At 41.4% G+C, this 72,089-nt stretch overlaps 2 non-coding genes across 2 annotated transcripts; both read left to right on the top strand.

Moving 5' to 3' along the window:
- The first annotated feature begins 42,220 nt into the window (after positions 1–42,220).
- Positions 42,221–42,292, top strand: TRNAC-ACA (transfer RNA cysteine (anticodon ACA)). The gene has a single exon. It is a non-coding gene; the product is annotated as a tRNA-Cys (tRNA).
- Positions 42,293–47,266: 4,974 nt separating this feature from the next.
- Positions 47,267–47,338, top strand: TRNAC-ACA (transfer RNA cysteine (anticodon ACA)). The gene has a single exon. It is a non-coding gene; the product is annotated as a tRNA-Cys (tRNA).
- The last annotated feature ends 24,751 nt before the right edge of the window (positions 47,339–72,089 follow it).

The raw sequence follows: 72,089 nt of genomic DNA, 5'->3' as shown, positions 1-72,089 counted from the left end.
CAGTCCATGGGGTTGCAAAGAGTTGAGGACGACTGAGTAGCTGAACTGAACTTGTTTGTTGGTGAAGGGCAAGGCTGTGGTGGGGAGTTAGGGTAGGATGAGACATAGCCACAAGTAGGAAATTTTATTTCTGGTCTCATGTTACTTAAAATATTCCAGTGAATATTGCATTTTACTTCTCAATGTAAAGAAAACACTTTAAGTTGCTTATCATTGGAAAAAATTGATGATCATCAAAATTGATGATCAAGGTGACCCCTGCTTGTGCTGGGGTTTGGAGTATCTGAACATGTTAATGTGCACTCCTTGGGCGGGGCGGGGGGGGCAGAACTCATGTCAGTTTGAGAAGCACAATTATAAGGGGAGAAGATAACACAAGAAAAGACAGAGGGAAAGGACATCAGGCACTCAGAAAGGCAGCCCATTGTCTTCCAAAGGAGGTGTCCCTCACTGTGGAGAAACTTTACATCATTAACCTAGATATTTTATCATCGGTGCTGTATAGATGGAGAAGTCTTGAGGCTACTGTAAGAACACGACTGAAAACCAGAGGCAGGAGGCTTAAGTCCAAATCCTGAGAACACCAGAGAACTCCTGACTCCAGGGAACATTAATCGATAGGAGCTCATCAAATGCCTCCATACCTTCACTGAAACCAAGCACCACCCAAGGGCCAACAAGTTCCAGACAAAGACATAGTGTGAAAATTCTCCAGCAATACAGGAACATAGCCTTGAGCTTCAATATACAGGCTGCCCAAAGTCACTCCAAACCCAATGACATCTCAAAACTCATTACCAGACACTTCAGTGCACTCCAGAGAGAAGAAATCCAGTTCCACTCACCAGGACACCAATACAAGCTTCCCTAACCAAGAAACCTTGACAAGCCACCCATACAACCCCCACCCACAGTGAAGAATCTCCACAATAAAGAGGAACCACAAACTGCTAGAATACAGAAAGGCCACCCAAAACACAGCAATATAAGCAAGATGAAGAGACAGAGGAATACCCAGCAGGTAAAGGAACAAGATAAATGCCCACCAAACCAAACAAAAGAGGAAAAGATATGGAATCTACCTGATAAAGAATTCCAAACAATGATAGTGAAAATGATCCAAAATCTTGAAAACATAATGGAGTTACAGATAAATAGCCTGGAGACAAAGATCGAGAAGGTGCAAGAAATGTTTAACAAGGACCTAGAAGAAATAAAAAAAGAGTTGATATATAATGAATAATGCAGTAAATGAGAACAAAAACACTCTGGAGGGAACCAACAGTAGAATAACAGAGGCAGGAGATAGGATTAGTGAGGTAGAAGACAGAATGGTAGAAATAAATGAAACTGACAGGAAAAAAGAAAAAAAAATGAACAGAAATGAGGGCAACCTCAGAGACCTCTGGGACAATGTTAAATGCTTCAACATTCAAGTCATAGGAATCCCTATGATTTGAAGAAGACGAAAAAAGGCCATGAGAAAATACTTGAGGAGATAATAGTTGAAAACTTCCCTAAAACGGGGAAGGAAATAGTCACAAGTCCAAGAAACCCAGAGAGTGCCAAACAGGATCAACCCAAGGCAAAACACCCCAACACATATTAATCAAATTAACAAAGATCAAACACAAAGGACAAATATTAAAAGCAGCAAGGGAAAAACAACAAATAACACACAAGGGGATTCCCATAAGGATAACAGCTGATGTTTCAATAGAAACCCTTCAGGCCAGGAGGGAATGGCAAGACATACTTAAAGTGATGAAAGAAAATAACCTACAGCCCAGATTACTGTACCCAGCAAGGATCTCATTCAAATATGAAGGAGAAATAAAAAGCTTTACAGACAAGCAAAAGCTGAGAGAATTTAACACCACCAAACCAACTCTCCAACAAATGCTAAAGGATCTTCTTTAGACAGGAAACACAAAAAGGGTGTATAAACTCGAACCCAAAACAATAAAGTAAATGGCAATGGGATCATACTTATCAATAATTACCTTAAATGTGACTGGGTTGAATGCCCCAACCAAAAGACAAAGACTGGCTGAATGGATACAAAAACAAGACCCCTATATATGTTGTCTACAAGAGACCCATCTCAAAGCAAGGGACACATACAGACTGAAAGTGAAGGGCTGGAAAAAGATATTCCATGCAAATAGAGACCAAAAGAAAGCAGGAGTAGCAATACTCATATCAGAAAAAATAGACTTTAAAACAAAGTCTGTGAAAAGAGACAAAGAAGGACACTACATAATGATCAAAGGATCAATCCAAGAAGAAGATATAACAATTATAAATATATGTGCACCCAACATATGGAGCACCGCAATACGTAATACAAATGCTAACAAGTATGAAAGGGGAAATTAATAATAACACAATTATAGCAGGAGACTTTAATACTCCCTCACACCTATGGACAGATCAACTAAACAGAAAATTAACAAGGAAACACAAATGTTAAATGATACAATAGACCAGTTAGACCTAATTGATATCTATAGGACATTTCACCCCAAAACAATGAATTTCACCTTTTTCTCAAGTGCTCATGGAACCTTCTCCAGGATATATCACATCCTGGGCCATAAATCTAGCCTTGGTAAATTCAAAAAAATTGAAATCATTCCAAGCATCTTTTCTGACCACAATGTAGTAAGATTAGATGTCAATTACAGGAGGAAAGGGCTTCCTTGGTGGCTCAGACGGTAAAGCATCTATCTGCAATGCAGGAGACCCGGGTTCAGTCCCTGGGTTGGGGAGATTCCCTGGAGAAGGAAATGGCAACCCACTCCAGTACTCTTGCCTGGAAAATCCCATGGAGGGAGGAGCCTGGTAGGCTAGAGTCCATGGGGTCGCAGAGTCAGACATGACTGAGTGACTTCACTTCACAGGAGAAAAAGTATTAAAAATTCCAGCAGATGGAGGCTGAACAACACCCTGCTGAATAACCAACAAATCACAGAAGAAATAAGAAAAGAAATCAAAATATGCATACAAATGAATGAAAATTAAAACACAACAACCCAAAACCTGTGGGACACTGTAAAAGCAGTGCTAAGGGGAAGGTTCATAGCAGTATAGGCTTACCTCAAGAAACAAGAAAAAAGTCAAATAAATAACCTAACTCTACACCTAAAGCAACTCGAAAAGGAAGAAGTGAAGAATCCCAGGGTTAGTAGAAGGATAGAAATCTTAAAAGTTAGAGCAGAAATAAATGCAAAAGAAACAAAAGAGACCATAGCAAAAATCAACAAAGCCAAAATCTGGTTCTTTGAGAGGATAAATAAAATTGATAAACCATTAGCCAGACTCATCAAGAAACAAACGGAGACAAATCAAAACAACAAAATTAGAAATGAAAATGGAGAGATCACAACAGACAACACAGAAATACAAAGGATCATAAGAGACTACTATCAGCAACTATATGCCAATAAAATGGACAACTTGGAAGAAATGGACACATCTTAGAAAAGCACAACTTTCCAAAACTGAACCAGGAAGAAATAGAAAATCTAAACAGACCCATCACAAGCACGGAAATTGAAACTGTAATCAGAAATCTTCCAGCAAACAAAAGCCTAGGACCAGATGCCTTCACAGGTGAATTCTACCAAAAATTTAGAGGAGAGCTAACATCTAACCTACTAAAACTCTTCCAGAAAACTGCAGAGGAAGGTAAACTTCCAAACTCATTCTATGAGGCCACCATCACCCTAATACCAAAACCTGACAACGATGCCACAAAGAAAGAAAACTACAGGCCAATATCACTGATGAACATAGGTGCAAAAATCCTTAACAAAATTCTAGCAAACAGAATCCAACAACATATTAAAAAGATCATACATCATGACCAAGTGGGCTTTATCCCAGGGATGCAAGGATTCTTCAATATTCGCAAATCAATCAATGTAATACATCACATTAACAAATTGAAAAATAAAAGCCATATGATTATCTCAATAGATGCAGAGAAAGCCTTTGACAAAATTCAACATCCATTTATGATAAAAACTGTCCAGAAAGCAGGAATAGAAGGAACATACCTCAACATAATAAAAGCTATACATGACAAACCCACAGCAAACTTTATCCTCAATGGTGAAAAATTGAAAGCACTTCCCCTAAAGTCAGGAACAAGACAAGGGTGCCCACTTTCACCACTACTATTCAACACAGTTTTGGAAGTTTGGGCCACAGCAATCAGAGCAGAAAAAGAAATAAAAGGAATCCAAATTGGAAAAGAAGAATAAACTCTCACTGTTTGCAGATGACATGATCCTCTACATAGAAAACCCTAAAGATGCCACCAGAAAATTACTAGAGCTAATCAATGAATATACTAAAGTTGCAGGATATAAAATCAACACACAGAAATCCTTTGCATTCCTATACACTAATAATGAGAAAACAGAAAGAGGAATTAAGGAAACAATTCCATTCACCATTGCAACGAAAAGAATAAAATACTTAGGAATATATATACCTAAAGAAACAAAAGACCTATATATAGAAAACTATAAAACACTGGTGAAAGAAATCAAAGAGGACACAAATAGATGGAGAAATATACCGTGTTCATGGGTCAGAAGAATCAATATAGTGAAAATGAGTATACTACCCAAAGCAATCTATAGATTCAATGCAATCCCTATCGAGCTACCAGCGGTACTATTCACAGAACTAGATCAAATAATTTCAGAATTTGTATGGAAATACAAAAAACCTCAAATAGCCAAAGCAATCTTGAGAAAGAAGAATGGAACTGGAGGAATCAACCTGCCTGACTTCAGGCTCTACTACAAAGCCACAGTCATCAAGACAGTATAGTACTGGCACAAAGACAGAAATATAGATCAATGGAACAAAATAGAAAGCCCAGAGATAAATCCAGGCACCTATGGTCACCTTGTCTTCGACAAAGGAGGCAAGAATATACAATGGAGAAAAGACAATCTCTTTAACAAGTGGTGCTGGGAAAACTGGTCAATGACTTGTAAAAAAATGAAACTAGAACACTTTCTAACACCATACACAAAAATAAACTCAAAATGGATTAAAGATTTAAACATAAGGCCAGAAACTATAAAACTCCTAGAGGAAGACATAGGTAAAACACTCTCCAACATAAATCACAGCAGGATATTCTATGACCCACCTCCTAGAATATTGGAAATAAAAGCAAAAATAAACAAATGGGGCCTAATTAAAATTAAAAGCTTTTGCACAACAAAGGAAACTACAGTAGGTCAGTCGCTCAGTTGTGTACGACTCTTTGCGACCCCATGGACTGCAGGACACCAGGCTTCCCTGTCCATCACGAACTCCCGGAGCTTACTCAACTTTATGTCCATCACATTGATGATGCCATCCAACCATCTCATCCTCTATCATCCCCTTCTCCTCCTGCCTTCAGTCTTTCCCAGCATCAGGGTCTTTTCCCAATGAGTCAGTTCTTCACATCAGGTGGCCAAAGTATTGGAACTTCATCTTCAGCATCAGTCCTTCCAATGGATAGTCAGGGTTGATTTCCTTTAGGATTGACACGTTTGATCTTCTTGCAGTCCAAGGAACTCGCTAGAGTCTTCTCGAACACCACAGTCCAAAAACATCAATTCTTCAGCGGTCAGCTTTCTTTATGGTCCAACTCTCACATCTACACATGATTACTGGAAAAACCATAGCTTTGCCTGGAGGGGCCTTTGTCTGCAAGGTAATGTCTCTGCTTTTTAATATGCTGTCTAAGTTTGTCATAGCTTTTCTTACAAGGAGCAAGCATCTTTTAATTTCATGGCTGCAGTCACCATCCGCAGAGATTTTGGAGCCCAAGAAAATAAAATCTGTCACTGTTTCAATTTTTCTTCATCTGTTTGCCATGAAGAGATGGGACTGGATGCCATGATCTTCGTTTTTTGAATGTTGAGTTTTAAGCCAACTTTTTTCACTCTTCTCTTTCACTTTCATCAAGAGGTTCTTAGTTCCTCTGCTTTCTGCCATAAGGGTGGTGTCATATGCATGTATGAATTTATTGATATTTCTCCTGGCAATCTTGGTTCCAGCTTGTGGTTAATCCAGCCTGGCATTTCTTATGATGTACTCTGCATATAAGTTAAAGAAGCAGGGTGACAGTGTGCATCCTTAACATACTCCTTTCTCAATTTGGAACCAGTGTGTTGTTCCCGGTCTGGTTCTAACTGTTGCTTCTTGACCTGCATACAGATTTCTCAGGAGGCAGGTAAGTGAGTGAAAATCGCTCAGCCATGTCCAACTCTTTGTGATCCCATGGACTATAGAGTTCGTGGAATTCTCCAGGCCAGAATACTGGAGTGGGTAGCCTTTTCCTTCTCCAGGGGATCTTCCCAACTCAGGGAACTATAAGCAAGGTGAAAACACAGCCTTCAGAATGGGAGAAAATCATAGCAAACAAAGCAACTGACAAAGAATTAATCTCAAAAGTATACAAGCAACTTCTGCAGCTCAATTCCAGAAAAATAAACAACCCAATCAAAAAATGGGCCAAAGAACTAAACAGACATTTCTCCAAAGAAGACATACAGATGACTAACAAACACATGAAAAGATGCTCAACATCACTCATTATTCACTTCAGTTCAGTAGCTCAGTCGTCCCTGACTCTTTGTGACCCCATTAATCGCTGCACGCCAGGCCTCCCTGTCCATCACCAACTCCCGGAGTTCACTCAAACTCATGTCCATTGAGTTGGCGAGGCCATTCAGCCATCTCATCCTCTGTCATCCCCTTTTCCTCCTGCCCCCAATCTCTCCCAGCATCAGGATCTTTTCCAATGAGTCAACTCTTCACGTGAGGTGGCTGAAGTATTGGAGTTTCAGCTTTAGCATCAGTCCTTCCAGTGAACACCCAGGACTGATCTCCTTCAAAATGGACTGGTTGGATCTCCTTGCAGTCCAAGGGACTCTCAAGAGTCTTTTCCAACACCACAGTTCAAAAGCATCAATTCTTCAGCGCTCAGCTTTCTTCACAGTCCAACTCTCACGTCCATACATGATCCCCGGAAAAACCATAGCCTTGACTAGACAGACCTTTGTTGGCAAAGTAATATCTCTGCTTTTTAATATGCTGTCTAGGTTGGCCATAACTTTCCTTCCAAGGAGTAAGCGTCTTTTAATTTCATGGCTGCAATCACCATCCGCAGTGATTTTGGAGCCCAAAAAACCAAAGTCTGACACTGTTTCTACTGTTTCCCCATCTATTTCCCATGAAGTGAAGGGACCGGATGCCATGATCTTTGTTCTCTGAATGTTGAGCTTTAAGCCAACTTTTTCACTCTCCTCTTTCATCAAGAGGCTTTTTAGTTCCTCTTCACTTTCTGCCATAAGGGTGGTGTCATCTTCATATCTGATATTTCTTCCAGCAATCTTGATTCCAATCTACTCATTATTAGAGAAATGCAAATCAAAACCACAATGAAGTACCATTTCACGCCAGACAAATGGCTGCTATCCAAAAGTCTACAAGCAATAAATGCTGGAGAGGGTGTGGAGAAAAGGGAACCCTCTTACACTGTTGGTGGGAATGCAAACTAGTATAGCCACTATGGAGAACAGTATGGAGATTCCTCAAAAAAGTGGAAATAGAACTGCCATATAACCCAGCAATCCCACTGCTGGGCATACACACTGAAGAGACCAGAATTGAAAGAGACACATGTATCTCAATGTTCATCGCAGCACTGTTTATAATAGCCAGGACATGGAAGCAACCTAGATGTCCATCAGCAGATGAATGGATAAGAAAGCCGTGGTACATATGCACAATGGAATATTACTCAGCCATGAAAAAGAATACATTTGAATCAGTTCTAATGAAGTGGATGAAACTAGAGCCTATTATACAGAGTGAAGTAAGCCAGAAAGAAAAACACCAATACAGTACACTAATGCATATCTATGGAATTTAGAAAGATGGTAATGATAACCCTGTATGCGAGACAGCAAAAGAGATGCAGATGTATAGAAAAGTCTTTTGGACTTTGTGGGAGAAGGTGAGGGTGGGATGGTTTTGGAGAATAGCATCAAAACATGTATATTATCATATGTGAAATGGATCACCAGTCCAGGTTTGATGCATGATACAGGATGCTTGGAGCTGGTGCACTGGGATGACCCTGAGGGATGGGATGGGGAGGGAGGTGGGAGGGGGGTTCAGAATGGGGAACACATGTACACCCGTGGTGGATTCATGTCAATGTATGGCAAAACCAGTACAATATTGTAAAGTAATTAGCCTCCAAAAAAAAAAAAAAAAAAAAGACAGAGGACTTGGATTCTAGTCCCAGCTTCCACATTACTTGTTCTGTGACTATAAGGAAGATTTCATCCATTCATTTATCTATTTATTCAGCCAATGCTTGTTACTTGTCTACAAGGCACCAGGTACTGTGAATCAGAGGTAAACAGGGTCTCCATTTTCTCTGGAAGGACAAAACAGCAACAAAAACAGAAACACCAATGAGAAGGAGCATTTATTGAACATCTGCTGTGCCTTGATTATTATAAGGGCTTTATGTATATTGTTAGTTCATTTAATTCTCACCAACTTTTTGCTATTGTTGGTGCAATATACCTGAGCATAAAGCTGGTAAAAGATCTGAGATTCAAATCCAGGCCAGCAGACTCAGACAGAGCCCAGAATGCTAACACTCTATACTTCACTACGTCTCAATAAATAATTAAGTGAAGGATTGCATGAAAGGAACTGTGGTGTTGGAGAAGACTCATGAGAGTCCCTTGGACTGCAAGGAGATCAAACCAGTCCACCCTAAAGGAAATCAGTGCTGAATATTCATTGGAAAGATTGATGCTGAAGGTCCAATCCTTTGGCCACCTAATGTGAAGAGCTGATGCATTGGAAAATACTCTGATGCTGGGAAAGACTGAAGGCAGGAGGAAAATGGGACAACAGAGGACGATATGGTTGGATGGCATCACCAGCTCGATGGACATGAGTTTGAGCAAGCTCTGGGGAATGGTGAAGGTCAGGGAAGCCTGGTGTGCTGTAGTCCATGGGGTCTCAAAGAGTTGGGTACAATTTAGCAACTGAACAACAGCAACAAACAGTGATAGTTACACTATGAAAAATAGAGGATGCCATGGGACCATTACAATGGGGGAAGGTTTAGGAAAGGTCTTCCGGAAAAAGTGAAATTTATTCTGATTACTGAAGGACAGTATCACTTCTCTGATACTGGAGAAGTGAGCCAATGGTGGAGAGTGTCCTAGTTGATGCTGAGGGTAATGCATGGCAAGGTCTTGGGTGGAGTGAGGTGTGGTCTGAGAAACAGTAAGAAGTTTAGCATGCCTGAAGTCTGCACATGCTATAAATTGAGGAGGGAAGAAGTCAGTGGGTGGGGTGGGGGGAGGCAATGTATCATAAAGGACATTTGAAGATTTTTTTCATGACGGGTGGGGTTCCCTGGTGACTCAGTGGTAAAGAATCTGCCTGTCAATGCAGGAGAATCAATCCCGGAGTCTGGAAGATTGCCCAGTGAAGGAAATGGCAACCCTCTCCAGTATTCTTGCCTGGGAAATCCCATGGACAGAGGAGGCTGGCAGGCTACAGTCCATGGGGTTGCAGAGTCAGACACAACTTAGCAACTAAACAACAACATGGAGGGTAGTGGGCAGTTAGGGGAGCCTTCTTGAAAACGTGTGACACAGTTCACTTTTTTCAAGTAAGTCATTCCTGTTGCAATGTGGAGAGTAAGTGGGAGAATAAACATGAGGTCAGTTAGAAGTGGTTGCTTGTCCATGTGCGATTTGATGGTGATCTGTCTAGTGCAGGCTTCTCTGGTGACTCAGATGGTAAAAAACCTGCCTGTAAGGCAAGAGACCTGGGTTGGATCCCTGGGTTGGGAAGATCCTCTGGAGAAGGAAGTGGCTACCCACTCCGGTATCCTTGTCTGGAGAATTCCATGGACAGAGGGACCCGGGGAGCTACAGTTCATGGGGTTACAAAGAGTTGGACATGACTGAGCAGATAACACTTTCACTTTCTGGATAGGACAGTTCTCAAGGACAGAAATAAGTATGGGATGTAGTGAGTGTGACCAATGCTACAAGAAAGGAAATAAAGTCAGGATAAAGAATCAGAGGACAAAGCGATAAGAGTGAGAAGGTGACCTGTGAACAGAAGTATGAATGACTGTCGCTCTGAGGAAGGGCACTGACTGACTTCTGCAGAGCGATTCACTCTGTCCACCTGATGATTAAGAGATGGCCCATGAGCGTGGCTGAGAGGAGCTACCCCACAACCAAGGTAAGACAAACCCAAGTAAGACGGTAGGCACTGAGAGAAGGCATCAGACAGCAGACAGACTGAAACCAAAATCACAGACAACTAGCCAATCTGATCACACGGACCACAGTCTTGTCTAACTCAATGAAACTAAGCCATGATGTGCGGGGCCATCCAAGATGGCTGGGTCATGGTGGAGATGTCTGACAGAATGTGGTTCCACTGGAGAAGGGAATGACAAACCACTTCAGTATTCTTGCCTCGAGAACCCCATGAACAGTATGAAAAGGCAAACAGATAGGACATTGAAAGATGAACTCCCCAGGTCAGTAGGTGTTCAATATGCTACTGGAGATCAGTGGAGAAATAACTTCAGAAATAACTTCAGTGGAGAAAGAATGAAGGGGTGGAGCCAAAGCAAAAGCAACACCCAGTTGTGGATGGAACTGGTAATAGATGCAAGGTTCAATGCTGTAAAGAGCAATATTGCATAGGAACCTGGAATGTCAGGTCCATGAATCAAGGCAAATTAGAAGTAGTCAAAAAGGAGATGGCAAGAGTGAGCATTGATATTCTAGGAATCAGCGAACTAAGATGTACTGGAATGGGTGAATTTAACTCAGATGACCATTATATCTACATTATATCTAAGGGCAGGAATCCCTTAGAAGAAATGGAGTAGCCATCATAGTCAACAAAAGAGTCTGAAATGCAGTACTTGGATGCAATCTCAAAAACGACAGAATGATCTCTGTTCGTTTCCAAGGCAAACCATTCAATATCATGGTAATCTAAGTCTATGCCCTGACCAGTAACGCTGAAGAAGCTGAAGTTGAATGGTACTATGGAGACCTACAAGACCTTTTAGAACTAACACCCAAAAAAGGTGTCCTTTTCATTATAGGGGACTGGAATACAAAAGTAGGAAGTCAAGAAAAACCTGGAGTAACAGGCAAATTTGGCCTTGGAGTACAGAAGGAAGCAGGGCAAAGGCTACAAAGTTCTGCCAAGAGAAAGCACTGGTCATAGCAAACACCCTCTTCCAACAACACAAGAGAAGACTGTACACATGGACATCACCAGATGGTCAAAACCAAAATCAGATTGATTATATCCTTTGCAGCCAAAGATGGAGAAGCTCTATATAGTCAGGAAAAAAAAGGCTGGGAGTTGACTGTGGATCAGATCATGAGCTCCTTATTGCCAAATTCAGACTTAAATTGAAGAAAGTAGGGAAAACCACTAGATCATTCAGGTATGACCTAAATCAAATCCCTTATGACTATACAGTGGAAGTGAGAAATAGATTTAAGGGACTAGATCTGATAGAGTGCTTGATGAACTATGGACGGAGGTTTGTGACATTGTACAGGAGACAGGGAGCAAGACAATCCCCAAGAAAAAGAAATGCAAAAAAGCAAAATGGCTGTCTGTCCGAAGAAGCCTTACAAATAGCTGTGAAAAGAAGAGAAGCGAAAAGAGTAGAAAAGAAAAGATATACCCATTTGAATGCAGAGTTCCAAAGAATAGCAAGATGAGATAAGAAAGCCTTCCTCAGCAATCAGTGCAAAGAAATAGAGGTAAACAATAGAATGGGAAAGACTAGAGATCTCTTCAAGAAAATTAGAGATACCAAGGGAACATTTCATGAAAAGATGGGCTCAATGTAGGACAGAAATCGTATGGACACAACAGAAGCAGAAGATATTAAGAAGAAGTGGCAAGAATACACAGAAGAACGGTACAAAAAAGATCTTCATGACCCAGAAAATCATTAAGGTGTGATCACTCATACTCACCTAGAGCCAGATATCCTGGAATGCTAAGTCAGGTGGGCCTTAGGAAGCATCACTGTGAAAAAAGCTAGTGGAGGTGATGGAATTCCATTTGAGATATTTCAAATCATGAAAGAGGATGATGTGAAAGTGCTGCACTCAATATGCCAGCACATTTGGAAAACTCAGCAGTGGCCACAGGAGTGGAAAAGGTCAGTTTTCATTCCAATACCAAAGAAAGGTAATCCCAAAGAATGCTCAAACTACCGCACAATTACACTCGTCTCACACACTAGCAAAGTAATGCTCAAAATTCTCCAAGCCAGGCTTCAGCAATATGTGAACCGTGGACTTCCAGATGTTCAAGCTGGTTTTAGAAAAGGCAGAGGAACCAGAGATCAAATTGCCAACATCCGCTGGGTCATGGAAAAAGCAAGAGAGTTCCAGAAAAACATCTATTTTTGCTTTATTGACTGTGCCCAAGTCTTTAACTGTGTGGATCACAATAAACTGTGGAAAATTCTGAAAGAGACAGGCATACCAGACCACCTGACCTGCCTCTTGAGAAACCTGTATACAGGTCAGGAATCAACAGTTAGAACTGGACATGGAACAACAGACTGGTTCCAAATAGGAAAAGGAGTGCATCAAGGCTATATATTGTCACCCTGCTTATTTAACTTATATGCAGAGTACATCATGAGAAACGCTCAGCTGGATGAAGCACAAGATGTAATCAAGATTGCTAGGAGAAATATCAATAACCTCAGATATGCAGATGATACCACCCTTATGACAGAAATTGAAGAAGAACTGAAGAGCCTCTTGATGAAAGTGAAAGAGGAGAGTGAAAAAGTTGACTTAAAGCTCAACATTCAGAAAATGAAGATCATGGCATCTGGCCCCATCACTTTATGGGAAATAGATGGGGAAACAGTGGAAACAGTGTCAGATTTTATTTTTCTGGGCTCCAAAATCACTGTGGATGGTGATTGCAGCCATGAAATTAAAAGACGCTTACTCCTTGGAAGGAATGTTATGGCCAACCTAAACAGCATATTAAAAAGCAGAAATATTACTTTGCCGACTAAGGTCCATCTAGTCAAGGCTATGGTTTTTCTGGTGGTCATGTATGGATGTGAGAGTTGGACTAGAAAGAAAGCTGAGTGCTGAAGAATTGATACTTTTGAACTGTGGTGTTGGAGAAGACTCCTGAGAGTCCCTTGGACTGCAAGGAGACCCAACCAATCCATCCTAAAGGAAATCAATCCTGGGTGTTCATTGGAAGGACTGATGCTAAAGCTGACACTCCAATACTCTGGGCACCTCATGCAGAGATTTGACTCATTTGAAAAGACCCTGATGCTGGGAAAGATTGAGGGCCAGAGTAGAAGGGGACGACAGAGGATGAGATGGTTGGATGGCATCAGCAACACAATGGACTTGGGTTTGGGTGGACTCCAGGAGCTGGTGATGTACAGGGAGGCCTGGTGTGCTGCTGTTCATGGGGTCGCAATGAGTTGTACATGACTGATCAACTGAAATGAACTGAACTAAACTTGCAGTGGATGCCCTTTTGTGGACATTTACCTGAGACACAAATGTCTCACCGTCATATGTAAATTTCCCCCAGATTTTCTTGCCTGTCATCTTCCAAGCTTGGAAGTTCCCAGAACTTTCTCAACTTCCAAGCCCCAGGCCATCCAGCTAAACCATTCATAACCCCATGAATGAGCCTAGAACCACCCCTCTGGCCATCTTTCACTCATCACCCTGGACACGTGCTGCTCAGAGGTCTGCCTGCTGGAGGATTTTTCTGCACCTTGACCTTCAGTGTTGTCCCTGAGTAGGGCTGTAGTGTTGCAGCATTCCACTTCCTGCTGGGGCTGTTGCATCTTAGTCAAGTTCTCCTTCTTTAACCAGTTGGTCATGGGAGCATCCTAGGAGGCCTTTCACATAGATTGAGAAACAGGAGGCAATTCCAAAAGAAGTTCATGATAAAGGAGTCAGAGCACCTGCTTATCATCAGGAAGAAACTGATTAGATTTTCTAGTTTTTCTAACTGGATTTTGGAACTCGTGCTAGTAGCCTTCATATTTTAGACTTTTATCTCATGCTTTCTTTGCAGACATCTGAGGGAATTTGTCAGCTCTCTCCTACAGCTTAGTAATTTATTCCTCAGGGGTACCTATTTTGATATTTGAAATTTTTATTTTAATAATCATGCTCTTTTGTTTCCAGGATATCTAATTGGTTCTTTGTCAGAATAACTCATTTTTGTTTCATAAATGAGATGGCCTCTCTTAGAACTCTGAGGTTATCAATCATACTTCATTTAAAGTCCTCTCTTTCCTAGAGGGGTGGGATGGGGAGGGAGGTGAGGGGGAGGCTCAAGAGGGAGCGGACCTATGTATCCCTCTTGCTGATTCATGTTGACGTTTGGCAGATACCAACACAACATTGTAGAGAAATTATCCTTCAATTAAAAATAAATAAATATAATTTAAAAAGTCCTTTCTTTTTTGTTCCACTGTGCATGCTTTCTTATGTGTTATCTTTTGTGCCTCTCTATCAAAGTATTAGTTTTCTTTAAATATTTTCTGTTCTTTCTCTTGTAGTCATTAAAAAAAAAATCTGAGATTCCCTTTTGACACATGTTATTGTGATTCTGTTCAAGAAAGCCTGTCTCCAGGAGGAGGTGATAGGAAGTACTTCCTGATGGAGCATCTGATTGCTCTGTCTTTTGGGTTTGGAGCTTCCTGTTTATCCTATTTATCAGATGTTACCATTAGTGTCAACAGTATCAATTTGAGCACTCAAACTAATTGTCTACTACAGTCTAGTAGAAAATGCTTTCTTCTCATTGGTGGAGGTGTGGGGCAAAGGGTTGGTGTAGGCAGGATGGAGTCATCAGGTTGCTCTATACATTCCAAATGTGACCCCATAATTCTGACAGCTCCTCAGCTCCCTATAACTGCCACATTCACGCTCACAGCACACCCAGCTCTGCTTCCATTTTTCATAGCTTCCATCTTGGGGGTTGAGTTTTGGGCTGCTGTTTGATCCATCAAAGTGAGTGAAGTTGCTCGGTCGTGTCATGTCTTTGTGACCCCATGGACTGTAGCCTATCAGGCTCCTCTGTCCATGTGATTTTCCAGGCAATAGTACTGGAGTGGATTGCCAATTCCTTCCCAGGGGATCTTCCCGACTCAGGGACTGAATCCGGGTCTCCCGCATTGTAGACAGACGATCAAACCAACCTTATTTGCTTCCAATCTTTTGGAAATTAGCCAAATTTCTGGTGTACTGAGAGGGCTTCCCTGATAGCTCAGTTGGTAAAGAATCTGCCTGCAAGGCAGGAGACCCCAATTTGGCTCCTGGTTCAGGAAGATCCCCTGGAGAAGGGATAGGCTACTCACATCAGTATTTTGGCCTGGAGAATTCCATGGGCTGTATAGTCCACGGAGTCGCAAAGAGTCGGACACAACTGGGCAAATCTCACTCACTTTATTGGTGTACTGATATATATATATATTTTTTTCTAGTGGTGTGTGTGTACTCAGTTGATTCAGTCATGTCTGATCCTTTTCAACCCCGTGGACTGTACCCCACCAGGCTCCTCTGTCCATGGGATTTTCTCAACAAGAATACTAGAGTGGGTTGCCATGCCCTTCTCCAGGGGAACTTCCTGACCCAGGGATCAAACCCAAGGCTCCTGCATTCCAGGCAGATTCTTTACCGCTGAGCCACCAGGGGAGCTCATTTCTAGTGGAAGTAAGCAATAACTCTCTTGTACACACACACCCACTTATCCCCAGTTTCCCATATTTCTGGGGAATTTTGGATCCGAGAGGAGGCAGTCTGTGTCCTCGGTCCATCATCCTGATCTAATTTGGTCCCGTGTTCTGCATGTGATTGAGGTTGCTGCCTTTTGTGATTCTGTAATGCTTCAAATCCCAGGTTATCCCAGGCCCATTTACATCAGATGAAATATTCACAGTTTTGCAGCTAAAAAGCACCAGAGATAAAGCTACCGGAACATAATGGCTCATAGTAATGAGGTTCCACTTGAGGATAATATGAACAACTGGGGACTCTGGTCTTTGCTGTCTGAATTTTGGAATGCTTTCACACTGGGAAACAGGAGGCAGTGCCTGGTTCCTTGGCTTTTGTTCACAGGCTCTCTAGCACACTGTCTGCTTGATGGATGAATTTTTTCATTGCTGGTGATAATTCTATAGGGGGTGATTCACTCGCAAATGGAGGCTAACACAGTGCGGTTTTCTCCTTCTCCACCTCAGGCTCATTCACTTTGCTATTTGCTCCCAATGTCCATTTTCTCTACTCAATAAATCACCTTTTGATGAGAAAAAAGTACAGAATATTAGTCATGTGAGGATTTGATCATGTTGAATTTAACACCAATGAGAAAGCTTTCCCCTTAATTCAGTGCTTCTGAAGCCAGCGGCTGCGATTACCAACGGGTGTGTGAACACCCCATCTGAAGTCCAGACAGCTAGCTTCCAGACCAGCCTGGGCTCAAAGGATTTGTGCTACATTCCTGTTATGGGCTGAGACACTAAGCCTGGTGGTTAAACTGTAGATCAGGAATGACTCTAAGTAACAACTTTGAGTTTGAGCAAGCTCTGGGGGTTGGTGATGGACAGGGAGGCCTGGCCTGCTGCTGTCCATGTGGTCACAGAGTCAGACACAACTGGGCAACTGAACTGAACAACTTTGTAAATCCAATCTTCTTCCTTCAGTGGTTTCTATTCTTCCACTTCTCTATTCTTCTTTACTGAGCAGACCATCTTGGGGTCCATGTTACCCTTATACTCCAGACTAAGAGCCATGGGGAGCTGTGAGAGCACTCGACTGCCCCACCACTTCCGTGGAGAAGAGATGGAGGGGTATAGATTCTTCCCTGGGTACCAATTCGACACTCACTTATTAGTAACCAATTGGCAGACTATGGGCCATCACTTGCTCATCTCTGTATTAAGGTCATACCTACATAAACTGAAGGTCTACATTAAAATGAAGATCATGGCATCTGGTCCCATTACTTCATGGTAAATAGTTGGGGAAACAATGGAAACAGTGACAGATTTTATTTTCTTGGGCTCCAAAATCATTGCAGATGGAGACTGCAGCCATGAAATTAAAAGACACTTGCTCCTTGGAAGAAAAGCTATGGCAAACCTAGACAGTATATTGAAAAGAAGAGACATCGCTTTGCCACTAAAAGTCCATATAGCCAAAGCTATGGTTTTTCCAGTAGTCATATATGGATGTGAGAGTTGGACCATAAAGAAAGCTGAGCACCGAAGAACTGTGGTGTTGAATTGTGGTTTTGGAGAAGACTCTTTGAGAGTCCATTGGACAGCAAGGAGATCCTAATGAAATCAGTCAATCCTAATGAAAGTCATATATTTAACTTATATGCAGAGTACATCATGAGAAACGCTGGGCTGGAAGAAACAAGCTGGAATCAAGAATGCTGGGAGAAATATCAATAACCTCAGATATGCAGATGACACCACCTTTCGGGCAGAAAGTGAAGAGGAGCTAAAAAGCCTCTTGATGAAAGTGAAAGAGGAGAGTGAAAAAGTTGGCTTAAAGCTCAACATTCAGAAAACGAAGATCATGGCATCCGGTCCCATCACTCCATGGGAAATAGATGGGGAAACAGTAGAAACAGTGTCAGACTTTATTTTTTTGGGCTCCAAAATCACTGCAGATAGTGACTGCAGCTATGAAATTAAAAGACGCTTACTCCTTGGCAGAAAAGTTATGACCAACCTAGATAGTATATTCAAAAGCAGAGACATTACTTTGCCGACTAAGGTCCATCTAGTCAAGGCCATGGTTTTTCCAGTGGTCATGTATGGATGTGAGAGTTGGACTGTGAAGAAGGCTGAGCGCTGAAGAATCGATGCGTTTGAACTGTGGTGTTGGAGAAGACTCTTGAGAGTCCCTTGGACTGCAAGGAGATCCAACCAGTCCATTCTGAAGGAGATCAACTCTGGGATTTCTTTGGAAGGAATGATGCTAAAGCTGAAACTCCAGTACTTTGGCCACCTCATGTGAAGAGTTGACTCATTGGAAAAGACCCTGATGCTGGGAGAGATTGAGGGCAGGAGGAGAAGGGGACGACCGAGGATGAGATGGCTGGATGGCATCACGGACTCGATGGACGTGAGTCTGAGTGAACTCCGGCAGATGGTGATAGACAGGGAGGCCTGGCGTGCTGTGATTCATGGGGTTGCAAAGAGTTAGACATGACTGAGCAACTGAACTGAACTGAATGAAAGTCAACACTGACTTCCTTTGGAAGGACTGATGCTGAAGCTCCAATAACTTGGCCACCTGATGTGAAGAGCTGGCTTATTGGAAAAGACCTGGATGCTGAGAAAGATTGAGGACAAGAGGAGAAGAGAGCAACAGGATGAGATGGTTGGATGGCATCACTGACTCAATGGAAATGAGTTTGAGCAAGCTCCAGGAGATAGTGAAGGACAGGGAAGGCCGGCATGCTGCAGTCCACAGGGTCGCAGAGAGTCAGACATGATTTAGGGACTGAACAATGATAACATACACAATTAGTCCAAGAACAGGTTGATCACAATGGTTAGATTGCTGTGTGTGTGTGTGTGTGTGTGTGTGTGTGTGTGTGTGTGTGTTTACTCCCAGACGAAAGGACCTGAGAGGTAAAGCTGTGAACAGAGAGAATATTAATACTTATGCTGACCAGTTTCTCATGGTAGGGACACCATCTTGGGACCAAAAGCAGAGAGACTCCGAGATTCAGTCACAGATTGGGTTCATCAGAAGAGGTAGCTGACGTGGAGATTGAGGTGCAGGATTAGGAATCAGCAATTGTGAAAGGAAGGTGGGAAATTGTGTTTCAGAGGAGACAGCGCACTGATGCTCTCAGCCTGGGAAATTGTGGCCAACATTGCGGAGACCTCTAAGGGGAAGCATCCTCATTAACTTGTCCCCATCAGGCTCAAATGGTGGCATTTTTGTACCCCTGACTTGCTCAGTTGCTGAACATGGATTAATCCTAAAGGGAGCTGGCTTAAGGGGGTTTCTGAGCAGGACCAGAAGGAACTGACAGTGAAAGTCGTCTGCTGACTACATTCTCTGCAAATGAGAGCAAGTCCCTCCTTGAAGGGTCATCTGGTCAGCACATCCCTGTGTCTGCCTCAAGTAGAGAAGCTAATGGTAAGAACATTTTCCTTGGAAAGAGAGAAAGTATAGGTACCCTAACTTTTCCTGGGGGCAGTGAAAGGAGATCACAGTGGTGGGACAGCCATGAGTTCTTGATATTTACTCCCAGTCCTCTTTCTTGATCAGGTTCCAAGGGGGAAAAAGGTTTTACTAGGAAGCAAGTCCCCTGAAAGAATCATATGGTTTTAATCCTCATTAAAAAAACTGAGAAGAGGCAGCTCTGATTTTGGCCTAAAAGGAGAATTCAGAAAAGGATAGGAGACTGAATATATGCATTGACTATGGACATATTCATAAAAATAGAATTCTGACCCAACCAACCCAGGAAACCAACCCATTATTTGTCGGTACCCAGCCCAGGAAGCTAGTGTGCTATCTATGTCAGACTTGTAGAAGACAGAGTATTATCTCTAGCACCAATTCAGGAAGCCAAACAATAATTTCTGCAACAATGAACCCCAAGTGGCCAGGACTTGATTATTAACTGATAGCTTTTCTAAGTTTGGTCCCTGCTTCCAACTTAAGACTAACCAGAGAAAGCCAATTGTGCACCCCTAACCAATCCCTTTGGAGAAGGCAATGACACTTTACTCCAGTATTCTTGCCTGGAAAATCCCATGGATGGAGGAGCCTGGTAGGCTGCAGGCCATGGGGTTGCTGAGAGTTGGACACGACTCAGTGACTTCACTTTCACTTTTCACTTTTATGCATTGAAGAAGGAAATGGCAACCCACTCCAGTGTTCTTGCCTGGAGAATCCCAGGGACAGGGGAGCCTGGTGGGCTTCTGTCTATGGGATCGCACAGAGTTGGACATGACTGAAGTGACCTAGCAGCAGCAGCAACCAATCCCTTGGGCAGCAAGGAAATCAAGCCAGGCAATCTTAAGGGAAATCAACCCTGAATACTAATTGGAGGGACTGATGCTGAAGCTGAAGCTCCAGTATTTTGGTTAGCTGATGAGAACAGCTAACTCGTTAGAAAAGTCCCTGATGCTGAGAAAGACTGAGGACAGAAGGAGAAGAAGGTGTCAGAGGATGAGATGGCTGGATGGCATCACTGATGAAATGGACATGAACTTGGGCAAACTTTGGGAGATGGTGAGGAACAGGGAGGCTGGTGTGCTGCAGTACATGGGGTTGCAAACAGTCGGACATGAATGGACAACTAAACAGCAGCAACAACCAATCTCATCAGGTATTCTGGTTTTCCTTAGCCCTCCTCAAGCTTCTCCAAGCCAACAGCCTCAAGTCAGGACCCACCTGAAGCCATCCCTGTTTTCCACTATGCAGCTTTCCCACTCCTCTACTTGCCTTTGAGTCTCTACCTAAACAAGTGATGGTGAATGACTCTCTTGCTATAGCCAGCTCTGAACACATAGCTTTTGCTTGGTCTCATTTGAGTGGGCTTCATTTATTTCCACTGGAAGGAAGATGATATTTCTGACCAATCCCAGGTGCTAACAGAGTGTCAAGGGATGAAAGGAAGCCTGAAAAACAGGTGGAACCAGCATCTACCTGAAGGATTCAGGGCTTGGAGGGAGGGGTTGCTGGGAACCACGTGGGAAGCACCTTTGAACCAGAGCAGAGGGTTTAGGGGGCTGTCAGTCTAGTGATTACAATACAGGACCTGAACCCAAGAATCTACTCTTATTTTAAATTTGCTATTGACTCCCCCAAAGACTTCCATCTGGGAAAAAGTGAGACATACCTAGCAACTAACATCTTATTAAATATTTATTTGAACACTGACTTATGCTAGACTCAGTGCTGGGCATAGGGGAGAAAATAATGAACAAAAAAGAAATCTCACAGGGTTTATTTTCTCCAAACACAGGGTGGTGGCTCAGCAGTAATGAATCTGACTGCAGTGGAGGAGATGCAGGAGACGCAGGTTTGACCCAGAGTGGGGAAGCTCCCCCTGGAGAAGGAAATGGCAACCCATTCCAGAATTCTTTCCTGGAAAGTCCCATGGACAGAGGGGCTGGGTGGACTACGGTCTGTGATGTCCCAAAGAGTCGTTCACCACTGAGAGACTGAGCACCTATAGCACAGTACCCAGTACTACTAAGCATTTGATAATATTTTATATGTAAAAATAAGATTGATAGAAATGTGTTTTAGTGTGGCTTTGAGAAGTTCCTTGACAAAATCCTAAACCATACAGTTAGATTCCTGAAGGAAGGAATATTTTCAGAATCTAGTCCTAACTCGGTTGTGTGTGTGTGTGTATGTGTGTGTATAAACACACACTTGGACATTACCTTGGGGTATTTAGCGTCTCTAAACCTCAAAGTCTTCATATAAAAATGTAATTAATAGTAGGAGTCTTCTCTCTCAAAGATTTGAATAAAATGGTAAAAGAAATATGAATGTGCAAAAGAATTTGCAGTTACTATTTCCCTTCCTCCCATCAGCAACCCAGAGCTTGGAAAGAGTGTGTACACATACATATTTCCAGAGCGGTCAATCCTTCTTAGGGGTTGGGTTCCTCCCTATGACTGGGTTCAGTTCAAGTCTCTCCTCAGCATGATGGTTTTTCACACCTACTTTGCCTCTTTCTTTGCTGAATCCCTATTGCACTTAGGTTCAATGCTCTGTGGGCAAGAGGGTGATATGAATGAGACAGTATCACTGGACTGGTGTGATTGGCTGGCTGGGGTCTGCTTCCCCTCTAATTCCACATGTCTCCCTCCATTGCTTGGCTTTGAGTGGAGAAAGGCAGAGGTTCCAGAGGACCAGGGTCCTTGTTGGGTCAAGGGTATAGAAGTGGATGCAACACAACTGCAACTTGAGGGTTTCTTGGTGGCTCAGATGATGGAGAATCTGCCTGCAATGCAGGAGGCTCAGGTTGGATCTGTGGGTCGAGAAGATCCCCTGGAGAGAGACATGGCAACCCACTCCAGTACTCTTGCCTAGGAAATCCCATGGACGGAGGAGCCTGGAAGGCTACAGTCCATGGGGTTGCAAAGAGTTGGACACAGCTGAGTGACTAACACTTTCCCTGTCTTTCCCAGCTTGAATCACAAAGCAATCTCTTGCCTGCAGGATGGCAAAAGCCTTAAACTTTGAGTCCACTCAGCATCCTTCTAACCCATTTTGCCCAAAGTTGTCAGAGTAATACATTGAAAATATTAAACTGTTCACATCACATCCCTGTTCAAAATTGTTTAAGGACTTCTTTCTGCTCCTGTCAGACAAGACACGAGGAGATTCCAAAATTCAGTCTGATGTTATTTTAATACCTGTAGAAACTGTGGTTCTAAAAAACAGGAAAAAGAGAACAAGAATTGACAGATTGAAGCAGTACATTGTTGTTGTTCAATTGCCAAGTCATGTCCGACTCTGCGATCCTATGGACTGCAGCACGCCAGGCTTCCCTGTGCTTTCCTATTTCCTGGAGTTTGCTCAAACTCATGTCTATTATTTCAGTGGTGCCATCCAACCATCTTATTCTCTGTCGCACCCTTCTTCTCCTGCCCTCAGTCTTTCCCAGCATCAGGGAAGCAGTATGCAGATTTGTTAAATACGATCAAGTGGAGAAACCACATAGATAGGGGCTATAGATAGAATAAGCTGATGTGCAAATTTGGTAATGCAGTGACTCAACTACAGTTATTAAAAGGACTACAAAACAGGATTTGGCTTGGCAGTCAGAGTGGGAAGAAGAACTGCCTAGGATATCTGTAGCTCTGGATATTCTAACACCCAAGACTTCGTCTGGTTATTAAGTAGTCTCAGTGTGCCAAGAAATTCTAAATACTCCCTGGAGAAAGCAAGTTCAGAATTATTTGTGGTGGCAGGATTTCCTTCTCTTTTATGGACAAATTCATTTGTGACAACATGCATGAAGCTGGAGGACCGTGTGCTAAGTGAAATAAACCAGAAGAGTAAGGCATACATTGTATGATCTCACTCAAATATGGAATAAAAAAAAAACCAGTCAAACTCATAAAAACAGAGGGGACAGTGGTGGTTACCAGGGGCTGGGTTGTGGGGGAATGGAGGCGGTGATAGTGTTTTAGTCGCTAAATCATGTCTGACTCTTTGTGAGCCCATAGACTGTAGCCTGGCAGGGTCCTCTGTCCATGAGATTTCCCAGGCAAGAATGCTGGAGTGGGTTGCTATTTCCTTCCTGACCAGGGATCGAACTCAAGTCTTCTGGGGCATCTGCATTGGCAAGCAGATTAATGCAGGTATTGTTGTTGTTTTTCAGTCGCTTAGTTGTGTCTGCCTCCTTGCAACCCTATGGACTGCAAGATGCCAGTCTTCCCTATCCTTCACTATCTCCCAGAACTTGCTCAAACTCAGGTTCATTGAGTTGGTGGTGATGCCATCCAACCATTTCATCCTCTGTCATTCCCTTCGACTCCCGCCTTCAGTCTTTCCCAGCATCAGGGTCTTAGGTTTGGAGCTTCAGCTTCAGCATCAGTCCTTCCAATGAATATTCAGCATTGATCTCCTTTAGGATTGACTGGTTTGGTCTCCTTGCAGTCCGAGGGATTCTCAAGAGTCTTTTACAACACCACAGTTCAAAAGCATCAGTTCCTTGGTGTTCAGTTTTTTTTTATGGTCCAACTCTCACATCAATACATAACTACTGGAAAAACCATAGCTTTGGGTATATGGACCTTTGTTGGCAAAGTAATGTCTCTGCTTTCTAATATGCTGTCTAGGTTTGTCATAGCTTTTCTTCCAAGGAGCTAGTGTCTTTTAATTTCATGGCTGCAATCACCATCTGCAGTGATTTTGGAGCCCAAGAAAATAAAGTCTGTCACTGTTTCCATTGATTCCCCATAACTAATTATTTAATTTCTTAAGTACTTAGGAAAATTTGTCAGACAATTGTAAAATTAGAAATAATCAAATCTTAAATTTGCTTTTATCATATAATGTACTCATTGTAAAAGCAGGATTTTGTCATGTTTCCAGCTGGCTTTGGCAGTTTGTAGGAGGTACTAAATAAAATGTTTTTCAGTACATGATTGAAGTGTATATGTATACTTGGAGAAAATATTGGCTCACACTACCCTATCTCTTCAGAAACTCCTTTTCCTCAACTAATAGTGACTGAATAATTTTCTCCAAGTCAAACATATCTCTGTTCCTCATTATTACTAATGATATAATCCATTATAAATGGATACATTGTAGTTGCAAGAATGATGTTTTAAATAATAAAGTCTGATCTACCATTTAAGAACTAGAGAAATAGAGGGAAAAGGGATATGTTTAAAATAATTGATCCTCAAGAAAGAAGAAATATCTGAAGTCTAATTTTAAGAATTAGAAAAAAAAATGTTAGAGAATACTTTAACATCCTCTCTCCTTTTGGAGGAGTTCACTAGAGGAATTCATTGTTATGTAACAGGGACAGTAATTGTAAGGAAAAAAAACAGGCAAACTTTAAGAAACAAACGCGATAATATGAAAGCAGATATAAAAGAGAAATGGAAATGTTAATGAGCTAAATCTATACAACCAGAGTTAGTTAAAATTAAAATTGATATAAAATAGTCACAGTGGAAAATAAACTTTAGAAGACCTGAAGGAAAAAAGATCAAGCTGAGAAAATAATGACATATAAAATTACAAATGAGACATATAACATAAAAATTGCAGATGTAAATCAGAATAATTGGACCATAGCTTCCATATAAGAGAGAGATTAAAGAATTGACTACTTTTCTTAAATGTTACCATACCATTTCAGATCAAATAACCCAAGAGAAAAATGCCATACACAGAAAACTCCTAGTTAAAATTTTGAACTGGGATGATAGAAGAAAAAATATTACACAAGATTCCAACAAAAAAGTTTTACTCTTCTGCAGCATCTAAAGGTCATAGATAATGGAAAGAAATCCAAAGCAGGGAAAACTGTGTGATCAGATAATTTTATGCATGGAAAAGTTGCCTCTCAGAGGAAAGGTTATCAGAAATATATTAAATACTATCAGATATGCAAGCTTTCAAAACATAAAGAAGTCAAGAATGTGGATATTGTATACTCTTTCTTAGTATGAAATATAACTGATGTTTAATACTATGTTAATTTCAGGTATACCACACAGGGATTGAACATTTGCATACACTATGAGAGGATCACCATGGTAAGTCTAGTAACCATCCACCCCCATACAAAGTTAGTACAATATTATTGACTCTAGTCCCTATTCTGTATGTTATTATACATCTCTGTGGCTCATTTATTTTATAAGTGGAGGCTTGTACCTCTTAATCCCCTTTGCTTATTTTGTATATACTTGAGTTGAAAGTTGGAATGTTAAACGAAGAACCCTTTGCATTACTTTGTTCTTGTTTAGCTGATAAGTCGTGTCCAACTCTTTTGCAACCACATGGACTGTAGCCTTCCAGGCTCCTCTGTCCATGGGATTTCCTAGGCAAGAATACTGGAGTTTGTATTACTTGCTGTCCTTTTAATTCAGATCACTGGTGAAACTTAAGACTTCCTTGCTTTCTTGTTAGTTCTTTTTTGGCTTCTTTTTCTGTGTCAGAAAACTTGTTTTATGTACCTCTCTTTCAACCCACTGTTCAGATTGACTTCTTGACATAGTTGATAAATATGTAAGAAAAAATATTGTGCTTTTCAGTTTCTAGCACTTGCTAAGAATACCTCAACTAATAATACATCAGGACACAGTGTAAGAATTGTTAAACAAAAAACCTTTTTTTTTTTCACTCTCACAAAAGCAGAATTGCAGAGACTTTCACAATGGCCATTTAGTTGCCAAGGAGTTTAACCATTTGGGGCATATTATATTAAATAGACTGAGTCATAGTCTAAACTATTCAAATAGCAGATATTTTTAGTCACTACATTACTTCATGGGAAATAGATGGGGAAACAGTAGAAACAGTGTCAGACTTTATTTTTTTTGGGCTCCAAAATCACTGCAGATAGTGACTGCAGCCATGAAATTAAAAGACGCTTACTCCTTGGAAGAAAAGCTATGACCAACCTAGATAGTATATTCAAAAGCAGAGACATTACTTTGTCGACTAAGGTCCATCTAGTCAAGGCTATGGTTTTTCCTGTGGTCATGTATGGATGTGAGAGTTGGACTGTGAAGAAGGCTGAGCGCCGAAGAATTGATACTTTTGAGCTGTGGTGTTGGAGAAGACTCTTGAGGGTTCTTTGGACTGCAAGGAGATCCAACCAGTCCATTCTGAAGGAGATCAACCCTGGGATTTCTTTGGAAGGAATGATGCTAAAGCTGAAGCTCCAGTACTTTGGCCACCTCATGCGAAGAGTTGACTCATTGGAAAAGACCCTGACGCTGGGAGGGATTGGGGGCAGGAGGAGAAGGGGACGACCGAGGATGAGATGGCTGTATGGCATCACGGACTCGATGGACCATGAGTCTGAGTGAACTCAGGGAGATGGTGATGGACAGGGAGGCCTGGCGTGCTGCTATTCATGGGGTCGCAAAGAGTCGGACACGACTGAGCGACTAAACTGAACTAAACTCTTGTTTAAATAATATTTTTTTGGATCTGTGTATTACTGAGTTAACTATCTTTAAATATTGCTCTCTATATTCCTTGAGCTATAATCTAAACCGTATAAAAAAGTCAAAGACAGCACTTAAAGGAAATTCACTGAACAGTTGTTATCTTGGCAGAAGGAAATATTAAAAAAAATAACAATATTTTGTATATCATTCTAGCAATTTTCCCTCTCTCTTAAGTGATGCATTTCTTGGTGTTGTCTTGGTCATTCCCATCAGCATCTAAGGATTCTCTTGGAGCGCCTCCCGTCTGAAAAGCCTTGTCCCGACCTCATCTACTACCTAGCTGCCACCTCATTTCTCAGCTTCCTTTTGCAGCAAAACCTTGAGAGAGTTGTCTAGATACTTGCAGCCGCTGATGCCTCCAGTTCGGCCTTAAATCCATCGTCAGCGAGTTTTGCTGCACCCTGTCGAGGTCCCCCAGGAAGCCAAGTCCACCAATCAGCTTTCCTTCCTCATCCTACCTGACCAATCAGCAGCATCTGACACGTTGGCCAACCCACCTTCTTCACACACGTCCAGAACCTCCCTCCATGGTTTCCTCCTGCGTCATTGTCCTCTTGTAGATCCTCCTTCCCCTCAGCCTTTCACCATAAAAGGGCCTTCACGCTCAGTCCTACACCCTCTTCGCTGTTAATATTCACTCCCCTGGTGGTTGCATGAAGTCTCCACGTTTATTTCTAAGGATTATTGTAACAAATTACCACAAACTTGGTGATTTTAAACTTTTACTCTCTATCAGTTCTGGAGACTGGAAGTCCGAAATTCAGCAGAACTGGAGATATTACTAACAGCTCTCTAGGGGAAAATACTTTTAGGTAATGAGCAGGAAGAAATATCCTCCTCTGAGGAACCCCGATGCTGTTGCTGGAAATGTAAATTGAAGCAGCCATTTTAGAAAATAGTACCATAGTTCTTTAAAAAAAATGTACATAGAGCTACCATATGATCCAGCCATTCCACTTTTGGACGTATATCCAGAAAAGAAAAGAAAAAAAAACTTTTAATTTAAAAAGATATTGATACATGCAGTCCAGTGTTCATAGCAGCAGTATTTACAATAGCCAAACATAGAAGCAACCTAAGTGCCCATCAGCGATGACTGGTTTAAGAAGATGTGGTGTATATATACAATGGAATAATACTCAGCTGCAAAAAAAAAAAAAAAAAAAAAAGAATACTGCCATTTGCAGCAACACAAATCCACCTAGAGAATATCGTGCTAAGTGAAGTAAGTCAGACAAAGACCGATACTGTTTACATACATTGTCACTCACGTGTGGAATCTAAAAAACAATACAAATGAATCTATATACAAAGCAGATACAGATTTACAGACACAGAAAACAAATTTATGGTTAACAAAGGGAAAGGGTGGTGAGGGAGGAATAAATTAGGAATATAAGATTAATGGATACAAACGTTCTTGCATAAAATACATACGCAACAGGGTTTCCTGTATAACACAGGGAAATATCTTTGTCAGCTGAAAATATAGCCACAACCTGAAAGTAGGGAGTTATTTTATTTGGTGGGAATGTTTAGGACTCTGACCCTGGGAGACCACATCTCAGTAGCTCTGAGAAAAGTGCTTCAAGGAGGCAGGAGGGGGAAGTTAGGCCATATTCAAGTTTGCAACAAGGGGAGCAGGCAGGCTGAACATCAAAGATCAGCTATCAGGTTAAGGAGTTTAGCATTCTATGTATGGGAAGGTGCAAGCCTCTGGGCTCACTGAGTGTATTCCTTCCATATGCACCTCAGCTATCTAGCTGGGGCCAATCCTGTTCCCTTACTCACTGTACGGAGTGGCAGATGGCTGCATTCCCCCAGCTCCTCAGCAATCACTGTTGAGGATGGCAGCATCCACTGGATCTCAGTTTTGGGAGCCCTCATTCACATTTGGAGGCCAGGCATCACTGATGGCTGTGACATTTCTTGTTTATTGATATGACAGGAGATATTGTCATTTCACATCTTGTAATAACCTAATAATGGAAACTAATCAGAAGGGAATGATATATAACTGAATCACTTTGCTGTACACCTGAAAGTAACACAATATTGTAAACCAGCTATACTTCCACAACAAAAAAAGCCTTTTTGAGAGCAACTCTGACTCCAGGTGTCTTCAGAAAAGTTCACACCATCAAAAGCAGTTGGCTCCCCATTTTCCCCCTTGCGTTTGTAAGAACCTTGAGCTATGCAGGCAGGAGGGGCTTTTTCTGTTGGGGAGAGTTTCTTAGACTCCAATGCCCCCAGCATCTAATTCTCTCAGAGGATTCCCACCAGATAATCCTTTAGTATTTTCACTATGTTTACTGTTTAAACATTTTCATTTGCATTATTTTCTTTGGGTCTTTTAACAGCTTTATTTTGCAGTTGATAAGACTGAGGATCTTTATGGCATTTTCCAGATGAAGAATCTGAGTTTCAGAGAGGATAAAGCCTGTTCAGCACAAAAGTAACAGGTAGGTCAGAGCGAGTCTGCTGATCTGCCCTGTCTTACCATGATTATTTACTTTATGTTGAACCTGAACTCTGTGAGTAGCGTTTCTGTGTTTGAGTTGAGTTTACAGTAAATGTTTGCAAAAGGTTGGGAAAATTTTTTTCTTCTTTCTTTACCTGTCAATATTTAAAGTTGGCAGTGCATTTATGACACATTTTACTCTTTATTTTCTGCTTAAATCAAAATGAGTGTTCATCAAGTATGTCTACAATAAGCATGTTGTAAATAAACAGTTGTAAAATGGAGATGCATTGATTGAGAAGAGTGGGAAATGGATCTGATTATATTTTATGAATTGTGTTAAAACTTCCAGCATGGATCATAGAATTGATTTATGATTTCTTGCACATTCATCTAGAATAAGTCACAGAAGCAGTTTATTCACTTGGATTTGCAAAAGGGTAATATTTCACTCCTTTGAGGGCTCAGAAACTAAGGACTTATGATTAAATTTTCTAGTGATGAAGAACATAGACTTTGGAGTAAGGCAGAACTGAACTTGAAGCTCAGTTGTACTATGAGCAAACTGTGACTCTCAGATGCTTAACCCTCAGTTTTACCATCTATAACATGGGGATAATATCAGTACTTTCAGGATTATTAGCATATACTATTAGTATATTATTGTTGTTGTTCAGTCACTAAGTCATGTCTGACTTAACTAGTATATGATTATATTAGACAGAGGAGCCTGGTGGGGTCACAAAGAGTTGAATATGACTGAGTAACTAACACTTTCATAGCACTACATTAGTATAAGATTATTAGTATCGAGAAATGAAATATTTCCTGCCATATCAGTAAAAAAGGATGTCACGGTCATCAGTGATTGCACCCCTCCAATGTGAGCCGGTAAATTAAAAAAGCCCTCTGGAAGGAGAAGACTATCTGTGATCTAGCAGCCATCAGACTGCAGCCACTCCCTACAGTGAGTCCCAGGGGAGTTCAGGATGTGAAAACACAGGATACTGGCCCCAGATAGCTGAGATGGATATGAAAGGAATGCTTTCAGTGAGCCCAGCCTCTTGCATCTTCTCATACACAGAAAAGCACTAAATTCCTTAGCTTGGGACATCTGGCTTTCTTTAATTAGCAACAATCCTTTGATGTTCAGATTACCTGCCCTTTGTTTTAAATCTTCTATATGACCTGGCTCCTTCCCTTGCCTCCTGAGAGCAGTTTTCTCAGGGTTATTTGAGATGCTTCCTCCTGGCTTGAAATCCTAAAAATTCCCATCTAACAAAACATGACTCTGTTTTCAGATTGTGAATATTGTTTAAGTTGATAGTATATAGTATTTATTGCATTATTCGTATATAGAGTTTTGGTGCAGTTAAATTATATTGTGGTCATGGACCTCGGATGTTGAATTCTGTCCTGTTTGGGATCCTTCCTTGCCCATATGTTCCCATGTTTGTATTTGTAAACAGTTCGAGGAATACCCCAGGTGGTGTTAGTGGTAAAGATTCCACCTGCTAATGCAGAGGATTCAAGAGACTCAGGTTTGATCCCTGGGTCAGGAAGATCCCCTGGAGTAGTAAACGGCAACCCATTCTAGTATCCTTGAATGGAGAATCCCATGGACAGCGGAGTCTGGTGGGCTACAGTCCATATTGTCCCAAAGAGTCAGACATGACTAAAGCAACTTAGCACACAGTATGCCATTGGGGAAGCTTGGTTGGCATCACCCCTATATGCCAACAAGTTCCCAGGGCCCCTTATATTCCCTAAATGAAAATTATGAATGAAGAATATTTTTCACATGAGTGAATAACTTGAACAATTCCCTCTGTGCATGTCTACTGGGGCCTTGGCTCCATCCTTCCCTGGCCTAGTGGTTGGTGGGGCACTCTGACCACTTTTTCTGGGCACTTCTAGACCATCACTGCTAGTAATGCTCTGCTTTTTCTGACTTGATCTGACCATTGATTCTAGCACCTTCAATCCTCTTAGCTGGTGACTGTGACACATTAAATATTATGAGATTTTTCTTATCTACCTTTTTTGCCCAAGGCTGAAAGTCAAATCTGTTACCAGGGTGGATACGGACTGCAGGACCCCAGGCTCCTATGTCCTCCACTATCTCCTGGATCAGATTCATCGATTCATGAATTGATCATGTTGGTGATGATATCTAACCATCTCATCCTCTCCAGAGAGTGGATCCTGTGGTTAATCAAAGAAGACAGTTACATCATTCATTTTCACTCAGTGCATATTTAAAGAACATTTTGAAAGGCACTGGGGTTTCCAGCAGTGAATGAAAGCTGACACAATCTATCAGAGAATAAAATGCCAAGTAATTAAAAGGATTATGAGTGTTATATAGGGAAAAAAACATTGGCCCTCTTATCAATTGTTCAGTCTCTCAGTCATGTCTAACTCTTTGTGGCTACACAGACTGCAGTATGCCAGGCTCTCTGTGCTTCACCATCGCCAGGAACTTGCTCAAACTCATGTCCACTGAATCAGTGACACCATCCAACCATCTTATCCTCTGCCATCCCCTTCTCCTCCTGCCTCCAATCTTGCCCAGCATCAGGATCTTTTCTAAGGAGTTGGTTCTTCTCAGGTGGCCAAAGTGTTAGAGATTCAGCATCAGTCCTTTCAATGAATATTCACTGTTGACTTCCTTTAGGATTGACTGGTTTGATCTCTTTGCAGTCCAAGGGACTCTCAAGAGTCTTCTCCAACATCACAGTTCAGAAGCATCAATTCTTCAGTGCTCAGCCTTATTTATGGTCCAACTCTCACATCCATACTTGACTATTGGAAAAATCATAGCTTTGACTAGACAAATCTCTGTTGGCAAAGTGATGTCCCTGCTTTTTAATATGCTGTCTAGGTTCATCATAACTTTTCTTTCAAGGAGCAAGTGTCTTTAGTTTCATGACTGCAGTCACCATCTGTAGTGATTTTTGAGCCCCCCCAAAATAAAATCTGTCACTATTTCCATTGTTTCCCCATCTATTTGCCATGAAGTGATGGGACTGGATACCATGATCTTAGTTTTTTGAATGTTGAGTTTCAAGCCAGCTTTTCCACTCTCCTCTTCTACTTTCATCAAGAGGCTCTTTAGTTCCTCTTCACTTTCTGCCATAAGGGTGGTGTCATCTGCATATCTGAGATTATTGATATTTCTCCCAGCCATCTTGATTCCAGCTTGTGCTTCATCCAGCCCAGCATTTCTCATGATATACTCTGCATATAAGTTAGATAAGCAGGGTGACAATATACACTCTCAATGTACTGCACTCCCAATTTTGAACCAGTCTGTTGTTCCATGTCCAGTTATAACTGTTGCTTCTTGACCTGCATGCAGGTTTTTCAGGAGGCAGGTAAGGTGGTCTGGTATTCCTGTCTCTTGAAGAATTTTCCATAGTTTGTTGTGATCCACAAAGTCAAAGTCTTTAGCATAATCAATGAGGCAGAAGTTTTTCTGGAATTTTCTTGCTTTTACTATGATCCAGTGGATGTTGGCAATTTAATCTCTGGTTTCTCTGTCTTTTCTAAATCCAGCCTGAACATCTGGAAGTTCTCGGTTCACATACTGTTGAAGCCTGGCTTGGAGAATTTTGAACGCTACTTTGCTAGCATGTGAGATGAGTGCAATTGTGTGGTAGTTTGAACGTTCTTTGGCATTGCCTTTCTTTGGGACTTGAATGAAAACTGATGTTTTCCAGTCCTGTGGCCACTGCTGAGTTTTCCAAATTTGCTGGCATATTGAGTGCAGCACTTTCACAGCATCATCTTTTAGAATCTGGTATAGCTCAGCTGGAATTCTGTCATCTCCACTAGCGTTACTCATAGTGATGCTTCCTAATGCCCAGTTGACTTCAGACTCCAGGATGTCTGGCTTTAGGTGAGTGATTACACCATCGTGGTTATCTGGGTCATGAAGATCTCTTTTGAATAGTTCTTCTGTGTATTCTTGCCACCTCTTCTTAATATCTTCTGCTTGTGTTAGGTTCATACCATTCTTTCCTTTATTGTGTCCATCTTTGCATGAAATGTTCCCTTGGTATCTCTGATTTTCTTGAAGAGATCTCCAGTCTTTCCCATTCTATTGTTTTCCTCTATTTCTTTGCACTGATCACTGAGGAAGGCTTTCTTATCTCTTCTTGCTATTCTTGGAAACTCTGCATTCAGTTGGGTATATCTTTCCTTGTCTCCTTTGCCTTTAGCTTCTCTTCTTTTCTCAGCTGTTTGTAAGGCCTCCTCAGACAACCATTTTGCCTTTTTGCATTTCTTTTTCTTGAGGATGCTTTTGATCACCATCTCCTGTACAATGTTATGAACCTCCATCCATAGATCTTCAGGAACTCTGTCTATCAGATCTAATCCCTTGAATCTATTTCTCACTTTCACTTATATTTGTAAGGGATTTACTTTAGGTCATACCTGAATGGCCTAGTAGTTTCCCCTACTTTCTTCAATTTAAGTCTGAATTTGGCAATAAGGAGTTCAGGATCTGAGCCACAGTCATTTTACTGCTGACTGTATGGAGTTTCTCTATCTTTGTCTGCAAAGAATATAGTCAATCTGATTTCGCTATTGACCATCTGGTGATGTCCATGTGCAGAGTCATCTCTCGTGTTGTTGGAAGAGGGTGTTAGCTATGACCAGCGTGTTCTCTTGACAAAACTCTGTTAGCCTCTGCCCTGCTTTATTTTGTACTCCAAGGCCAAATTGCCTGTTACTCCAGGTATCTCTTGACTTCCTACTCTTGCATTCCAGACCCCTATGATGAAAAGGGCATCTTTTTTTTCCTGTTAGTTCTAGAAGGTCATGTAGGTCTTCATAGAACCTTTCAACATCAGTTTCTTCAGCATTAGATGTTGGAGCATAGACTTGTATTATTGTGATATTGATTGGTTTTCCTTGGAAATGAACAGAGATCATTCTGTTGTTTTTGAGACTGCACCCAAGTCCTGCATTTTGGACTCTTTTTTGACTCTTGAGTGATACTTCATTTCTTCTAAGGGATTCTTGTCCACAGTAGTAGATATAGTGGTCAATGGAATTAAATTTGCCCATTCTGGTCCATTTTAGTTCACTGAATCCTAAAATATTGATGTTCACTCTTGCCACCTCCTGTTTGAGTACTTCCAATTTGCCTTGATTCAAGGACCTAACATTCCAGGCTCCTATGCAATGTTGTTCTTTGTTTTTATTTATTTATTTATTTTTATTTTTTATTTTTTTAATTAATTTTTTAAATTTAATTTTAAAATCTTTAATTCTTACATGTGTTCCCAAACATGAACCCCCCTCCCACCTCCCTCCCCATAACATGCAATGTTGTTCTTTATAGCATCGGATTTTACTTTCACCACCAGACACATCCACAACTGGGCGTTGTTTCCACTTTGGCTTCATCTCTTTACTCTTTCTGGAGCTTTTTCTCTGCTATTCTCCAGTAGCATAGTGGGCACCTACTGACCTGGGTGAGTTCATCTTTCAGTGTCATATCTTTTTGCCTTTTCATACTTTTCATGGGGTTATCAAGGCAAGAATGCTGAAGTGGTTTGTGTTTCCCTTCTTTAGTAGACCACGTTTGGTCAGAACTCTCCACCATGACCCATCTGTCTTAGGTGGCCCTACATGGCATGGCTCATAGTTTCAGTTAGTTAGACAAGGCTGTGATCCATGTCATCAGTTTGGTTAGTTATCTGTGATTGTGGTTTTCATTCTGTCTTCCCTTTGATGGATAAGGATAAGAGGCTCGTGGAAGCTTTCTGATGGGAGGGACTGGCTATGGGGAAACTGGGTCTTACTCTGGTGGTTAGGGCCTTGCTCAGTAAACATTTAATCAAATTTCTGCTGATGTTGGGGCTGTGTTCCTTCCCTGTAGTTTGCCCTAAGGTCCAGCTATGGTGGGGTAATAGCAATAATGGTGACCTCTTTCCAAAGGATTTACACCAGCACACTGTGGCTCTCAGAACTGTTGTATTTAGTACCCCTGACGGTTGACTCACACCTCTTCTGGAGACTCCTGAACACTCACAAGCAAGTCTGGTTCAGTCACTTATGGCATCACTGATCCTTTCTCCTGGGTCCTGGTGTGCACAAGGTTTTGCTTTTGCCCTCCAAGAGTCTGTTTCTCTAGTCCTGTGGATATTCTGTAATCAAATCCCAGTGACCTCCAAAGTCAAATTCCCTGGGGGTTCTCAGCCCCTTTACAGGATCCTCAGGTTAAGAAATCTGTTGTGAGCCCTAGAACTTTTGCAACAGTGTGAGTACTTATTTGGTATACTTGGTATACTTTGATATATTTGGGTTGTCTACTCAATGGCTCTATGGTGGGGCTGATGGTGACCTCCTCCAAAAGGGCTTATGCCACAGGCTGCGTCTCCCATGTCTACTGTAGCCAGAGCCCCTGTTCCCACGGTAGACCACTGCTAACCCCTGCCTCTGTAGGAGACACTCAAACACTCAAAGACAGGTCTGGCTCAGTCGCTTGTGGAGGTCACTGCTCCTTTCCCTGGGTCCTGGTGTGCACAAGGGTTTTGTGTCCCCTGAGTGTCTCTGGTGGGTATAAGGTTTGATTCTAAATATGATTTTGCCCCTCCTACTGTCTTGTTGGGGCTTCTCCTTTACCCTTGGACATGGAATAGCTTTTATCGGTGGGATCCAACATTCTCCTGTCAATAGCTATTCAGCAGCTAGTTGCAATTTTGGTGTTCTTGCAGGAGAAGATGAGCACACGTCCTTCTATTCCACCATCTTGGTTTCTCCTCTTATCGGAGAGAGAAGCATTTGACATTTGGTGCTCATTCATTCACTCATGTGTTTATTTATGAAAACATATTCACTGAGACCTGGACCATAAAGAAGGCTGAGGCCAAAGAATTGATGCTTTTGAACTGTGGTGCTGAAGAAGACTCTTGAGAGCTGCTTGTACAGCAAGGAGATCAAACCAGTCAATCCTAAAGGAAATCAACCTTGAATATTCATTGGAAGGACTGATGCTGAAGCTGAAGCTCCAATACTTGGCCACATGATGTGAAGAGCTGACTCATTAGAAGAAACCCTGATGCTGGGAAAGACGGACGGCAGGAGGAGAAGGGGGTGACAGAAGATGAGGTGATTGGATGGCATTATCGACCCAATGGACATGAGTTTGAACAAACTCTGGGAGATAGTGAAGGACAGGGAAGCCTGGTGTGCTGCAGACCGTGGGGTCTCAAGAGTTGGACACAACTGAGCAACTAAACAAAAACAATTCACTGAACACCTACTAAGTGCTACTCATCGGGCTACTAGCCTATAGCAATGAAAAAGATAAAAATCTTTTCATGTTAAAACACAAAAAAATGATAACGTTTCAAGGTGTGGATAAATCCCACAAGGAAAGCAAGGTGAAAGGCAAAGAGGTGATGGAAGAGAGGTGCTGCTTTTCAGATGTGCCCACAGCAGGCTTCTCTGAAGAGGGGACAGTTGATCTGAGCTGCAGTGGAAGCGGGAGAGGAAACTCTGTGAATATCTGGGGTGGGGGGTGGGGGGTGGATATTCCAGACAGAGGGACCAACAAGCACACAATTCTGAGTCAAGAGCATGCTCTACACGTTTGAAGAGCAGCAAGGGGACTGGCAAGTAGTCAGGTGCAGAGAAGAAGAGGACCAGAGGCAAGGTGTACACCTGGATACATTGTCTGCGACCAGATCGTGCAGGGCCTCCTAAACCACGGAAAGGATGTGATTTTAGTGAGATAGCTTTGAGCTCGGAGTAGGGAGTGACATGATCTGAGGTCTGTTTTGAAAAGGTCATCACAGCTACTTCGTGGAGAATAGATTTTGTTCTTGAGCCAACTTATGGCTGCTTGTTTGAAGGCACTCTATGAATTTTTCTTACTGGCTTGCAAATACTAATTATGATCTATGAAGTGCAGAATAGGCTTAGTTCCACTTTTCTCTTTACCAGACATTTTCTGAATTGCTGTGCCGAGGTGAAGGCAGATTTATTGGTGTGAAATAATGAAACTATGACAGTTCCATTAGGAAGACTTGATAGCATCTTTATAATGGAAGGGACTTTCTTAACATAAAAGGACAATATGCTATTACCCTCTCCCTCCTTTTTTTAAAAAAAATAATATCTCATACTCTGTTTGGCTCCCATCTGTGAACAATTTATTGGTTTTCTTGCTAATGAGGGTATCAAAGCAAGTCAAGTTCAGTCCTCATTATTCACCACAGCCATATTCCAGCCAGCAGGTCATGAACAAAATGAGACAATGGACCTAGGAGAAAGGAAAACTTCTACTGGCTCTGCCCAAATAGCTTATGCTCAAGTGTGATGTAAAATGTGGCTTGGGTTAAGGATGGAATCTAGAGCAGGTCTTGACCATGTGCTAGGTGAAGAATTAGCAAAATGATAACAGTGTTTTGTTCACTAAGCAACTATTTTGTCAAAACAAAAGTGCCTTATGAAACGCAACTATGTTTTTTTGAAGGGCCACCAAATGACATTTGGGACAGAAGTTATTCATTTTCTTTTTAATAAGTCACTAAAAGAAGAATCTTACCATCCACAACAAAGTGGCAATTTAACAAAGTCACAAGCAGCAAAGCCATGAAAAACTAAAACCTATGATTCTGTAATTGTTGATTTAATAGCTCCATGAGTGAGTGAGTGAAAGTCGCTCAGTCGTGTCTGACTCTATGTGACCCCATGGACTACAGCCACCCAGGCTCCTCTGTCTGTGAAATTCTTCAGGCAAGAATACGGGAGTGGGTTGCCATTTCCTTCTCCAAGGGATCTTCTCCACCCAGGGATCAAGCCCAGGTCTCCTGCATTGTAGGAAGATTCTTTACAGTCTGAGCCACCAAGGAGGGTATTTTCTTTGGGTTTGGTGTATCCTGGAGCATGGCTAAATTCTATTTAATTTTCCTAGCAGGGACTAGCTAAGGCTATGGTTTTTTCAGTAGTCATGTATGGATGTGAGAGTTGGACCATGAAGAAGGCTGAGTGCTGAAGAATTGATGATTTTGAACTGTGATGTTGGAGAAGACTCTTGAGAGTCCCTTGGAATGCAAGGAGACCAAGCTAGTCGATCCTAAAGGAAATCAATGCTGAATGTTCATTGGAAGAACTGATGCTGAAGCTTCAATACTTTGGCCACCTGATGCAAAGAGCTGACTCATTGGAAAAGACCCTGATGCTGGGAAAGATTGAGGGCAGGAGAAGAGGATGACAGAGGACGAGATGGTTGGATGGCATCACCAGCTCAATGGATATGAGTTTGAGCAAGCTTCGGGAGATGGTGAAGGACAGGGAAGCCTGGTGTGCTGCAGTCCATGGGGTTGCAAAGAGTTGGACACGACTGAGTGACTGAACAACAACAACAGCATGGGCTAGGTTGCATTTTGGTAGAGTTCTTGAAGGGACAATGGCAAATGTGGAAACGATGTTTGAATCAGATGAAGTCCAAGATCTATTTGAATCCTGAGATTCAATGATTATAGGATAGAATCTGTGAAGTCTAGAGGTCTTGAGCTCTGTTTCCATAATCTATCTCTTAAGGTTCAAAATTGACCTGTAGAATATCTTTTGAGTTTCTACATGAGTCCAAGAAAAAAATTTTTTCATATTTAGAAAAAAATGCTTTGGCCCTTGAACATCCATTTAAACATTTCTTTTTTAAGATGGAAAACTTGTATGTGAAAAAATTGCAAGACAGCAGTGGTCCAAAAGAACTGTAATGACATAATGTTTTCATCCATGCCATCACATTGATACTGAACATTTTATATGTGGCTTGTACAACTGTGAATCTGAATTTTAATTTTGTATAATTTAATTCATTTAAATGTATATAGGCACATGTAGTTTGATGGCAGAAAGTGAAGAGGAAGTAAAAAGCCTCTTGATGAAAGTGAAAGTTGAGATAGAAAAAGTTGGCTTAAAGCTCAACATTCAGAAAACGAAGATCATAGCATCTGGTCCCATCACTTCATGGGAAATAGATGGGGAAACAGTGGAAACAGTGTCAGACTTTATTTTTTGGGGCTCCAAAATCACTGCAGATGGTGACTGCAGCCATGAAATTAAAAGACACTTACTCCTTGGAAGGAAAGTTATGACCAACCTAGATAGCCTATTGAAAAGCAGAGACATTACTTTGCCAACAAAGGTCCGTCTAGTCAAGGCTATGGTTTTTCCTGTGGTCATGTATGGATGTGAGAGTTGGACTGTGAAGAAAGCTGAGCGCTGAAGAATTGATGGTTTTGAACTGTGGTGTTGGAGAAGACTCTTGAGAGTTCCTTGGACTGCAAGGAGATCCAACCAGTCCATTCTGAAGGAGATCAGCCCTGGGATTTCTTTGGAGGGAATGATGCTGAAGCTGAAACTCCAGTACTTTGGCCACCTCATGTGAAGAGTTGACTCATTGGAAAAGACTCTGATGCTGGGAGGGACTGGGGGCAGGAGGAGAAGGGGACGACAGAGGATGAGATAGCTGGATGGCATCACGGACTCGATGGACGTGAGTCTGAGTGAACTCCAGGAGATGGTGATGGACAGGGAGGCCTGGCATGCTGCGATTCATGGGGTCGCAAAGAGTCGGACATGACTGAGTGACTGAACTGAACTGAACTGAACTGAACTGAGTTGATGGCCAATCTATTGGCCAGTAAAGTTCTCAGATAACCTGAAGAATTATTATTCTGTGCTAAATAACACAGAAGATTGAAAATGAAAATATCTTTATTTTTTCCTAAGTCAGGAAAGCGAGGGTATTACCCACATCTTATCTCCAGTCCTGGTAGGTAAGTATGCAGGTACATATACATTACTGTGTTTCTGACATCTCTCACTTTCTCTGTCTCCACAGTCTAGTATCAATCTATGTCTCTCTCTCTTTATCTAATGTTTGCAATAGTACATTTTTCAACATGTGGAGGGAAATACAAGGACTGGAGAACAGAAAGAATATGATGAAGGTTATTTGTGTCCATTCTAAAGATAAAACTATCATTTTAAAAAAGGAGAATAGAAAAATAAATAAACAAAAAAAATGGGCATAGGTAAGTGTAAGCAACCTTTATAGGGCACTTTATAAGACAAGTCAGCTTCAGTGGTGCCTAGAAATTCATTTGGAAGATCGAAATCATATACTTCCTAGAAGCCATTCAAGATTTCAAAGCAATAATTTCTAGGTCTTTTGATCTTTGTAACCGTTTGTGCTCTATAACCTATAGATAAACATCAGGAAAAAAGTGTTAGGAATGATTGAGTCCTGTGTTTACTCTTCATAAGTTTGATGCTTTTTTGTAATGACTTTGAAGAATGAGAACTTTCAAAGAGGGTGGTAGGCAAGGGTGGAGTGGAGTTTGATAAGAGCTTGTAACAGACTATATAGTTTAGTGCATATAGAGTAGAAATAAAATGATTAGAAATTTTAATAATTTATACTGGAAGTGAAGAGCCAACTCATTGGAAAAGACCCTGATGCTGGAAAAGATTGAAGGCAGGCGGAGAAGGGGACGACAGAGGATGAGGTGGTCGGGTGGTATCACCAACTCAACGGATATGAGCTTCAGCAAGTTCTGGAAGACGGTGGAGGACAGCGAAATCTGGCGTGCTGAAGTCCATGGAGTTGCAAAGAGTCAGACAAGACTGAACAACTGAACAATGACAACAAATGCAAAGGAATCTAAAAGATTATATAGATAGATAGATAGATAGATAGATAGATAGATAGATATAGATATCATGCTCACTCAGTTGCTTCATTGTGTCTGACTCTTTGTGACCCCATGGACTCACCAGGCTCATCTGTCCATGGGATTGTCCAGGCAAGAATACTGTAGGGGGTTGACATGTCCTCCTCCAGAGGATCTTCCTGACTCAAGGATCAAGACCAGGTCTCCTGCATTGCCAGCATATTCTTTACCCCTGAGCCATCTGGGAAGCCCTATATATATAAATATATTATTAATATATAATAAGACCTATATAATTCATTTATTTATTATAAATATGTATATATCCAAATCAGTTTGCTGTATACCTGAAACTAATATAACACTGTAAATCAATATATTTCAATAAAAATGATAAAAACAGAAATTTTAAGAAATGAACTTATCTCCACTGAATATACAGGTATGTAAGGAATATTAATCATAAACCCCAATCACTGCAGATGCAGCATGTCTCTTTTCCAGTTATTCTCTTTTTAAGTTGATAAAATTTATCTACTTTATTTTTTATTTTTATCTTTTATTTGTTTATTTATTTACTTTACAGTATTGTATTGGTTTTGCCATACATCAACATGAATCTGCCATGGGTGTAAACGTGTTCCCAATCCTGAACCCCCCTCCCACCTCCCTCCCCATACCATCCCTCTGGGTCATCCCAGTGCACCAGCCCCGAGCATCCTGTATCATGCATTGAACCTGGACTGGCGATTCAATTCACATATGATATTATACACGTTTTACGGCCATTCTCCCAAATCATCTCACCCTCGCCCTCTCCCACAGAGTCCAAAAGACTGTTGTATACATCTGTGTCTCTTTTGCTGTCTCGCATACAGTGTTATTGTTACTAAATTCCATATATATGTACTGCTGCTGCTGTTGCTGCTAAGTCGCTTCAGTTGTGTCCGACTCTGTGCGACCCCATAGATGGCAGCCCACCAGGCTCCCCCATCCCTGGGATTCTCCAGGCAAGAACACTGGAGTGAGTTGCCATTTCCTTCTCCAATGCATGAAAGTGAAAAGTGAAAGTGAAGTTGCTCAGTCGTGTCCGACTCTTAGCGACCCCATGGACTGCAGCTTACCAGGCTCCTCGGTCCATGGGATTTTCCAGGCAAGAATACTGGAGTGGGCTGTCATTGCCTTCTCCTATATATGCGTTAGTATACTGTACTGGGGGCTTCCCTGGTGGCTCAGAGGGTAAAGTGTCTGCCTACAATGCAGGAGACCCGGGTTCAATCCCTGGGTAGGGAAGATTCCCCTGGAGAAGGGAATGGCAACCTACTCCAGTATTCTTGCCTGGAAAAACTCACGGACTGAGAAGCCTGGTAGGCTATAGTCTATGGGGTCGCAAAGAGTCGGACACGACTAAGTGACTTCACTTTCACTTTCATACTGTATTGGTGTTTTCTTTCTGGCTTACTTCACTCTGTATAATAGACTCCAGTTTCATCCACCTCATTAGAACTAATCCAAATATATTCTTTTTAATGACTGAGTAATACTCCATTTTGTATATGTACTACAGCTTTCTTATCCATTCGTCTGCTGATGGACATCTAGGTTGCTTCCATGTCCTGGCTATTGTAAACAGTGCTGCAATGAACATTGGGATACATGTGCCTCTTTCAATTCTATTTTCCTCAGTGTGTATGCCCAGCAGTGGGATTGCTGGGTCGTATGGCAGTTCTATTTCCAGTTTTTTAAGGAATCTCCACACTGTTCTCCATAGTGGCTGTACTAGTTTGCATTCCCACCAACAGTGTAAGAGGGTTCCCTTTTCTCCACACCCTCTCCAGCATTTATTGCTTGTAGACTTTTGGATCGCAGCCGTTCTGACTGGCATGAAATGGTACCTCATTGTTTTGATATGCATTTCTCTGATAATGAGTGAAGTTGAGCATCTTTTCATGTGTTTGTTAGCCATCTGTATGTCTTCAAAATTCTCCAAGCCAGACTTCAGCAATACGTGAACTGTGAACTCCCTGATGTTCAAGCTGGTTTTAGAAAAGGCAGAGGAACCAGAGATCAAATTGCCAACATCCGCTGGATCATGGAAAAAGCAAGAGAGTTCCAGAAAAATATCTATTTCTGCTTTATTGACTATGCCAAAGCCTTTGACTGTGTGGATCACAATAAACTGTGGAAAGTTCTGAAAGAGATGGAAATACCAGACCACCTAACCTGCCTCTTGAGAGATCTGTATGCAGGTCAGGAAGCAACAATTAGAACTGAACATGGAACAACAGACTGGTTCTAAATAGGAAAAGGAGTATGTCAAGGCTGTATATTGTCACCCTGCTTATTTAACTTATATGCAGAGTACATCATGAGGAACGCTGGACTGGCAGAAGCACAAGCTGGAATCAAGATTGCCGGGAGAAATATCAATCACCTCAGATATGCAGATGACACCAGCCTAATGGCAGAAAGTGAAGAGGAGCTAAAAAGCCTCTTGATGAAAGTGAAAGAGGAGAGTGAAAAAGTTGGCTTAAAGCTCAACATTCAGAAAACGAAGATCATGGTATCTGGTCCCATCACTTCATGGGAAACAGATGGGGAAACAGTGGAAACAGTGTCAGACTTTATTTTGGGGGGCTCCAAAATCACTGCAGATGGTGACTGCAGCCATGAAATTAAAAGACGCTTACTCCTTGGAAGAAAAGTTATAACCAACCTAGATAGCATATTCAAAAGCAGAGACATTACTTTGCTGACTAAGGTCCGTCTAGTCAAGGCTATGGTTTTTCCTGTGGTCATGTATGGATGTGAGAGTTGGACTGTGAAGAAGGCTGAGCGCCAAAGAATTGATGGTTTTGAACTGTGGTGTTGGAGAAGACTCTTGAGGGTCCCTTGGACTGCAAGGAGATCCAACCAGTCCATTCTGAAGGAGATCAACCCTGGGATTTCTTTGGAAGGAATGATGCTGAAGCTGAAGCTCCAGTACTTTGGCCACCTCATGTGAAGAGTTGAGTCATTGGAAAAGACTCTGATGCTGGGAGAGATTGGGGGCAGGAGGAGAAGGGGACGACGGAGGATGAGATGGTTGGATGGCATCACGGACTCAATGGACGTGAGTCTGAGTGAACTCCAGGAGATGGTGATGGACAGGGAGGTCTGGCATGCTGCGATTCATGGGGTCGCAAAGAGTCGGACATGACTGAGTGACTGAACTGAACTGAACTGATGTCTTCTTTGGAGAAATGTTTGTTTAGTTCTTTGGCCCCTTTTTTGATTGAGTCATTTATTTTTCTGGAATTGAGCTGCAGGAGTTACTTGTATATTTTTGAGATTAATCCTTTGTCAGTTGCTTCATTTGCTATTATTTTCTCCCATTCTGAAGGCTGTCCTTTTACCTTGTTTATAGTTTCCATTGTTGTACAAAAGCTTTTAATTTTAATTAGGTCCCATTTGTTTATTTTTGCTTTTATTTCCAATATTGTGGGAGGTGGGTCATAGAGGGTCCTGCTGTGATTTATGTTGGAGAGTGTTTTGCCTCTGTTCTCCTCTAAGAGTTTTATAGTTTCTGGTCTTATGTTTAGATCTTTAATCCATTTTGAGTTAGTTTTTGTGTATGGTGTTAGAAAGTGTTCTGGTTTCATTCTTTTACATGTGGCTGACCAGTTTTCCCAGCACCATTTGTTAAAGAGATTGTCTTTTCTCCATTGTATATTCTTGCCTCCTTTGTCAAAGATAAGGTGTCCATAGGTACGTGGATTTATCTCTGGGCTTTCTATTTTGTTCCATTGATCTATATTTCTGTCTTTGTGCCAGTACTATACTGTCTTGATGACTGTGGCTTTGTAGTAGAGCCTGAAGTCAGGCAGGTTGATTCCTCCAGTTCCATTCTTCTTTCTCAAGATTATTTTGGCTATTTGAGGTTTTTTGTATTTCCATACAAATTGTGAAATTATTTGTTCTAGCTCTGTGAAAAACCCCGCTGGTAGCTTGATAGGGATTGCATTGAATCTATAGATTGCATTGAATCTATAGATTGCTTTGGGTAGTATACTCATTTTCACTATATTGATTCTTCCAATCCATGAATACAGTATATTTCTCCATCTATTGGTGTCCTCTGATTTATTTCACGAGTGTTTTATAGTTTTCTATATATAGGTCTTTAGTTTCTTTAGGTAGATATATTCCTAAGTATTTTATTCTTTTCGTTGCAATGGTGAATGGAATTGTTTCCTTAATTTCTCTTTCTATTTTCTCACTATTAGTGTATAGGAATGCAAGGGATTTCTGTGTGTTGATTTTATATCCTGCAACTTTAGTATATTCATTGATTACCTCTAGTAATTTTCTGGTGGAGTCCTTAGGGTTTTCTGTGTAGAGGATCATGTCATCTGCAAACGGTGAGAGTTTTACTTCTTTTCCAATTTGGATTCCTTTCATTTAATTTTCTGCTCAGATTGCTGTGGCCCAAACTTCCAAAACTATGTTAAATAGTAATTGTGAGAGTGGGCACCCTTGTCTTGTTCCTGACTTTAGGGGAAATGCTTTCAATTTTTCACCATTGAGGATAATGTTTGCTGTGGATTTATCATATATAGCTTTTATTATGTTGAGGTATGTTCCTTCTATTCCTGCTTTCTGGACAATTTTTATCATAAATGGATGTTAAATTTTGTCAAAGGCTTTCTCTGCATCCATTGAGATAATCATATGGCTTTTATTTTTCAATTTGTTAACCTACTTTGAATTCTAAAGGACTCTTCATTGCTTACAGAATATGTAATTTACTCCTTAAATATCTGCTTCCCTCCATTTTTCACTGAAGTAAATCCAGTGGGAAGGACCTGAACTTGAACCCTGGGAAATCTGGGTCGTGACTTAAAGCCACTGCAAATGGAATATTATTTAGAAGTTTAGAAGTTTCATGTTTAATCCTAAAAATTCTGTGATTCTCATATCCAAATAGTTCTGTATTTCTATGGTTATGAAAAGAACATTTTAAAATATTCTTATGAAAAAATATGGACAAAAAGTGAACTACCTGATACTCTATTCCCGTGAGTGGTTGATTTATGTGTAAAATTTTATTATACTGAATTTATCATTTGTAGTAACTTGAAGAGCAATGAACCTCAGATGTGCGATTTTTTTTTTTTTTGGTGTCACAATATTTCAATAACTCAGACTAAAAGAAATACATAAATATAAGTAGTATTTTTTCTCCTTCATTCTTATAGGAATTTTGTCAGACTAATCTCTGGAGAGAGAGGTCCAAATGTTTCCAGAGAGGTGAGGAGTGACAGTTTTGGGCTACTGAAATTGATGAGCATTTTGATGAGTCCCTCTTTGAAAGACATGATAGTTGAATAACATGCACACTGAAAGCATTTCTGATTCATGGATTAGATCTCTTCTATATCCTCAAGAAAACACTCTTCAGAGTTTTTTCAGAAGAAATTTGATGTTTTGATTTTTTATTTTACCACTGATCCTTTCAATCAGATTAATGAACCAACAGGAAGCCCATCCTGGTGCTCTGTGACTACCTAGAGGGATGGGAGTGTGGAGAGAAACTCCAGAAGGAGGGGATATATGTATAATTATGGCTAATTTGCATTGTTGTATGGCAGGAACCAGAGCTTCCTGGGTGGCAGCAGGGGTAAAGAACCCGCCTGCCAATGCAGGAGATGTAAAGAGATGCCAATTCTATCCCTGGGTCTGGAAGATCCCATGGAGGAGGGCATGGCAGTCCACTCCAGTATTCTTGCCTGGAGAATCCTATGGACAGTGGAGCCTGGTAGGCTACAATCCATAGGGTCACAGAGAGTTGGACATGCTTGAAGCAACTTAACACATACATGGCAGAAATCAACATAAGATTGTCAAGCAATTATCCAATTAAAATTTGTTTTAAATTAAAAATAAATGAACCAGCTGTCTTAATTCTTACTCTCACGATCCTCTTCCTTGTCTCTCACATTTAATTTTATTTACATTTTAAGTTTTATAGTATTTATCATGACAATACATGCACATGGTTAAAACATCCCTGCCATGTTCAATCATTGGCGAGGAGTGGCCCATGGGAGAAGTGACTTGATGTGGGTGTGGAGTGAATTGCAGAAGCTGGAGCTGGGCTGCCAGTCAAATAGTTGTCCTCTCCTTAATAGAAACACTGCTATTTATTTGCCCTACTGAGGACCTGCCCCTTTGAAAATGTGGTCTCATCTGTCAGGCTTCCCAGGTGGCTCAGTGGTAAAGGGGGCTTCCCTGGTGGCTCAGATGGTAAAGAATCTGCCTACAATGCAGGAGACCCAGGTTCAATCCCTGGGTAGGGAAGATCCCCTGGAGAAGAGAATGGCAATCCACTCCAGTATTCTTGCCTGGTGAATCCCATAGACAGAGGAGCTTGGCAGGCTACAATCAATGGGGTCATTAAGAGTTGGACATGAATGAGCATGCACGCACTCATAGGTCAAGCCTGGGTAGGTTCTTGTTGCTGGAATATCAGGAAGTTGCCGTGGTCATAGTCAGATTGGCTTTTGAGAGGAGATGCTCATTATCAAGGCCATTCAAAGTCCACCGAGCCATCATAGCTGCTATGCTCATGAGTCCATTGAATAGAAAGAGGCTAAATGAGGAAAGTGAAAGTCACTCAGTTGTGTGTGACTCTCTGTGACCCCATGGACTGTAGCCCTCCAGGCTACTCTGCCCATGGAATTTTCCAGGCAAGAATACTGGAGTGGGTTGCCATTTCCTATTCCAAAATGAGGAAGGAGGGTGACTAATAGTCATTGGGCAGTTCATCCTGGTCTCTTCCTTCCTCTAGGAGGAAGCCTGTATTAAGCTTCTTTAAGGATCTCTCAAAGATTCCTCAAACCTTTCAATATAAGGGTTCTCAATTGGTAAAATGAATCAGATCTGGAAACTGCAAAGTATATCTGATGATGTCAAGTATTTCAAATGTATAGAATATTCCTTTTCCCTGGATACTGTCATCTGGAGCTCTCCATCCTTTGGCTTCCATCTAGGCTGGAGGCAGGAAGGGAAGACGGGGGTTGCTTGTCCCTGGTAATGATGTCAATTGGCCTCCTTGATTTCAGGCTCTCTTTTCAAACTCCTGCCCTCTGTCATTCTCCATCCTCCAAGACTAGAGTCCGAAATCACCTCCTTTCTCTTTCCTACAAAACTGCTATATATAATTTCTTGGGTTTGATTTCCTTAGCTTTTATGAATCAGTTGACATTTCTCAATCCATTTTCTATCTTTCAGAGTAGATTTTCAAAACGTCTTCCTGTTTCATCCAAGGCATCTCTAAGCACTCAGTTTGGGGTTATATTTTTTTGTTATACTCAGTTGCCTGGTAGCTTGCAGTCTCCTCTGTCCATCGGATTCTCCAGACAAGGATACTGGAGCGGGTTGCTGTGCCCTGCTCCAGGGGATCTTCCTGACCCAGGTGTCGAACACAGGTATCTTGCATTATAGGAGATTCTTTTTCTTTTTTTTTTTATTTTTATTTTTACTTTACAATACTGTATTGGTTTTGCCATACATTGATATGAATCCACCACGGGTGTACGTGCGTTCCCAAATTTACCATCTGAGCCACCAGGGAAGCCCCTTTACCACCTCACTGGATACAATGAGAAATCAAGAGGCAAGCACTTTATTCTTAGTAAATGATGAAATGAATGCTGATGCATTTGCTGTTTTTAATGGCCTGGGGTCTGATACCCACCACTCCAGCTGTTTCATTTTGTCTTCATTGATTTAGCTCTGCATTTGCTTTTCTATTGGATTTTTCCAGTCGACCCAATATCTAATAAAACATTCACAGATCATTTTTCCATTTTTCCTCGCCAGCTATTTTCCATCAAGTATGTTGCAAATTGATATGTTTTCACAGAAGCCCATCATTAAAATGACTAAATATTAAACATCTGTTCTTTTAGGCAGCTGTAAATAGAGAAACTCTGTTTCTCAATGAGTTTTTCAATACATCTTATGAGCATATTAAATTATGCCATGTGAAGTTTTGCTTTGATTAGAATACGTTTTACATTTGTTCTTTCTTTTTGACATAAAAGAGTCAGTTCAGTTCAGTTCAGTTCAGTTCAGTCGATCAGTCATGTCTGATTTTTTGCGACCCCATGAATCGCAGCACGCCAGGCCTCCCTGTCCATCACCATCTGCCAGAGTTCACTCAGACTCACGTCCATCGAGTCCGTGATGCCATCCAGCCATCTCATCCTCGGTCATCCCCTTTTCCTCCTGCCCCCAATCCCTCCCAGAATCAGGGTCTTTTCAAATGCGTCAGCTCTCTGCATGAGGTGGCCAAAGTACTGGAATGTCAGCTTTAGCATCAGTCCTTCCAGTGAACACCCAGGGCTGATCTCCTTTAGAATGGACTAATTGGCTCTCCTTCCAGTCCAAGGGACTCTCAAGAGTCTTCTCCAACACCACAGTTCAAAAACATCAATTCTTTGGTGCTTATCTTCCTTCACAGCCCAACTCTCACATTCATACATGACCACTGGAAAAACCATAGCTTTGACTAGACAGACCTTTGTTGGCAAAGTAATATCTCTGCTTTTCAATATGCTATCTAGGTTGGTCATAAATTTCCTTCCAAGGAGTAAGCGTCTTTTAATTTCATGGCCGCAATCACCATTTGCAGTGATTTTGGAGCCCCTCAAAATAAAGTCTAAGACTGTTTCCACTGTTTCCCCATCCATTTCCCATGAAATGATGGGACTAGACGCCATGATCTTCGTTTTCTGAATGTTGGGCTTTAAGCCAACTTTTTCACTCTCTTCTTTCACTTTCATCAAGAGGCTTTTGAGTTCCTCTTCACTTTCTGCCATAAGGGTGATGTCATCTGCGTATGTGAGGTTATTGATATTTCTCCCAGCAATCTTGATTCCAGCTTGTGCTTCTTCCAGTTCAGTGTTTCTCATGATGTACTCTGCATATAAGTTAAATAAGCAGGGTAACAATATACAGCCTTGACGTACTCCTTTTCCTATTTGGAACCAGTCTGTTGTTCCATGTCCAGTTCTAACTATTGCTTCCTGACCTGCATATAGGTTTCTCAAGAGGTAGGTCAGGTGGTCTGGTATCCCCATCTCTTTCAGAATTTTCCACAGTTTATTGTGATCCACATAGTCAAAGGCTTTGGCATAGTCAATAAAGCAGAAATAGATGTTTTTCTAGAACTCTCTTGCTTTTTCGATGACCCAGCAGATGTTGGCAATTTGATCTCTGGTTCCTCTGTCTTTTCTAAAACCAACTTGAACATCTGGAAATTCACGGTTCATGTATTGCTGAAGCCTGGCTTGGAGGATTTTGAGCATTACTTTACTAGCGTGTGAGGTGAGTGCAATTGTGCAGTAGTTTGATCATTCTTTTGCATTGCCTTTCTTTGGGATTGGAATGAAAACTGACCTTTTCCAGTCCTCTGGCCACTGCTGAGTTTTCCAAACTTGCTGGCATATTGAGTGCAGCACTTTCACAACATCATCTTTCAAGATTTGAAATAGCTCAACTGGAATTCCATCACCTCCACTAGCTTTGTTCATAGTGATGATTTCTAAGGCCCACTTGACTTCACATTCCAGGATGTCTGGCTCTAGGTGAGTGATCATACCATCGTGAGTATCTTGGCCATGAAGATCTTTTTTGTACAGTTCTTCTGTGTATTCTTACCACCTCTTCTTAATATCTTCTGCTTCTGTTAGGTCCATACCATTTCTGTCCTTTATTGGGCCCATCTTTGCATGAAATGTTCCCTTGGTATCTCTATTTTTCTTGAAGAAATCTCTAGTCTTTCTCATTCTGTTGTTTTCTCTATTTCTTTGCATTGATCACTGAGGAAGGCTTTCTTATCTCTCCTTGCTATTCTTTGGAAGTCTGCATTCACATGCTTAGATCTTTCCTTTTCTCCTTTGCTTTTCACTTCTCTTCTTTTCAAAGCTATTTGTAAGGCCTCCCCAGACAGCCATTTTGCTTTTTTTGCATTTCTTTTCCATGGGGATGGTCTTGATCCCTGTCTCCTGTACAATGTCACGAACCTCAGTCCATAGTTCATCAGGCACTCTATCTATCAGGTCTTGTTCCTTAAATCTATTTCTCACTTCCACTGTATAATCATATGGGATTTGATTTAGGTCATACCTGAATGGTCTAGTGACCTGAACTCCCCAGGTCAGTAGGTGCCCAATATGCTACTGGAGATCAGTGGAGAAATAACTTCAGAAAGAATGAAGGGATGGAACCAAAGCAAAAACAATACCCAGTTGTGGATGTGACTGGTGATAGAAGCAAGGTCCGATGCTGTAAAGAGCAATATTGCACAGGAACCTGGAATGTTAGGTCCATGAATCAAGGCAAATTGGAAGTGGTGAAACAGGAGATGGCAAGAGTGAACATCGACATTCTAGGAGTCAGTGAACTAAAATGGACTGGAATGGGTGAATTTAACTCAGATGACCATTATATCTACTACTGCAGGCAGGAATCCCTTAGAAGAAATGGAGTAGCCATCATGGTCAACAAAAGAGTCCGAAATGCAGTACTTGGATGCAATCTCAAAAATGATAGAATGATCTCTGTTCGTTTCCAAGGCAAACCAGTCAATATCACAGTAATCCAAGTCTATGGCCCAACCAGTAATGGTGAAGAAGCTGAAGTTGAATGGTCCTATGAAGACCTACAAGGCCTTTTAGAACTAACACCCCCAAAATATGTCCTTTTCATTATAGCAGACTGGAATGCAAAAGTAGGAAGTCAAGAAACACCTGGAGTAACAGGCAAATTTGGCCTTGGAATACGGAATGAAGCAGGGCAAAAGCTAATAGAGTTTTGCCAAGAGAACGCACTGGTCATAGCAAACACCCTCTTCCAACAACACAAGAGAAGATTCTACACATGGACATCACCAGATGGTCAACACCGAAATCAGATTGATTATATTCTTTGTAGCCAAAGATGGAGAAGCTCTATATAGTCAGCAAAAACAAGACCAGGAGCTGACTGTGGCTCAGATCATGAGCTCCTTATTACCAAATTCAGACTTAAATTGAAGAAAGTAGGGAAAACTACTACACCATTCAAGTATGACCTAAAAGAGATTTATAGTCAAATATCGACATCAAAGGCCTTCATCAAATCTCTTCTATTAATGTTTTCACGTTTATTATCATTACTGTTGCCAGTTTTTACTGAAGTATAATCTATGCTTTTGAACTGTGGTGTTGGAGAAGACTCTTGAGAGTCCCTTGGACTGCAAGGAGATCCAACCAGTCCATTCTGAAGGAGATCAGCCCTGGGATTTCTTTGGAAGGAATGATGCTAAAGCTGAAACTCCAATATTTTGGCCACCTCATGAAGAGTTGACTCATCGGAAAAGACTCTGATGCTGGGAGGGATTGGGGGCAGGAGGAGAAGGGGACGATAGAGGATGAGATGGCTGTATGGCATCATGGACTCGATGGATGTGGGTTTGAGTGAACTCTGGGAGTTGGTGATGGACAGGGAGGCCTGGCATGCTGCAATTCATTCGATCACAAAGAGTTGGACACGACTGAGCGACTGAACTGAACTGAACTGAAAAATTTGATTTACAAATTGTGTTATTTCAGGTGTATAACATAGTGGCTTTTTTTTCAGAATGTATTCTGTTATAGGTTATTATAAGATACTGTGTATAATTCCCTGTGCTATACAGTAGGTCCTTGCTGCTTATCAATTTTACATATAGTAGTTTGCATCTCATAATCTTAATTTGTCCTCCTCCCCTCCCTTTCCCCTTTGGTAACCATAGGATTTTTTTTTTCTATGTCTATGTGTGTTGTTTTATATATAGATTCACTTGTGCTTTTTAGGTTCTATATTGAAGTGATAACAAAAAGTATTTGTCTTTCTCTGACTTGTTTCCCTAAGCATAATATTTTCTAGGTCCATCTATGTTGCTACAAATGGCAAGCTTTCATTCTTGCCAAATCTGTGATATTTCATTTTATATTATATATATAAAAACACACACACACATATATATGTATATATACCATATCTTTTTGGAGAAGGCAATGGTATCCCACTCCAGTACTCTTGCCTGGAAAATCCCATGGACGGAGGAGCCTGGTAGGCTGCAGTCCATGGGGTCACTAAGAGTTGGACACGACTGATCGACTTCACTTTGACTTTTCACTTTCATGCAGGAAATGGCAACCCACTCCAGTGTTCTTGCCTGGAGAATCCCAGGGACAGGGGAGCCTGGTGGGCTGCCGCCTATGGGATCGCACAAAGTTGGACACGACTGAAGCGACTTAGCAGTAGCAGTAGCAGTACCATATCTTTTTAAGCCAGTCATCAGTTGACAGGCACTTGGGTTGCTTTCATGTCTTGGCTATTATAAATAGTGCTACTATGAGCACTGGAGTGCTTGTATCTTTTCAAGTTATAACTTTTGGTTTTCCTGGGTGTATACCTGGGAGTGGGATTGCTGGATCACTTCACATGCAGTAGAGTGATTGAAATAAAAAAGATAAGTTAATATAAAAATGTTGGTGAGGATATGGAGAAATTAGACCCTTCATGCACTGATGGTAGAAATGTAAAGTGATGTATCCACTTTGGAAAACAGTCTGCTACTTCATCATCTGGCCCGCAATTTAAGAAAAATGAAAACATATGCCTACACATATGTACATGGATGTTCACAACAGCATTGTTTATAGTAGTCAAAAGGTGGAAGCAATCCAAATGCCCATCAACTGATGAATGAATAAATGTAGTATGTCCATGTCCATACAATGGAATATTATTCTGCAATGAAAAGCATAAAGTTCTGATATGTGCTACATCATGAATGAACCTTGGAAACGGTATGCTAAGAGAAAGGAAGCCAGTCACAAAAAATTACTTACTGTAAGACTTCATTTACACAAAATATCCAGCGTCAACAAATCTATAGAGACTGAAAGTAGAGACCAGATCTTCCAAGAGAAGAGATGCATTTTCTGGATGACACATGGGTGCTAAATGAGATGGCTTCATGAAGGGCAAAGTCACAGCCTTAGAAACCATGGTGAAGGGTTCTTGTGCCTGCGCTGGGCTTGGGGTATGGACTACCAGCATTCTAGTGAACCATGCAGGCTGGAGACTGGAACCTCTTCCTTGTGTGTCTCAGCATTTTCAGTCCCTTAGATCTCCACATGGCATAAATGAATGTCATTCATTTAACTGCAAACATGAATGAGGTTGAATTTCTAGCTACTCCAGTAAATTGAGACTTGGATTCAAGTTTCATTTATTTTCTTTCACCTGATTGAATAAAACGCATTCCTACTACCCTTGTTTAAGAGCTGTTGATGTTTAGTCACTAAGTCACGTCTGATTCATTCGCAACCCCTTGGATTGTAGCCCACCAGGCTCCTCTGTCCATGGGATTCTCGAGGCAAGAATACCTGGAGCGGGTTGCCATTTCACTCTCCAGGGGATCTTCCTGACCCAGGGATCAAACCCATGTCTCCTGCTTTGGCAGGTAGATTCTTTACCATTGAGCCAGATATCCCAGTTTCCCTGTTACTTCCAGCCACCTGCTTCTCATGTTTGAGGCATGATGGAGTAGATGGTGCCTAAAGAAAGGAAAAAACTATCAGCTTCAGATTAAAAAAATTTTTTTTTAAATTTTTTTCAGCTTCAGTTCTGAATGATGCTTCCATATCTATGGATTTCACAACTAGATGGGTTTTCAAAAAATTTTACCCATAACCTTATGTATTATATTACATTCTCCAAGCCAATACTTGATTTCTGCAACTTCCTTTCAACTCCTTCTTGAAAAACTTACCTACTGCTTGCTTTCAATGAACTCCAGTGACATTCTGAAATAGGACTTGATCATTTTGACACTTAAACATCCAGAGGGCAGAGACATAGTTTCGTGTCTTCATGAATCTGGTTTGATTCTGGATTTGTAGAAATGCAATATTCTTTAATTACAAGAATTATCTCCAAGGTATATAAAGTAGCCTCTGTTCTAGAAAGTCTAAGATGGACTAAAATTTGAAAAATGGAGAAATGATCACTGAGGCTCTATTGACTGACTGAGAAATAAGAATCAGCTAATGTGAAACATTTGGGCAATAATTTCCAGAAAGAAACTCAATAACCTGATGCAAAATAAGAAAACTGCTCTCCTTTGTCAGAGACCCAACCTCCCACCTTGCTTTTAAGATACTGCAGTGAAACGCTGAGTAGGACACATAGAGGTGAAAATTGATTTTCCCTGAAGTGTACACTGTACATTCAAAGCCAAAATTCTTTCAACAAGATTAATAAGTGTTATTCATGGCGTTCGTTCCCTGGGCAGACCAACAGTGTGAAGAGCATGAGTAGAGGCTACAAAGTCCTCTGCTGTTGTCAGATGTATTTGAGCACAGCCCACCAGTGTAGGCTCCCCTGGTGGCTCAGATGGTAAAGAATCTGCCTGCAATTGCAAGAGACCTGGGTTTGATCCCTGGGTTGGAAGATTCCCTGGAAGAGGGAATTGCAACTCACTCCAGTATTCTTGCCTGGAGAATCCTATGGATAGAGGAGCCTGGTGGGCTATAGACCATGTGGTTGCAAGGAGTCAGACATGACTGAACAACTAACACTTTCACTGTTGAAAGAACTCTGATCATCTTTTGGGGAAAGGGAAGAACTCTGGAGAGCCAATTTAAAACGCAAATCACTTTTAGCCAAGTCTGATGGTTAGTTAAATGGTGGGCTTGTAAGCTAAAAATCTTTACTTATAAATATAGAACTTCCCTAACTTCTAACTTGCAACCCTTAAGGAACATAAAAGTGAGAAATCCTCCCTAACCCTACAAACATGGGGTAAGTTAAGATGGACCCAGGCCAGATGGAAGGGTCAAAAATTAGAAACACAAGGAAAGGACAGAGCAGGGTATGCTTCTTTCCATCCTGACTCTTGACTAGTAATTGAAATTCAATTCATACTTTTATTTATTTAAAATAACAATCTGGGGCTTCCCTGGTGACTCAGTGGTAAAGAATCCACCTGCCAATGCAGGAGACACAGGTTTGATCCCTGGTCTGGGAGGATCCCGCATGCCGTGGAACAACTAAGCCCATCTGTCACAAAAGTTGAGTCTGTGCTCCAGAACCTGGGAGCCCCACCTGCTGAGCTCACATGCTGCGACCACTGAAGCCCACGCACCCTAGAACCCATGCGGCGCAACAAGGGAAGGCACCACAATGAGAAGTCCATGCACTGAAACCAGAGAGCAGTCCCACTCTCCACAACTAGAGAAAAGCCTGGGCAGCAAGGAAAACCCAGGACAGCTGATAAAAATAAGATAACAGCTGGAATTAATTTCTAATTCCAGCTATAATGTATTTGAAAAAATAAGGGTGTTGGGACTAAGAAGCCCTGGGTCTAGACGTGCCTGCTTTCAACTTCTGTGACTGTAGGTGATTCTTTTCACCTCTTAAAGATTCAGTTTCTGTATCCATATAAGGACAGGGCTTAAAGATGGTAAGATGCCTTCAATTTCATGATTTTAAAATTTATGAATCTTGGGTTTCAGAGCTGGCTGACTCACTGATGATTTATCTGAGAAAAATAATATTATTGACTCTCCAATGAGAGACTAATATTTCCTGTGGATGAAAAATTAATTTTTAGCCATCACTAATGTCAAACCAAAGAAAACATCCTGACGCCTATAAAAAATTTAAAGAGTCTGCCCAAAGATAGATGGCTAGGAACTAACAGTGTGTGAGTTCCCATAATTAACTAAAACTCCACATAGGAATCCTTAATTTATGAAAAAGTTTTGTGGTTCCTTTTCTTTTCCAAACTAAATATTCTCAGAGAAATGAAAATATGCTTAAGGAGCATATGTAGCTGGGAGCAGCTATATTGTATTTTCTTATGAATAGCGTCTAACTCTTTAAATGATAAAACTAATATTACAAAGTGATAATAACATGCTGCCACATGCTAATCCAATGTTTGTAATTTCTACTGAATCTCCAAGAAGAAACTGAACCACCAGACACTGGGAATGTAGATCTGAAAATTGGATGGTATGAAATTTGGATGAACTGAATAGGTTTTCCTAAGACCATTTCCTAAGACCATGAATCCAAAGTGGCCACTTAGTCATAGTTTAAAAAATATATATATTTATTTATTTGGCTGTGGTGGGTCTTAGTTATGGCATGCGAGATCTTTTAGTTGTGAATACTTAGTTGCAGCATGTGGGATCTAGTTCCCTGACCAGGGATCAAAACTAGGCCTCCTGCATTTGGTAGCTCAGAGTCTTAGCCATTGGACCACCAGGCAAGTCACCCTTGTCATGGTTGTTTTAGTCAATGATGAAACATATATATTACGCCAGTGGATGCTTGAGGATATAACAATGAGAATGCTTTTGGATAAAGAACTGTGAACTGACTTAAACAATGAGGCAAGAAGGAGGGCCAGATTTGGGGCGGATGTTACCCAGACTGCCATCTTTGCTCCTGATACTCTTCTTTCCCTGATGTGTTGGTCCACCCCCAGTTTGGATGCTGGCTCTAGCATCAGGCTGTCATAATTTCTGTCTCTGCTTGACAGATCACAGCACCAGGAACATGGTGAACAGGGTGCAAATGAGAAAAATTATAATCAGTGGTGGCATTTATCAGGCTTTCATTGCATATTCTGTTTTACATGTACTGATTCATTTACTCTTGGCAGGCAGTGCAGTACTTTAAACAAATGTCCTCATGGGACTTCCCTAGTGGTCCAGTGGTTAAGAATCTGCCTTGCAATGAAGAGGAAATGGGTTCAGTCTCTGGTTGGGGAACTAAGATCCCACATGCCCACGTGCCACAATAAAAGATCCTGCATGATGCAACTGAGACCCAACACAGCCAGATAAATTAAATATTCTTAAAAAAAAAAAAAAAAAGTCCTCACATTGTTTGAGATGGTTCCCCTCAGAGGGGAGGTCTAACTTCTCTCCTCTTGAATGTGGACTGCACTTAATGACTTGTTCTAATGAGCAGGATAAAGCTAAAGGGATGATGTGATGTGTGACTTTTGACACTAGGTCATAAAGGGCTATAGCTTCCATCTTGGTTGTTCTCTTGCTGTCTCTGTCTCTCTTTCTCTCTCTCTCTCCCCACTAGCTCTGGAAGGAGCTAGCTGCCACGTCTTGGGGACTCTCATGCCTGTGAAGAGGCTCACGTGCTGAGGAGCTAAAATACAACTTAACTCCGGACCCTAACCATGTGGCCTGCCCTCAAATACATGAGTGATCCTGGAGGCAGGTTCCCCAGTAGAGCTTGAAGATGTCTACACCCACTGGCAGCTTGACTGCAGTCTCCAGAAAGACCCTGATCCAAGCCACCACCTAAGTCACTCCAGGACCCCCGATTCTTAGTAAATGTGTGAGAGGGACTTCTCTGGCAGTCCAGTGATTAAGACTTCACCTTTCAATACAGGGGTTGTGGGTATGATTCCTGGTTGAGGAACTGAAATCCCACATGTGTGTCCTCAGTCACTCAGTTGTGTCTGACTCTTTGCAACCCCACAGACCATAGACTGCCAGGCTCCTCTGTTTATGGGATTCTCCAGGCAAGAATATTGGAGTGGCTTGACATTTCCTCCTCCAGGAGATCTTCCCGACCCAGAGATCAAACCTACATCTCCTGCATTGATAGGCAGGTTCTTTACCACTGAACCACCTGGGAATCCCAAGATCCCACATGTCTCACAACCAAGAAACCAGAACATAAACAACAGAAGCAATATTGTAATAAATTCAATAAAGACCTTAAAATGATTCACATCCTCCCCCCACCAAAAAAAATCTTAAAAAGAAAGAAACTGTGTGAGATAATATTTGTTGTTTTCAATTCTGGGTAATTAGTTACACAGCAATAGGCAAGTACATTACAGACTGGCTCAGCTGGTAAAGATCCACCTGCAATGCTGGAGACCTGGGTTCAATCCCTGGGTTGGAAAGATACCCTGGAGAAGGGAAAGTCTACCTACTCCAATATTCTGGACTAGAGAATTCCATGAACTGTACAGTCCATGGGATTGCAAAGAGTTGGACACAACTGAGAGATTTTCACATCATATCAATAGGCAATTACTACCATTATCCCTTGTTTCAGATGAACAACTTGAAGCCCAGGAAAGTTATGTAACTTATTCCAAGTCACACAGCCTGGAAGTTGTGGGGGCAAGAAGCACCCCCCACAGTCTTGTTTCTGAGTTCACGTCCTTTGCTTCTGGTGTACATATCTATGCCTTTTCTTGTTTATTTTGAAATCTTGTTCTTTCTTTATCATTTGCCCCAGCTTTTAGTATTGGTAGATAATTTCAAGGGGGTTGAGATGAGTGATAAAGACAGTGTTAAAGGCTTCTTAAAAATGACTCTATTTGTAGTTAAAAATGTTTTTATGTTTTAGAAGCCATCTAACATTTGTGTACCTTAGAACTTTATATTGGAGAAGGCAATGGCACCCACTCCAGTACTCTTGCCTGGAAAATCCCATGGATGGAGGAGCTGGTAGGCTACAATCTGTGGGGTCTCGAAGAGTTAGACACGACTGAGCAACTTCATTTTCACTTTCATGCATTGGAGAAGGAAATGGCAACCCACTCCAGTATTCTTGCCTGGAGAATCCCAGGGACAGAGGAGCCTGCTGGGCTGCTATCTATGGGGTTGCACAGAGTCGGACACAACTGATGCAACTTAGCAGCAGCAGCAGCAACAGAACTTTATACGACAGAATATAAATGTGAGAGGCAGCTCATGGCTTTAGAAAAGGGGTAAAGAATATGCTGAGCTTCCACATAAAGGGCAAGACTTGAAATTCTGTGTAGAATCAGCTTTTCCTCATCAAAGGCATGGCAGTGATACAGTCTACAGAGGAACCTGGCATGCTGCTGTCCATGGAGACACAAAATCCTGTCAGAGTGGGACATGATTTAGCAACAGAATAACAACCAAGTGTAATTCTAGATATGTCAGGTGTTGGGTGGTTCCTTTAGACATGGAGGCAAGACTTGAAGAAGTTACTTTGTTCTGAATTCATGTGACCATCAAGCTGAACATCTCAAAATCTGGGCTTTGAGTCCTGTGTCATGGCTGAGGCATCCTGGTGAAGTTTCCACACTGAGTTCTTATCATTTGCAAATTTCTGTGTCCTCCCTTTCAGATGGAGAGAGACAGAAGCTTGGAGCTGAACTCCTCCCAAGTTTCTCAGTTCTCCTTACTTTCTTGTTTCTGACCCCTCAGTGGGGTGACTGGCTCTGAGCTCCCGGGGCCACAAGTGACTACTTCTGCTTTACATGGAGAGTTCCCTTCATATTCGGAAGAACCAGAAGCCAGAGAGAGGAAGTTGTCTGCCTGAAGTCAGCTGGAGAATGACCAACAGGACTTCTTTCCATTGCTATATTTAGAATTTACTCCCAACTCTTACTGAAGGATATGTTGCTGTTTAGTCCTTAAGTTGTGTCCCACTCTTTGTGACCCCATAGACTGTAGCCCACCAGGCTCCTCTGTCCATGGAATTTTCCAGGCAAGAATACTGGTGCATGTTGCCATTTCCCACTCCAGGTAATTTTCCTGACCCAGGGAATCAAACCCATATCTCTTGCCTCTCCTGCATTGGCAAGCAGATTCTTTAGCCCTGTGCCACCTGGCAAGCCCTTCATAACATTTTCCACACCTTTTCTAACTGCTTTTTAATTATGTCTCCCTTTCTTGACTGTAAGCCTCGTTAGAACAGAAGTCACATCTTTTCTCACTGTACTGTTACTAGCATCTGGTACTGAGCTTGGCTTGTCTGAGTGTACTCAGTAAATATTTGTTGAATATATGAATGAATAATTTTGGACAACATCTCTCAATAATTTTTAATGTGGTTAAAGTCAAATAAAACACATATGAGGGCTACCTGTGGCTTATGCACCTCCAATTTGTGACTTCTGCAGAAAGTATGGCCATGATAATTTAGCATGAACATTGTTCAGGCATTTGTTTTTAATCTTCTGTATAACTCTGGAAGACTCAACAGACTTTCACAGTGCGTCTAATTTTGAACAGTAAAGATACCAGTGAAACCTTGACATTTCAATAGCACAGATGATTTCAAATGTTTCTCTCCCAAACTGAAAGCATGATAAAGTTTTTTTAAAATCTCTCTTTAAATGAAAAACAATTCTCCCTGTTTTAAAAAAATGGCAGTATGTCTTGATCACTCTCTAGTTATGGTTTAGAGCACTTTGCTCTTCATTAGGGAAGTAGTTCATCTGCTATTTCTTTATAACCCAAAGTGGCTGCCTTTGGAGGAGGATCAGAAGCTAAACAAAGGCGGTTTCCTCAAATAAATCCTTGACATCCCTGCTCTTTGCTCCCTACTGGTCCTTGAAATGCAATCTCTCCTCACAATACGTTATTTAACTTCATGGTGTTTGGTTGGTACTTTGATACTATTTGAAGAAAAAAAAAAAAAAAACTTCAGTCAATGTAGCATCATAAAGATTCCTTGGGATAAAAATTAGTATAGAAATGGTGAGAAACATTTCCCAAGGCATCATTCAGGGTTCACGATGAACAAATGTTAATTGTAAAAATGTTTACATAATTAAATATTGCAGTTTCAATAACCTTAACACGTTCCTTATATAACTATGTGCACAACTATTTTAATCACTTTTTAGTGGCTGTCTAGACAGGCTGGTAGAATAACTTGATCTGGAATTTAATTAAATAGAGATTACAAAACTTTAAGAGGAAAAAGTGTTGTATGGCGTCAGTGTCTTTTTTTTGAAGATGTGGTTTGGAGATGAACAAGCATATAAGCAATTTGGCCACGTGATGCGAAGAACTGACTCTTTGGAAAAGACCTTGATGCTGGGAAAGATTGAAGGGAGGAGAAGGAGGGGACAACAGAGGATGAGATGCTGCAGTCCAAGGGGTTGCAAAGAGTCAGACATGACTGAATAGCTGAGCTTACTGACTGACTGATAAAGAAGCAAACAGAGAATGCTGGTTTTAAAAATGAGATGTTGGGTAAAAGGGAGAAAAAGAATAGGGTTATAGAAGGGTTGAAAGCTGCTATGTTTGTGAAACCATTATTAGGGATTACTCTGTAATTCAAATTTGGAACTAGGTCCTTAATATATTTCACGTGTTTGGTGGTAAATAGCATCAGTGTTTGAAAAATGATTTTTTCTTTTCCTATCCATTGTTTCACAATTTCAGCATTGCCTTTTTCTGCTGTTTTGCCAAGAAAGAGGTTGTCGCAATTATGCTTTTTCAGTTTTTATTCTATTAGTATCTTTTCACCCTAAGTCTCACATTTTAGAAAGTGATTCAGATAAATGGGCCCATAAGGAAGCAATTACATCCTCAGCCTGGAGTCTGGAAGAGTCAGACACAGTTAAGTAGACTGCAGAGAGAATTGGGGGAAAACCCCAATCAAAGTGCAAAGCTTTATAGCTTATGGTGAAAGGGAAGGTTTGCAACTTCTGACATGAGGTCATGAGAAACCTTTTCAGCATTTGTCTTTGGAGTCTTTGGGAGCCCATTTCCTGGAGGAATCCAGCTGTCATGGAAGGGGACTACCTTGAGACCACCATGCTGGGAGGACGCCCAAGCAGTCACATCCTTTCCCGTTACGTCATCTATCTTGACAACCCCCAACACACACACATTTTCCCCCTCTTGTCCTCTAAGACTCAGAGTCAGGTGCCCACAGGTCTACTCCGCATCTCTGCTTGGAAGTCCCATTCCACAAGCATCACAGTGTTGGTGTTGGAGACTCTACACTTGATTTCCAGTCCCCCCATATTTCTCCCTTCTCCAGTTGCTCACCTTGGGAACTGATTCAACATCCACCCAGAGCTCTAGCCAAAAGCCAAGAGTCAGCCTCCCTTTTACTGTCTTTTGACCTCACCCCTAATCCACCCACAAGTGCTAGTGGTTCTGCACCCACCGATGTGCCTTGGGCATCTTCCAGTTTTCCATCTGCTGTCTGCATCATCATCTCTTTTGGTAGCCTCCTTACTGACTCCTGTCTCCTTTCCTTCCACTCTGCTATCCTATTCTCAACTCACCAACTATAGTCACGTTTTAAAATGTCAGATGCATCATCCCAGGTCCCTGCATAAACACTTAAATGGCTTGCTAAGGCATTTGAGCACAATCCCAATCACAGAATGGGATACGCGTGGTCTTACCTGGTCTCTACAACCTCATCTCATCACTACAACCTCATGTCCCTCTCCCCTTCTTCAACTCTTCCAGCACAAAAGCCCTTTCTCACCTGGGAACTTGGAAGTGATTGCCCTTTGCCTGGACCACTCCCACTGCTCTTCACATTCTCAGCCTAAACGGCAGGGAAGCCTCTCATGATGGCCTCCTCTAAAGGAGCTGCTCAGTGTCGTCAACCATGGCATCCTCCTCGTACACTGTAATGTTTATAACCGCTGTGCTTATTTTGCTTTTAAAAATTATTTATTTGTATTGAAGTATAGTTGACATATCACGTAAATTACAAGCGTAAAATATAATGATTCACACCTTTTAAAGGTTATAGGTTTGATCTCTGGGTTGGGAAGATTCCCTGGAGAAGGGAAAGGGTACCCACTTCAGAATTCTGGCCTGGAGAATTCCATGGACTGTACAGTCCCTCGGGTCACAAAGAGTCAGACATGACCGAGCAACTTTCACTTTCTCTCCATTGATAGTCATAAAATAGTTGCTATATTCCCTGTATTCTGTAGTATATGCTTGTAGCTTATCTTATATATAGTATTTTGTACCTCTTAATCCCCTACCCCTGTATTGCCTCTCCCTTTTCCCCTCTCATCACTGTAATTATTTCGGGTTTTTACATTTAATATGTATTGTCTAGCTGTTTATAGTACTCTTGAACACTGCAAGCTCATGGCCTGTGTCTATTTTCCATTCACCATTTTGTTCTTTGTATTCAACCTAGTGCCTGGTACATACAAGGGGTTCAGTTAACTATTCTGTTGAATAAATCAACAAATACTAAAGCTTTGGGAAATCGCAAAAGAACCATGTACTAGGTTTAAGGGGGAAATCACGGGAAGGTGGTCTCTTCCAGCTTAAGACAGAATGGAAAACTAGAAACAGAAGACCTGCGTTGAAGGGTACCACCTCAGCAGGACACCAGGGACACCAAGTTCCCACGCATCTCCTGCTACCTGTCTTGGACTAGCTGCTCAGCATTTTATCACTCCAGTTCCCATCTTGCCCTCATCCTGTAAATCCAGCTCCCAAGTCTGACTCTTCAGCAGCCCTGCCCTCTTCTCTCTCATCTACACTTGCGATTCCACCCTACCAAGTTCTATCCTCAGGCTAAAAATGCCCCTACAGCAGCTTGAAACCATGAGTCTCCACTTCGATCACTCAGTGAATGGGGGGGGGGGCGGGGGGATAGTCCTCAGTTCCACTGTCCTACAACTGAGGTAGAGATGACTGTGGAACTTTCCAGCCACGCTGCCAAGTAAACAAGTGGGTACATGAGTCTGAGGCTCTGAGGAGAGTTTCAGGTCAAGTGTACACATTTGTGGGTCATCACAATAGATGACTCATTGGAAAAGACACTGCTGCTGGGAAAGATTGAAGGCAGGAGGAGAAGGGGACAACAGAGGATGAGATGGTTGGATGGCATCACTGACTCAATGGACATGAGTTTGGGCAAACTACAGGAGTTGGTGATGGACAGGGAGGCCTCGCATGCTGCAGTCCATGGGGCTGCAAAGAGTCGGACAAGACTGAGCAACTGAGCTGAACTGAACTTAACAGTATAAGAACTCTTCAGAAAGGATAAGACCCACAGGAAGAGGCAATAGAAGAAGGAGGAAAGAGGATGATTGATGGAAAAAAACAAAACAAACAAACAAACAAACAAAAAAACTGGATAACTGGGAGGAAAATAATAATCTTTTATTTCCTCTGACTCTTGGTCCAGATGAGAAGAGACAGTCTCCAAAACATCTCAGCTCCTGATGTTACTGCTGAATCCTAGATGTCAGTCTGGGGAAGCAAGGTGAAGAGAACTTAACATATTTTTTTCTGATTTTTGCTCCCAGTATTACAGTATTGCCAGTACCCTACAATTTTACCCATTTCTTCTTCTTCATGAAGCCCATGAAGGTTTTGAGATGTGCTCAGGAACTGGTCCTTTTTGCTACTGTGTGCAGCTCACCATTTTATCTATCCCACCTAGCTCTCTGGAGCTGTGTAGCCTGAGTCACCCTGTGTCATGCCCCAGGAATGGGCCACCCTTTGCTAGGAGCCTTGCCCCTGGGTATTCCTGTGGTGCCCCAGAACTCTGGTTACCAAAATTCTTTCAGAAAATTCTCTTCTTATGTGTTAATTTTGTTCAGGGAATCACAACTACAGGATTGATCCTTTTTGGATGATTAACTTATAATTTAGGAATGGAACTCACTATTGCCATCAGCTTTGAATTTTGTAAAGGGACTGGTGAGATCACCCAAAGGCAAACCCTTCACCAAAGGGAAATCCTGTTCCACATGCTCCTTAGAGAAAAGATGCTGAAATGAAGGTGCTTAAAGCTCAGCATCTGCTGACCTAGGAACCTCTCCACAAAGTGACTCCCTGGGATGAAAGTGGAGCCAAGTGCTCTTTGGGGTGAAGGTTGAACTTGTTCTTTTGCCTCGGAGAGCAAGAGGATTAGGGCTTCCCAGGTGACTCAGTGGTAAGGAAACTGCCTGCTAATGCAGGAGACATAGGTTTGAATCCCTGGTTTGGGAAGATCCCCAGGAGAAGGACATGGCAACCCGCTCCAGTATTCTTGCCTGGGAAATCCCATGGACAGAGGACCCTGGTGGGCTACAGTCCATGGGGTCACAAAGAGTCAGGCATGATTTTGTGACTGAGCACACAAGCGGTGAACAGAGCAAGTCTCTGAGGCAGCTTTACAAATATCCACCTTATAAATTCAAAGTTCCCTCCATCAGTAATGTAAATTTCAGACAAATTGAGAACTTCAAAGAACAAGCTTAAACTGAATCATGGAAATACAAAATGGCTAATAGGTACATTTCACGCTATGGATGAAGAATGAAGATAAGCCCACAAAAATACATCAGAAGTTTTTCATATCCTCCTTCTCAAGCATATGCGTTGCTGTGTCTATGGGAAAGAATGGAGCTGGGAACAACTACGAAAGTGAAAGCTGCTCAGTCGTGTCCAACTCCTTGTGACCCCATGGACTATTCAGTCCATGGAATTCTCTAGGCCACAATTCAAGAGTGGGTAGCCTTTCCCTTCTCCAGGGGATTTTCCCAAACCAGGGACCGAACCCAGGTCTCTCGCATTGCAGGTGGATTCTTTACCAGCTGAGCCACCAGGAAAGCCCAAGAATACTGGAGTCGGTAGCCTATCCCTTCTCCAACCAGGAGAAAATATTCTAATCTTTGGCTGGAGTGAGCAATCTTATCTATAGAATTTTTGCGCCCCCTTTATTTCCTTAACTCAGGCATACAGTGAGTCCCAGACCTCCTTCAAGGTGTGCTAGACATTGCAAAGCCAATCAAATCTCCTGAGATACTTGAGCCACATTGGTTCCTGTTGCCTCTGTATGACAAAATTTCCCCGCAAGGACCGCGGTGACTGTGTGAAAGAAGAGAATGGCGCTAATGATGTAGTTTAAACAAAGTTTTGTATTTAGACCCTCTTGAAGGATAGCGCCACTGCTTTTACTGACTGAGATATTCACTACTGTCAATGAACAGGTTTCAAGAAAATTATTTTTAAGTTCTAGGGGAAAGCATGCTTTTTCTTCTTCTTTCAGTGAACTTTAGCTTGTCAATAGTTAGCCAAGCTATTGAGAAAGAGTGAGTTGGATTAACTCATGAAACAATACCTTACAGTGTCAAGAAAAATCAAAGAGCAAGAGGCAAACATACAAGTATGTTACAAATCTTTTGCCAAGAATTAAAAATCCAAATTTATTCATCTGTTAAATAAAGAACCATCAGTAGTGGAGATGGTGATAAATTAGCCTGGATGAAAAGAAATAACGCAGTGAACAATATGCATAGCAATTAGGACCCAAATAATAATCTCAGAGTCATGCAATATCGGGCTGCACTGGTTGCAAACTCGATGTGATCCTGGACCTCTGTGAAAAGCTGCAATGACTCTGGAATTAAGACATTTGGGCGTTGTGAGTGGGAGTGGTATTTAGTTGGTTTTCAGCTCTTGAAAGAAGCAGTTTGACTGAGAGGTGGGTGGCTTTGTGAACAGCATATGTGACATATTTAATTCTACACGACATGGATAGAATACAATTGTTACATTGACTACTTAGTATTCCGATGTATCCTCTCTCATCATATTTATGCTTTGACTCTTGTTGCTGCCTTTGTCTTCTAACCTAAAAATTTTAGGTTTAAGATTTTTGCACCCCTTGGAAGCACGAAGAACCCTGATGCCAACTGCTATATCAAAGCAGGTCATGATTTTATTAAGACGCATTAAACTTGACAATTGTCAGCCTTGAGCAGGCTCAACCTCTGTCTCCCTGTGGTCAGGAACAATGTAGGAATTTTAATATGAGTCTCTGTGGTGGCTGATTTGAATTTCTAGGACAGTAATTAGAGAAGACACGTTCACGGTTGGCAAGCGCCTCTTCCGGGTGTTATCTCAAATGAAACGGCTTTGAGGTGTATTTAAAAACAGTCATAGCCTGTGAGAGCCTACAAAGAGGTGACTTTATCAGCTTCAGCATCCTTCTTTGGTGAGTCAAAAACTGTGCAACATGCTGGTTGGTGTTCAGAAGTTTAAGGAAATCTATCAGCCTGGCCTTACCCTCCTGTAACGCCCAATGCGTGACTTGTTCTTCTAAAGCCTAGCTGGCAGTATTTGAAAAGAAACCTATTTGATTAGCGGTCGTGCAGCTCTGCAATTTCGTATGCTCTCTAATTCAACAGATCAGAAATTCAATGGAATGAGCAGAAAGAGCCATCTTTTTTTTTTTTTTTTTTTTGAGTTAATGAGTGCCTATCAAATGCTTATATAAATGGTAATTTGACATGGTGAAGAGCCTCAGGACAGAAATGTATGGGCTGGTGATTTTAAAAGTCAAAACCTTTAGATTAGAATCTGGTCTTTAAATATGTTATCTTGCTGTCTGTTTCAAAAATTGTATATGGTTTCATTTGAAAGTTTAGCCTAAGTTCCAGTGACCTGATACCTAGGTAAGTATATGTGTGTATCTATCCACTTATATACTTACACATATGACATAGATATATACATAAAATGATATAGATATAAAAGATTATATAAAAATTTTATATTGATATAAAATAGTATATATGTTTCTATAAACATATATACCATTTTACATCTATATCCTTTCTCTATAGACATATGTGTACATACGTATTTTTCTCTGTACATATATACATATTTTTTACCTTTTATATATATTCTTTTCTTTAGGGAGAAAACAATCTCTCCATTGGAAACAAACATTGGTCATTGTAAAGGCAACTGAAAAAAGAAAAAGAAACATTGGACTTCGGTGGTAGCTGCATGAATTAGCTGAAATTTCATAGTCGTCTCTCTGCAAACTGGCCTCTTGCTGGCCCTGAGGAATATGTGGGTGAATACCAGACACAGAAGAATGTCAACTTGGCCTGTTTTATGAAGATAAGGTCTTGTAATTTCTTTTAGAAAGTAGCTTAGAAGGATAACAGAACCACACCTGATATTTCTTTTCCCTACTACTCTTTAAACAAACACAGAACCCTTCTTCTTCGGAGGAAGTTAAGGTTCCTGAGACCTGTATTTATTGCTCATTTTTAACCACGACGTTTGCTTCATTGTCTCACTTCATCTTGGTCATCATAACAGCCTCGTGGTGTCCAGCCGCAGAAGGGCCCCTCTGATGTTCAGCGACCACTCTGTTCTCTCTCCCAGGATACGATGTGTCCCTGGGGTCATCTGGGAAAAGATGGGCTCTCAGTTTCCTCCTCAGTGGTGGAAAGATTTGATACTATTTCTAGTGCTCCATCATTTCGGTAACTTGGTCACTGGTTTTTAATTTCCGCTGCTCCCGCTGTAACAGTACAGACATGACTCCGAATTGGACCTATTCCTTTCACTCTAACTCTTATGCTTGGTTGCTTGTGCTTCGATATGTTGGCTCTGCACTTTTTGTAAAAGAATGTTGCTCGTAGCCTGAAATGCTCATGATAACCCACTCTCAAGGTTCCGACCTTTAAGGCATAATACGTTTCCATTCCTATAGAGACGAAGAGCTGAAGAGCAGAAAATAACCAGTCTTGTTGGAGGTTTATAGGAACACTGTGATCAGACAAGCTCAGACAGCTATAAGAACAAAAGATTCCTGCACCAAAAAGTTTGCAGCCAAGAGTCTAGTATAAAAGAAGCCTGAATTCTAATTCCAGTAAGATGTTTCTTTGAGACACTAGCCCACCATCTTCTCAGTCTGCTGGCTTTTCCAGTGAAGTCATTATTTCTCACCCCAACACCTTTTCTCTCCGTTTATTGGCCTTTCCTGCTGTGAGCAGTCCTAGCTGGGACTCTGTACACTACTGCCACCTGCTGACCAACTCTCTCTCTGAACATCTTGAGTTCAAATTTCTCAAGGCAGACCTGATCCTGTGAGCCAGTGGTTACCTGGCCTCTTTCAAACTGTGGGGCTGGAGAAGACTCTGGGATGCCCTTTGACAGCAAGGAGATCAATCTGGTCAATTCTAAGGGAAATCAACCCTGAATTTTAATTGGAAGGACTGATGCTGAAGCTCTAATACTTTGGCCACTTGATGCGAAAAGCCGACTCATTGGAAAAGGCCCTGATGCCGGGAAGGGTTGAGCATGGAAGGAGAAGGGGGCGACAGAGGATGAGATGGTTGGATGACATCATTGACTCAACGGACATGAGTCTGAGCAAACTCTTGGAGATAGGGAAGAACAGGGAAGCCTGGCATGCTGCAGTTCAGTTCAGTTCAGTTCAGTCACTCAGTCGTGCCCGACTCTTTGCGACCCCATGAATTGCAGCACGCCAGGCCTCCCTGTCCATCACCATCTCCCGGAGTTCACTCAGACTCACGTCCATCGAGTCCGTGATGCCATCCAGCCATCTCATCCTCGGTCGTCCCCTTCTCCTCCTGCCCCCAATCCCTTCCAGCATCAGAGTCTTTTCCAATGAGTCTTTGAACTGTGGTGTTGAAGACTCTTGAGAGTCCCTTGGACTGCAAGGAGATCCATCCAGTCCATTCTGAAGGAGATCAACCCTGGGATTTCTTTGGAAGGAATGATGCTAAAGCTGAAGCTCCAGTACTTTGGCCACCTCATGCGAAGAGCTGACTCATTGGCATGCTGCAGTCCTTGAGATCTCAGAGTCAGACATGACTTAGTGATGGAAGAGCAGCAACCTGGTCTCTGCACATGTACCTGTTGGACAGACCTATAAGAGTATTTGGTTTTAGGTGGCACTTTTATCCCTGGTCTAGCCTAGATGGGATCAGAGTGGTGGGGTTGTGTAGCACAACAGGAAGTCACTTGTGCCCCTGCACTGAGGGCAGGATTCTCTTATTTCTCTGGACTGTACCTGACTCTGGCCTGGTATAGGAGATGGTAGCCCTGCCTCACACGGTGCTGTCAGGACTGAAAGAGAAGGCCAAGTGTCTGGCGCAGTGGAGGCTTAGCAAAGCAACAGGCTTTTCCTTGTGAAAATTTTTCACAATTTCCTTGTTGTTCTTGCCTCGGTTATTTGTGTGTCTCAAGAAGAATTCAGATGGGTCCTATTTAGGATACAGCAATAAAAGAACGTGTTGTATTTTGGAATGAAGATAGTGATGTGATGATGATCCAGGCCACCCACCCTGAATGCTGTCCATGTACCAGGCATTGAGGGCTTTGTATGAATTATCTTATTCCATCCTCGTCTTCATACTGTGTGGCAGATTCTCTTTTGGTCCTTATTATATTGAGGAGGCCACTGGGACTCTCAGGAAGGTTAGGTAACCTTCCCAAAGTCACTTGCTTGCAGATTTGGTTTTGAACTCCACTGAAGAGCTGAACCTTCCAACAGCCAGTATGTTGAACTTTTAGTTTCTGTAAAGTTATTTTGGTGACTGTCTTGCTGTTATAGAATCCTTACATAGTTTGTTAATTTATGATATCATACATCTCCAAAATATAATATAATATAATGGGTGCATGTGAAACTGACTTTTAAAAATTGCTAGCTGATCAGTTTAAATGTTAAGGATATTAGACAAATCAATGTTAAACTGAGACAAGAGTATTTTCTAAAAGTGTACTTTTTAGTATGTACATATAATAGAGAAATTGATAAAGTTATATTTTAATAAAACAAACATAAAATCTGTAAGCCATGCTTCTGTCCTGGTGGTTGTAGAAACAGATGCTCTGAATTTGTTGCTAATTTGGATCAATTTATATTCCACTAGGCTCATGAGAAAATGTTTCCTTGTTTTATTTTTAAAATGTGATGTATAACCATTACAACCAGCACATTCAATACCTTATTTATAAATGATCTTAAATACAAAGTAATTTTGAATAAACATTTCATTTTCATTATTTGATTCTGTCATCAGGGGAAACACAATTTATTTCGATCTCTGGAGCTTCTGCTCTAAGGACACATGTGAATAATTATCCTGTTGTCTTGACCCACCTTTTATTAAAGAAAAAAAAGAATAATTTGCTTTTTCCTCTCCTCTCTACCTACTGTTAATGTACTGATATTTATTACTTCTAAATGAGACAATAAACTTGTCAAGAGCTCTTCTTTTTGAGAAGATCAAAGGTATGACATTTGGATATTTTTGAGAGTATTTGAAATATATCTCTTGATATTTTGGGTAACAGCCTTTTCAGCTTTCATTGACAGAAACCATAAATCATTACTTATATTTAGTAACTTAGGTAAGCTTATTGCAAAGATGTATCAGTGTGTAGTAGTTCTGGAAATAGATGAAGAACAAAACTCTCTATTAGGGCTCAGT

Source organism: Capricornis sumatraensis, chromosome 18 (genome assembly GCF_032405125.1).
Source record: "Capricornis sumatraensis isolate serow.1 chromosome 18, serow.2, whole genome shotgun sequence".
NCBI lineage: Eukaryota > Metazoa > Chordata > Mammalia > Artiodactyla > Bovidae > Capricornis > Capricornis sumatraensis.
This window is presented reverse-complemented; position numbering and strand designations above follow the sequence as displayed.